General features: G+C 43.4%; 1 long non-coding RNA gene across 2 annotated transcripts; it reads right to left on the bottom strand.

Annotated features, from left to right (window-relative positions):
* Positions 1-6,134: 6,134 nt before the first annotated feature.
* Positions 6,135-36,722, bottom strand: LOC105096241 (uncharacterized). 2 transcript variants are annotated; one of them, XR_004131513.2, is made up of 4 exons: positions 36,462-36,722; positions 30,066-30,301; positions 11,507-11,615; positions 6,135-6,901 (listed from the first exon to the last, which is right to left on the bottom strand). It is a non-coding gene; the product is annotated as an uncharacterized LOC105096241 (long non-coding RNA). The 2 variants fall into 2 exon arrangements; XR_004131512.2 differs by lacking the exon at positions 11,507-11,615 and having other exon boundaries at positions 36,462-36,718.
* Positions 36,723-60,948: the final 24,226 nt, after the last annotated feature.

The following is a 60,948-nucleotide window of genomic DNA, read 5'->3' as shown; positions in this document are numbered from 1 at the left end:
GTCCCAGCCACTGCCCAGGTGCCACAGTCAGCACATTTGTAGTCTCTTCAACATCGATCTTAATGCTCTTGGCGTTGCCTGGATGGTTTGGTCTTCTAGTCTGAGCAATATCTCTGTGGACCATTTCCTGTCCAATAATACAGAATCTTCAGATATAAGTGGAGGGGACACTTTTTTGATACAGGGTCTTAAACATTCTAGATTCTTTTGGGTTTTGCCTGGTCGAACTCTTTGACTTTCCTGGAAAAACCAACCGAAGTCCCATCATTTAACAAGAGAACTGTAACAGGGCCCCAACCTCCTCACCCTCAAGAGACCCCCGTCCCTTGATATTTCCTGTTGCCTGTTGTCAGCTTATTCCCAAGGAGGAGACCAACCAGGAACCTTGAGAATCAGATGACCCAGGGCAGAAAGCAGGGCTGCAGAGCAAACGTGGCCCGCCTGGATGTTTGCTTTGGTTTAAAGAGTTACTGGAGACAGTATACTAACCTTTCGTTTTGCAGGAGCTTTACTTTCCTGGAAACAGCTGTTTTGGGATGGCAATTTCTCCATGTGACCAGTCGAACAGATTCTTAAAATAGACCTGACTCACTTCCCTGTGGATCAGCCAGGATGGCCGCAGTGACACCTGGGCCATTGGTCCATTCACATGCCAGGACAATGGGCAGTCAGGAGTGGGTGGCCCCTTGTCTATGTAGGGCACAGCTGTTTGTTCATGTCACTGCCTCTTAAGCTGTAGCCTTTGGTAGCCCTGCCCACCGCCGAGGGGTAGAGCCCTCAGGCGAGTGTCTGCCGCCCCAGACACTGCTGGAGACCCTCGCAGTGGGGCATGCACATGAGTGGTTTCTGGAGTGGATTACTTTGGCTCTACAAACATTTTTAAACTTGATTTTCTATGAGTCAAGGGCAGCTAAGCTGGGGCGTGAGTGAATATGGGACTGGAAAGAGGTCATACCTGGTTGTTCCCATAAGAACAAGGGCAAAATCTCCCCTCCCCAACTGGAGCCTGCTCGTGCCATTGGGAGGCAAGGGGAGTCTGTAGCTGGTTGGTTGATTGGGTCACAGCCTAACTCTTAAGGCCCAGCAAATGGTGACTATCCTCCTCCCTTTATGCACTGGAGTAGGGCCAGCTTTTTACAGACACCCCCAAGTCGCATACACACATGCACCTCGTACGAGTTCTTGCCTCTGGTCTACTTCCCTGAGCTCATGCTGGTCTTTTCTCCTGATAGGTCCTTCCGTTTCCTCTGTATCTATTCAAATCCTTCCCATCCTTCAAGGTCCAGCACAAACCTACTCACCAGGATGCATGAGCCTTAATTTGGATCCTTGAACATGAACATGTCTAAACACACAATGGCCTCTGCATGCATTTCTCTTTCATTTAGTTGCTGACTGAGGGAGTCTGACTCTAGCCTCTCATGTTGAGTGAGACCAAGTCAAATTAGTAAACATCAAATGAGCATCTGTTAAGTGCGCTTCCTTGTGCTGGATCCTGGTAATGGCACCTGAGGCCCTGCTCCTGGAGAAAAGAGTCAAGAAGCCTTTATTAGTTGCCTTCTCAGCCCTAATGAGAAATGACCGTGATGGCTAAGAGCGGTAGCCATAGGCTGTTCAGGGCAAGACAAAAATCGGGAAGGAGTTCCAAGGGCTCAGAAGTGGGAATGCAGGACTTCAGCTTCCAGGAACACAAACTGGTTGATTCTCAAAGTGCATACCATGGCCTGAGGTGACTCAAATGACCAATTATGCAAGGGACAAAGCAGTCATCGGAACCAGATGAGATCTCCAAGTGAGGGGAGCCAGCCCCAAACTCTCTCTGGGGAGCAGCCAAATCTTCATTAGTCATGGAACCAAGTTAGCAAAAGTCCCTGAAAGGAGCTAAATTTATCCAGGTTCCGGGAGGAGCTTGAGGGCATGAATTTCAGGGAAAGAAGTGCAAATGAGGAACCACTCATATGCCAGGGAGAGAGACCAGACAAGACGGGGCCCATGGCTGGTGAATCACAGCAGCAAAAGTGGGAAATCTCATCAATGCTGACCAGCAGCAGCTGCTTAGCTGCTGTGTGTCGGGGGTGGGGCGGGGTGGGGTGGGGGTGGGAGGGGGTGGGAGGGGTTGTCCTTAACGGAGGCACTTGAGCCATCCTGGGGATTTTGAGATGATTGAAAACCAGGAAACTCATCAAGCTTCCACTACCTCTAATGAGAGAGACATGCAATGTTTTCTCAAAGAACCGGGTGAACAGCTGAGAGTTACAAAAGCATGTCCACTCATTCCCAATGACTGGAGCATGCAAGGCCCAGGGTGCAATAGCTTGGTGACATAATGGGTGAATCTCAAGGGTAAGGTGAGCAGGAGGAAGTGGGAGGTGAGGGAGCCCTGGTCGAGTACCTATTGGTACCTTTTAGTAAATACTACCTCATTCAATCCTTTGAGGTAAGTGTCATCCCCATGTTACAGGTGAAGAAACCAAGACTTATGGAGTTTACAAAACTCTCACAAGGCCACATGGATTAATGATGAAAGGCAGGGATCAAACTTGGGCTGCCTGCCTCCAAAGCCTGGGCTCTTTCTTCTCTACCGCAGTGTTTCCCAGCTCTCTCTGCTCCCTTTGGGTATGAAGTCCCAGCCAAGGAGAGCCTCCAGGAAGGGCCTAGTGTAACTAGGACATGGAGGAGAGATCTGGAACTCCTTGCTCATAAAACCTCCTGGATCTCGGGCCAGTCAAAAATTAACATGAAACTCCTTGCTCATAAAACCTCCTGCATCTCAGGCCAGTCAAAAATTAACAATCAACCAACTCCTCCTGGGCCAGCTCAACATTTTCCTACTTAGAATTTCTAGTTTTTCCTAAAATAACATTTCCTTGAGAAATACACTTAACTAGGTAGAAGGTGAATGTCATTTCCTTTTTTCCCTTTGCTTTTAGCGTATGATAACCTTTCTGGTCATCTCCAGTCTCCTCGGTCGTTGTCCTCAGCACAGAGAAAGGGCATGTTTACCCAACCTTTGCGCTACGTGGCCCTGAGCAGCACATGCTCTGATCTGGACTGGGTCTATTTAGCGCAAGGGTGGATGGCCTGACACTAACCCTTCCAGGAAACACCTGTCCTCCCCAGGTTTCCCTGGGACCCATGCTAGTGGCAAAAGTTCTAAGATGGGGGAAGAGTGGGCAGTAGATTACTGCTCCACAGGAAGTCCAAAAACCGTTCCGCCAGCTTCTCCAGGATGAACCTCAAATGCCTTTGCTCACCCTTAAATCCTCTCACTTCCTTCCTTCCATCCCTTCAAGCATTGGCCACACATACTTGTAACACATGTTTAACACTCAGGAGAAAAACAAGCAATGGGGATCTCATGCTGCAGTTCAAGACATAGAAGACAGTTATCCAGAGACAGGTGTAGGTGTCAGGTACTCCCTTGTTCTCGACTCCTCCTGTTAAGGCTGATGCTCCTTAGGGTTTTGCTGGGGGATCTTCTCAGTGTACTCATTCTCCCTGGGCAATCTCATTCTTCAGTATTACAGTGATCCCCATCTGTATGTCGGTGACTCTGAAATCTCTGGGGTCCCAGACCCCAGCACCCCTCTGTCCACTAGGCACCTCTGTCTGGAAACCCCTCAGGACACAGTGGATGCTCATTAAGTCATTGTTGAACGCATGGATTGTCTAAACCCCAAAGGTTGGCCTCTCAGGCAGAGGTAAGCCTCTTACTTTTTGGATTTTATCACTCCTCTTTTAATGTTGTTGCTTTGTGAGGCATTTTGGAGTGTTGGAAGGACCACAAGTTTCAGAATTACAACTGCACTCAGATCCTAATCCTGCTCTAACATTTATATCTATTTACCCATCCATGGACTGAAATGGGCAGTATGGAGTCCCAACCAGGGTTCTAGATCTGGTCCTGATGCAAGTCAGCGGGGGAGTTTGGGGCCAGTCCCTTTGCGTTTCTGGGTCTCCAGAGACGGTTGAGTTGCATGATGTCTCAGGTCCTTTCTAACACTCCCCTTTCAGTGCGAAGCATTCTAGCATCTCTGGGTGGGATGCTTTCTTCTAACAAGCTGATGGTTTTTCTGGGAGGGAATACTATAAATCTCAGCAATTTGGCCAGTTCCATTCCATTTCTCTATAGCTTTGCCTAGACCCCTCTGAAGGAGGCTGAGAACTTGTTGTTGGTTTCAACACTGTTCAAAATTCTGGCTTCTGTCATAGTAGGTGAACACGTAGCAGGCTTAAAGATGAAGGTAAAAGTACCTCATCCCACACAGACACCTATTTTTGCCAAACTCATCCACTTTCCTTCTTCCCGAAACAGGACTGGCAGAAGCAGCTGTTGCCTGAGCTTATGGGCAAGTGTTTGTCCGCACGGGTGACTGTGCATGAAGGAGCTGGAAGTCCGGGTTGGTAATTGCTTGATAAAATGCCAGATGCATAAACGGCGCATCTAAGTGAGCTGTTACCGTTCTGAGAGTTCACCTCGGCAGGTGCATAGTTATTCTAAAACTGCTTAGGGGCTACTATTTATTTCTGATAGTAAACTAGTTTAAATTTTAATCAAAGTGACATAGGCCCTGGGTTGAAACAAGTCAAATGTGCTAAAAATACTTATCAACACAGCAGCCCAGTGGCTTCCTGACCACCTCCCCCACATCCTGATCGCTAGAGGCAACTGCATTCAAGCCTTTCAGTCCTTCCTTGCAATGTGTACTTTTTTTTTTAACTATATTTTTAAGTAATATGCTCATCCTGCTGCTTGATTAATGATCTGACATTATTTTAAAAACTTTACTGTAAATGAGGTATTAGATCTCTTACACCCTCTTTCCTTTCTTTAATGCTTCCAACTCCTCCAACAGAGAATTTAAAACAATATTCAGTGTGTTAGATCATTGTGATCACTGAAAGATTGTTCGTGCTAAGCCTAAGGACTATGATTTCACCCTTTGGTTTTTATTTTCAGGTGATTCATGATGGCCTGCTTCCTCCTCCTCCTCCTCCCCTTCCTCCCCTCCTCCCCCTGCCCCTTCTTCTTTTTCATCAGTTATCTTTGTATCAATTATCTCTGTATCTATGGCTAAACTACACCATTCAACATCCCCTCTATAAATTTCCACGTGGTCAAATCAGGTGTCGGTGGGGGATGGAGATAATTTCTCATTCAGCTTGAAGCCTGCTCTGTGTCCAGCTTCATTTTTTTTTTTTTTTTTCCTGTAGATCTTCCTCCAGGAGCCTCTGTCCTCCAGCCCCACTTTGGGCTTGCTCTCCAGGCTCACTGAAAATCTGACTACAGTTCCCTTCATTGTCATCCCAAGAATCTCCCTCATCTTTCTCTTACGTTGCCTCTCCTATTTCCTGGATCCTCTGTCTTCCCCTTTCTCAGTTTACATCCTCATTTTGGTGGGGCATGTTCTCCAAGAATTCCTGAGAAAGCGTACATAGGCAGTAAGTATTTTTTATTTTTTGGAGGGGAGGAAGTAGCTAGGTTTACGTATTGATTCATTTTTGGAGGAGGGACTGGGGACTGAACCCAGGACCTGTGTAGGCTAAGCATGCACTCTATCACGTGAGCCATATCCTCCCCCGACCCTGCAGTAAGCATTTTGAAATCTTGCTTATATGAAAATGTCTATTCTATGCTTACGTTTACTTAGGAACTTTAGGGAATAGTTGAAAATAACTTTCCTTCAAAATTTCCTTTTTGTCTACTAGCTTAGTTTAAGTGACAATGTTGAGAAGCTTGCTGCTATTCTGTTTTCTGTTTGAGGTGAGAAAAGAGGTAATTAAGTTTATTTATTTATTTTAATGGAAGTACTGGGGATTGAACCCAGGACCTTGTGCATGCTAAGGACGCACTGTACCACTGAGATGTACCCTCCCACCTCTCCTGCTATTCATATTTCCCATTTCTTGATCTGTAACCTACTTTCCCCCCAGAAGCTTTTGTTTATCCCTAGTGTATTGAAATTCAGCGATTTTATACCTTAGTGTGAATCTTTTTAAAATTCATTATGTTGTGTATTTGATGGGCCTTTTCTGTCTGGGACCTTGTCTTATTCAGTTTCTTGTATTACTTCTTTAATAATTTCTTCTCTATTATTTTTATTTTCTTTTTCTTTCTGGAATTATCATTGGTCAGAAAAATAACTCCCTGGATTGATTCCCTATTTTTTTTTTTTTGTCTTCTTATCTATCACTTTACACATTTTCTCCGATCTTTTGGAAGAGTCCTTCAACTTTATTTTTTACATCTTCCACTGAGTTTATTGTATCTTTAGTTCTCAAGCACTTTTTCTTAATTTTCATGGTTCCTTTTGTTGTTGTTTTTGCATCTTATTCTTGTTTCATGATACAATATTGCTCCCACCTCTCTGAAGACACTGATGAGACTAACCATATATTCATTGGTAGTTTTCTACTTTCTGAATTGCCTCTGCCTCCTCCAGTTTGCTTTATCACTGTTTGTTATCATCTCCATCTTTCACGCTGAAGGGATTCCCTAAGCATCTGAAGTTTTCTGGCTGTCTGCTCTTACTTAAGAGTTAAGTTTGCCGACTGGTAGGCTGCATTTTGGAGTCATCAGATGGCAAGTGGGCTTTTTCACTCACAGCTGGTCACATTCAGAAGACAGAAAATGCAGTGCAAAGGCCACTCTGTAAAGTCCTAGAAACAGGGATCAATGAATTCGTGTGGTAAAAGTTCAGTGTTTTTTCCTTTCATTTAGGGTGGCTTTTCTTTTGTTTCATTCTTGAACTTTGGAAATCATCAAAGGGGTTAATAGATGATTATCCCTTTGAGGTCATTTCAGATGTAGTCTAAAACTTGAAATTGGATGCGAGGTTGGAACTGCAACCCTTTAAGCTTGAGGAGCATCCTCTTTGAGGGGGTGGGCACCAACAACCAGCTGGAAAAAATGAAAAGAAAGATTACTTAGACATTCTGACTACCCAGGGAATTGGGATTAATGCAGTTGTACCAAGCAAGAGTAGAGCTATTATATAATATAAAGCCCTACTGTTACATGATTTTTGTGTTTGACTTTCAAAGGAGCAGCTTCTTGCAATATTGCTATCTGATTACTGCTGTTAACTTGGGAAGCTGTCTGCAAAATGGTAGTTATGTGGGAATAGAAAAATTACAGATACCACTGTCTTTAAATAAGTTGAAATTTCTTCTCCCAGCTTTGAAAACAAGTTTTCAGATTTCAAAGGAAAAGTGCCATATCTGTGCTCCCACAATTTCAGCCGTGGCCTGCCATGCAAATGCAGCGAGTCCATCCCAGAACCCTAAGGAAATGCTTTCCTCTCTTCTGTCTGTCCATTTATTTATCCATCCAACCACCTATCCTTATCCTCCCTATTTGTCAGGACCAAGTCTAAGAAGATTTGCTCAACTATTTAATTCTGCAGATTTCTCCTTTCCCTGAGCACCTGCATCATAGCTATTGGCATTATGCATTCTAGGAAACAGTACATCATGACTTAGCTTGTCCTCGGGTGCAGTCACCAATACAAATGACCCCCAAGGGCTAGGCAGATAATGTAAATGAGGTCTTTTCAGTGAGTCAGCTAACCGAGAGCTCTGGGGACTGGAGTAAATTGGAGCTCCAATGGGCAGTCACACCTTCACTCTAGTCAATTGCTGCCTGGCAATAATGCAGGTCAAAGGTCCTATATCTTCTAGTTTTTCATAAGAAACCAGATACCCAGCTTTGTATGTGACCTTTTAACATGATCACAAAGACACTATGTAGGACAAACAAAATGAGTGTTTCATACTGTAGATTTGTAGTCTTTGATGCAAGTTTTCTCTCTCCAGGAGGTGACAAGCTCCTTGAGCTCACTGTTTCTGAATTCCCTACAGCAGCTCATGCATTAATCAGTATGCCTAACAGGTGCTTGACAGATGATTTCCAACTTTGCAGAACACCACATCCAAGGCAAACAAAATTATTGCCTCAGCTGACTGTAGCCTACAGATGGTACAAAGGGAAATCGTCCCCTAAAAATCACTTACGTATTGAAAGCTCCCCACTCTGCCCCCAAATCTGGTGGTTCTTGATGTATTTGTCTGGCAAGTGTAAATGAAATATGAATGTGTTCTCTGCCATCTTTACATAAAACTCTCTCTCAGCTTCACCCTTCCATTCTTCTACAGCGACTGCTAATAGCACAGTAAACTCCCTGCCTCTTTTTTTATCATCTCGCTGGCTTCTCCCGCATCCTTCCACATATCCTGGTCCTGAGGACTCACTCTCAGTAATAAGCCAACAGTGACCTCTGTGATGTTACGTGCGATGGTGCTCATCAGCCCTTCCCACCCTCTTACCTGACTTGTCACATTTGATGCCGTTGATTATTTCCTCCTTGAAACTCCTTTATTCCTTTTTTGGGGGCTCTCCTGCCTCCTGAATCTACTTCCATCTTCCTGGAGACTCATCCTCAGACTCTTTTTCCTATCCAGTTCCTAAAAATGCCAGTTTTCTGGAGGGTTTGTTCCAGGCCCTCTCCCTTTCCCTCCACACAGTCACCCTGGATGACCTCACGCTCTCCCATCACTCTCCCCCCCGACCACCCCGTGATGCCCAACGATGCCGACAACGCCCAGCCCCGCCACCTCCGCTCCAGGCGCATCTGGTCAGCTGGCTTCCAGCAGTGTCTGTCTCCATTGATACTTCAGACCCACACGTCCAGGGCTGAGCTCATCATCCCCACTCCGCCCGCTGCTTCCTCTCTCCCTGCATCTCTGTTCTTTGTGCGAAGCGTGCCATCCACCTAGCGGCCCGCACACCGATTTCACAGCTCCCTCCCAGTGCCGGGCTGCCAATAAGCATGAAAAGGGATGTGCTTGAAACACCAAGAAAACAGAACCAGGGTGCCAAAAAATTATTTGGGAAGAGTTTAGTGTTTTTAAAAAAAGTATCTATGTAGCCATCCCTAGGATAAAAAGGAGGCTTTTTGGAATTCCTCACACCTATTTTATTCTGAGTGATGTATACAGGGTGGTGGGTGGGCACTTTTTCAGGGCTTAGAACCAGTAATAAGCTCTTACTATAGCCCTGGTCATCCCCAGCCACCCCCTCTTCACACCCAGTTGGTCCCTAAGACCTTTTGATTTTGCCTCATTGACAACAGGTGAGCCAGCTCTAACGGAATCTTACAGCTTTTTCTGCCTGTTCCCCAGATTGTGACAGCAGCCTCTTCACAAGCTCCCCCTCCCCGCCGCCCGTCACAGAGCTGAGTATCTGCTTCCTGTATGTCACTCTCCTGCCTAAAACTTTTCCATTGCCACTTAGCACCTGGAAGGGAAGTCCAGCTACTGAGCCTCGCCGCCACGGTCCCGCGCACACTGCTCCCCCCGACCCGGCCTCCCCCGCGCCACACGCTGCTTCATCCTAGCCTTCGCTCTGGGCTGTCCCTGCTTACTCCCCTCCCCCGAGCCCCCAGACGCTCAGGCCCGCGTGAGAAGTGGGGAAAAAAAAGTCAGAAGCATTTAAACCCCTGGTCACCAGAAAAGAAAGAAACATCCCCCTACTCTGCCTCTGACAAGTTTCCAAAGGAGGAAGAGTCAGACACACAGCAATGGACCTCGGCCAAGGAACCATTTCCTTTTGCCTTTGAAATTGTCTTTTGGTCCTAGCTTTTGTTCATCAAACGCAGGTAAATGCATTCCCGGGGCCACATGCAGAAGAGGCCCATTGTCTTCTTTCTCTCAATGCCCCGCTCAGTGCGAGCATCTTCATGTCACCAGCCACGAGCCAGCTGCTCAGCTGACAGAACCCGTGTCTGCTGTAAACAGGGCCCCGGGAGAACGCTCTGTGCACCTCCGGTCAGGGCTCAGCCCTGGCCGGGGAGGATGGCATTGCTCACTGGAGCCCCAGCCTCTCCTCTCCCCAGCACTGTTTGCCCATTCTCACCAGGGGAGCGGGGAGGTGGGAGAACACAGAGGAGCGGGGCTGTTTGTTTTCTTCTTGGTGTTAACAATACAACATCTGTTCCCCAGCCTGGCAGCTGGACCGAAGTGAAATGATGTGAGCATTCATTGCCCTCTGGCTCAGGGGGTGGAGGGGGAGAAGGAAGGAGGGAGGGGTGCGGCGGGGGCTGAAGCCTCCCTGAGCAATAATAGCAGCAACACTAATGAGGAAATCTTCAACGCCAGTTGGCAGGCGGGGCCACAGAACCCACAGAGTTGATGCTCCGGCTGATCCACATGCTGCAAGGAATGCCCTGAAGACAGGTCTGTGTACCTTTTTAAAAGAGTCACACAATTAAAAGGCTAGTGTTTACCTAGTCAATATCTGTTTTGGCTCACGCACTTTGACAGAAAACATTTTTGTTTACCTAAGAGCGAGGCTGAGAGTGGCGGAGAGTGAAGAAGGAGAGTGAGAGCTGGGGAGAGAGCAAGCAGCAAGGGGACAGGGGAAGCCCCGGCCTCCAGGGCTCCCTCCCGCCGTCCTCGAGTTCCTCCTCCTCCTCCTCTGCTGCTGGGCGCTGCCACGCCCCAGAGCTCAGGCGGGGAGCCTCGTCCCCCCTCCATCTAGCCTCGCTCTGCGTGTTTCCATCCAGTCCAGTGACCATTCATGCCATGAAATACTGCCCGCCCCCCCGTTTACACTTCTAGCTCAGACCTGGCCCCTGCATCGCAGCCTCACGTAGCCGACTGCCCGCTTGTCATCGCCCATCCGGTATCTGAGGGCATCGCCCGCCAAGCATCCCCCAGATGACGTTCCAATGTCCTCCATCTTCCCAACTTGTTCTTCCAGAGTCTTCCTCTTCCCAGTTCATGGTGACTTCATCCTTCCCAGGCTCTCCTGTGACTCTCACATCCCACAACAAGACTGGTGGCGAATGCTGTTTGATTTTTACCTTCCAAATGGAATCCAGAACCCAGTGACTTCTCCCCACTTTGAGCACAGTCGCCCTCCAAGCCATCATGAGCTCTTATCTGGATTACTACAGCAGCCTCCTGACCCCTCTGCTTCCCGCTGAGTGCTCCCCTCCCAGCCCGGCTGCCTCTTCTCACCATAGCAGTCAGAGCCGTCCTATAAAACTGTAGTTTATTATCATTCTTTTTTAATTAAAAAAAATTTTGAGGGGGAAGGGTAATTAGATTTACTTACTTATTTATTTATTTATTTACTTAATGGAGGTAGCAGGGATTGAACCCAGGAACTTCGCGTGCTAAGGAGGTGTTCTACCACTGAGCTATACCCTCCTCCCTGAAAACTGTAGTTTAGATCAGGTCAATCTTGCTGTTCAAATCCCCAACAGCTGCCCTTCTCATGCAGAATAGAAGCCACAGCCCTCACAGTGGCCTGCCAGGCTCTCCCTGTGACTTGTCACGCTGTTGCTTTGCTGACTCTGCTCTGGGAGACGCCAGGTCCACCCCCAAGACTCTTCCTGAAGTGCTCTTCCCTTAATTCTCGCTTACCCTACTCTCTCAGCTTTAGGCCTTGATCTCAGCATTTTCTCATCTCCTTTCTTGGTCCATTTTTCTCCATAAGACTTACTCGCCTCACAAGTTACGTTGACTTTGCTTATTGCCTCTTCCCACGGAGCAGGCACGTGGCACAGGAGGAGGGACTTTTGCCTGTCTTGTCCTCTGCTGCAGCCCGGCACCTGGAACAGTGTTTGGCACATAGAGCACACTCAATACACGTTTAATGAATGATTACATTGATGAATAAACAAATAAGTGGGTGCATGACTGCTTTTTTGGGGGGGGTAATTAAGTTTATTTATGTATTTATGTATTTTTAAATGGAGGTGCTGGGGATTGAACCCAGGACCTCATGCAAGCTAAGCACGCACTCTACCACTGAGTGATACCTTCCCCAACTGACTCTGCTATTTTTTTGGAGCAGAATGGCTGGACCACAGAGGCTCACCCACACCCTCTGCATCAGTGAGAAAGTGTTTGTTGAGTGTTTATTCTGGGTGTTAACACCTCTCCTCCCTTGCTGACATAGGCCAGGAAGGCAAGGTAGACTCTTTACTCCTAGGGACCCATTACGGCTTTTGGAAAAGGGATTTGGAACTGATTCTAGGGAAGGAAATGAACAAAGGCTTCCATTTCCATTTGTAGAGCTCCCTCCTGCTCCTTTGTACAGATTGGTGGATATTAAGGACCTCTGGGCAGAGGCAATAGATTACTGATGAAGGCGACATGGGAAGAACTGTCACGCACTCAGACACGTGCAGATGGTGAAGGATGCGAGCATCATGCAAACGGAGCAGATGACAGCCCTCTCCTCTGCGATCTCCCTTGGGGCTACCTGGGCCCTGGGCTTTGCTTCTAGACTCATCAACTTTCTACCCTTTCGGGACCAGGGTTGAAAAAAGGGAAACACGATAAAATGGTCTTCCTCTGTGTCAGCCAGAGAGTCTTCTCTTTACACAATACGCTGAGAACTTCCATCTTCATCCCTTGTGCGTTTTTGGAGAGCCAATCACATGCAAGGAACCTGTGCTAAGGGTGAGTGATATTAAAGCCAGCTCTAATACAGCCCGGCGAGAGCTGTGAAACGTTAATGTCACTAAAGCAACACCCCAAAGCAGTAGGCAGAGATTATTCCCTTTCCGCAGATTAGAAAACAGATTTGGAGATTACGTTGCTCAGGAATACCTGGGGGTTGGGGGGAGGGTATAGCTCATCAGAGTGAGAGCCCAGCATGCATGAGGTCCTGGGTTCAATCCCCAGCATTTCCATTAAACAAATAAGCAAATAAATAAAACTAATTACCCCCCCCAAATTAAACAAACAAACAAACAAAGAATACCTGGGGATTAGAAGAGCCCTGGAGACTGGATTTGACCCCAGATGTTCTGTGTGTTATTCAGAGGTGCCTTCCTCAACGTTTCATATACCAACACAGATTGTCACGCTAGCTCATGGCCCCCATCCACCTGGTCCAGAGCAAAATGGTGTATGAGATGGGTTCGTCTTTATCTCAAAGTCCGCCTGCTAAGGCTGGGGGCAGGACCCAGACTCCTTTGATAATCTGTTAGGTCTGTCATTCGTGAATTTATCCCTTCCCTGCCACTTGCTAGTGAAGTGACACTGACGTCGTTAATTAACCTCTCTAAGCCTCGGGTCCTCATTTGTAGTATGGCAATCATGGTAGTAGTTCCTACAGCAAAAGGCTGCAGTAGGGACTGACGGACGCGTGGCTGTAAAGCCCTGTCCCGGCTTGCTAGGGCTGCCGTAGCGAAGGTCCTCAGACCAGCGCTTAGACAACAGAAACTTCTTCCTCACGGTTCCAGGGGGTAGAACCCAAGATCAGGGTGTCAGCAGGACTGCTTTCTTCTCATGTCTCTCTCTTTGGCTTGCAGGTGGTAACTTCTTGCTTTGTCCTCACGTGGCCTTTCCTCTGTGCACACACACCCCTGGTGTCTTTTTGTGTGTCCTAATCTCTTTTCATAAGGACACCAGTCAGACCGGATTAGGGTTCGCCCTGATGATCTCATTTGAACTTGACCACCCCTTTCAAGGTCCTATCACCCATGCAGTTACATTCTGAGGTTATGGGGCTTAAAGCTTTAAGAGAAAAATTCAGAGGGAACACGGTTCAGCCAATAAAAGCACCTAGAACAGTGCTTAACACATAGTATGTTAAAAAAAAATACAAATAAAAGCTAACATCTTGTCTGGATCTCTTTTCTCAGCCTCTGCTGCTTTTCAGGGGCCGTAAGTTTTGTAAGTTCATTGCCATGTGAACACAATAGCACTTCCCTTTCTTGTTCTAAATGCATCTCTCTCAAGCTTCCAGAACGCGTCCTAGTCCGAGTGTTTTTATACTATTGGGTTTTGGAAGAGTCTAAGTTTATTCTCTCCTTAGCCTTTGGAATCTCCTAGAGTTTGGTGTCACTCACTCTCAGCTTTTAGCCTTCCAGACAGAGTGGTCCCATGCACAGCAGGAAGATCCTGGCCTGGGAGTCAGAAGATCGTGGTTCAAACCTCAGCTCTGCTACCAGCCAGCTTTGGGAAAGTCTCCTCAACTTTCTGAGCCTTTGATCTTCCAGATGGGGATGGGGAGAATGGGTGCTGTTCTAATGTTCAGTGATCATGAAGTAGGACATGGTAGTTAAGAGTGTGGGCTTTGGGCTCAAGGCAGATGTGGGTTGGAATCCCACCTCTGTCGCTTTCCAGCTGGGTCTCCTTGGGAGTGACTTAACCTCTTTAAGTTCCAGTTTCTTCATCTGTAAAATGAGGAGAACAGCAGTATTCCCCGCTGAATAAGGTGGCTGCGAGCCTTCGTATGCACACAGAGTTCCCTTAGCACAATCCCCTCGGGTAGAAAGCTGGCACATCCTAAGTGTGCAAAGTCCCTTCGTGGCTTCATCCTTTTCTCCAGCCAACTTCCCTTGTGAGTTTGTACAGACGGCCGCTGTCCAGAGCCACAAGCGCTCTCCACGCCAGGTGCAACAAGAGTCTGGCTTCGTTCAAAGGAAGAGTAATGCTTTCTGTCGTGTTTCTGGTTCATGGTGATGTTCAGCACTTTTGTTTGACTTTTTGGACCAAAGCAGTACATTGATTTTCAAGCTCTCTGCTGGGTCAGAAATGGAAAAATTCATCAGCAGCCTGAAAAGACACACAACAGTGAGACTGCTCAGTTAAGGCCTCCATCATGATCAGGATATGAAAACCAGTGTCTGCAAGATTCTTTTCATTGCGTTTCATTTTCATACTTTTTATAGCCTTTGCTTAAAGCAAAGTGCTAGTGATTTCTTTTTAAACTTTGGTCTAAACTTCATTGCAGTGTATAATATAAACTAATATTAAGAGGTAGCAATATTAACCTTGCAGTCTTAAATCCATCTTCCTTTCCATCCTTAGGTCAGGTGCTATGCTCCCATCCTTGCTAGTCAAGGCAAATATTTAATAAAAACGTCTTGGCTCCATCTGAAAGGCTGACAGACCTCTGAGTCATAGATCTTTTATCTTAATAGCTCTTGAGACAGTTTCAGGACGAAGTGGTTGAAGGTGGTGGTAACAAAGTGGAGACTCCTTAAAATTAATGCCATTTTCAAATAGAGTGAAATAACCGTTAAGATTCAGTTGGGAGAACATTCTGATGTCCCAGGTTTATTCTGCTTCAATTGTTGTAAAAAATCATAGATTTCAACGCAGCTGAAGCGGTTTTCCTAAATGTTCTTTAAAAATACTCCTGGCATTTTGTGAAGAGGAAGTGTAAGTTTATTGTAGCTAAAGGGATGTCAAAGACTCACCTAAATTTGATCACCAGATGACAGTCTGTTGAGTGTTTGAGCTGTTATGGCTCATGGAAGTCTGTAATTTTCTTGGCTAACTATTGTAGCCTCCTTCAACAATTTCTTACACAACAGGGCTGCCCTAGTCTGGATATTCTGTCTCGTTGTCATTCAGTGCAGCTGTTAATCTGGAAGCGTGGCACCCAGAGTTGAACTTGCCACTTCAGATGTGGATTGACCTGAACAAAATAAAGCGGTACTTCTACAGTCCCTCCTTGGAATTTTATACTTCCATTAATCCTGGCCACATCAGCGTTAGTTCGTCAACCACATCGCAGTTTTGATTCACAACATCTCGGAGTCAGCTAGAACCTGTAAAATATCTTCTGTTGTTTCTTTCTCCTGAACAAGAGTAGTTTTTTAAACTTTCTATTTTGAAACAACGATGGATTCTCAGGATAATGCAAAGAGATCCCAAGTCCTATTCCTCCAGTTTCTCCCAATGGTCACTTCTTACTTAACTATAATATAATAGCAAAACCAGGAAATTGGCATTGGTTCCACGGGTGGGCATGGTTCTTTGCCATCCTTTCTACTTTTTTTTTTTTAATTGAAGTACAGTCAGTTATAATGTGTCAACTTCTGGTGTACAGCATAATGTCCCAGTCATGCCTGTCTACTTTTTGACTTTAAAAATCTGAGTTCATTAAATAACAAATTCTGTTACTATGTAAATTTCTTCAAACGCCATCCTCTTTCTCCTCCATTGGGATAGTTTATGATTAAATTGTCAGAGTTGAATTTTTTAGAGCTTCTCATTTCACTTCCCTTTTTAAACACTTTCTTAATACCTCCCCTAACCAAAGACAAAAACCAAAAAAAACCCCACCTCCTCCCTCAGTGTCCTGATTATATCAGTGAAGTGGTACCAACATTCAATTACTCAAACTAAAATTTTTGTAGATGTTTTTGCTCCTCCCCTTCACTTATGCTTTATGTCCAGTTCATTAGCAGATCTTACCAATTTTGCTTTTAAAATTTATCCCGAAGCTGACTATTTCTTACCACCCCTACCATGACCACCTTGGTCTACGTTCCCGTCACGCTGGCCTCTGCCATGATCTCTGGCCTCCCACCTGACCTCTTAGTCCTGTGCTTGCCACCCTAGACTGTTCTCCACAGAAAACGCAGAGCAGTCCCTTCAAGAACTAATTTAAGCCATTAGCGCCATTCTGCTCAGCACCTCCAAGGGGTTAAACACTTACTTACGCAGCCCTTCTCATATGCCAAGGATGTTACTGCTTTATGTGTATTAACTCACTTAACCCCCACCACCACCAGAGGCAGCTTCTAGTACGATCTGCATCGTATAGATGAAGACTTTCTATCTGAGAGAGTTTAAGTGACTTCTCTAAGGTCACACAGCTATTATCTGGAGGAGCCGGGAGGAGACTTGGGCAGGCCGGAGGGAGACGGCACGTGCACTGTTTGCCTTTGGAGGAAGTCACGATGCAGAGCCCACACTTAAGGGGTGGGAGCTATCGCTCCCACCTCCTTGAGGCAGGATTATTTACTTAAATTATTTGGAATTCTTCTTCATGGGAGATTTGCCTCTTTTCCATGTATTTATTCAATCATTTATTTATGCCAGTATGGACTCAGAGATATTTATGTTACACCGTGGGTTATAATTCAGTACTACTTAACTTTGTTGCTCAGTTTATTCCAGTTCTGGCCATTGGGAGTGCTTTCAGTTTGCTCCCATGTCCCTTTGACGTGCTCCCATGAGTGTGGGGGTTTTTGTGTTTTGTTTTCGAGCACTTCCTTGCTTTCTGCCCCTATGAGATAGTTCAAGCTTATCTTGTGTATTTCCGGCCCTAGTTCTACGATCAGCCATTTCTCCAAAGAGCTTACTCAATGTTATAATACCACTTAGCACTATTTTTTGAAATTACATACTTATTTGTATATTTGCTTTTTTGTCCCTCTCTCCTTTAACTACACTGAAAGTTCCAGGAGAACCAGAAATGTGCTTCATTCAGTGCTGTGTTCTAGCCGTGGTATAATGCCTAGCAATTCTCAAGTCAGTTTTGTTGTATGCATTTCTGACCATGGGACCAATGATCTTTTTTCTCTGAACTTTAATTGGCTCTCTGGAAGTTGGGACTATTCCACTCATCATTTCCTTTTTTAGCTATTCATGGTGATTTTTCCCTAAAATTTTCCCCATCTCTACAATCCTGATGACTCCTTCCTTGTTGATCAAAATTAAGTCTAGAATAGCAGATTCTTTATGGCTTCCTCAATTCTGTGTGCAGGAGAAGAATTTAGAGGACTTCGGCTTTTAGGGGGAAAAAAAGATACTTGCAGTAGATTTCCAGATAACTGAAAGCAGTCCCTCATCAGGTCCATCTCAGTCCAGCCGTGTCATTACCACCGGTTTTCCTTGTCTTTCCCCTAAACGGTCCCCTCGGGCTTTCGTCTTTGAGTTCCTGGATGTTCAAGATGTGCTGTGTCCGCTAGGTCCAGCAAATCTGCAAAAGCATAGGGCCATGTTGCAATTACCAGACACTGTCCACTAAGTCTCTAGAAAATCCTTAAGTCTGTATTTCCAATCTTATATGGAAATTTCCAGTTTATTTTGTTACTTAAACTCTGGTATTACTACTGAAGTCTACTACAGTCATCTCTCATTATCCACAGAAGGTTGGTTGCAGGACCCCTGTGGATGCCAAAATCCGAAGATGCTCAAGCCCCTTGCATAAAATGGGGTAGTATTTGCATGTTACCCAGGCACATCCTCCTGGATACTTTGAATCACCACCAGATCACTTATGATACCCAATGCAGGGTAAATTCTATGTGAATAGCTGCCAGCTCGTGGCATATTCAAGCTTAGCTTTTTGTAATTTTCTGGAATTGTTTTCCTGAATATTTTCAATTTGCTCTTGGCTGAATCCACAATGCAGAACCTAAGGTGGGCCAAGGGCCGGCTGCACGTGGGCCCTCTTCTCAGCCTTTCTCTCTGTGGTCTTTCTTTGGAACTCTTAACAGTCTTTTATAGAATCTGGCTCTGTACTTGCAGCTGGGGATATCTCCTCAGTCTTCAAATGCTGGTTAAAACCCCATTTTTTCATAGAAATGAGTACCTCTTGCGTCATCTTCTTCCTGGTTCTTACTAGGCTTACTGTAACTTCAGCCAGAAGGTCAGCCTCTTTTGTTAGCGATAGAGCAGAATGCTCAGTCCTGTGTGTCTTGTTTGTTTGCTTGTTTGTTTGTTTATTTTTGGCATCTTTCTCTTCCTACATTCTGAGATGGACTTGGGAGGTTGATAGTGATAGGGGATAGGATAAAAGATAAAGTCGGCAAGAAGTACGTGAGACGCCAGGGTAGGGCTGACATTTTAGATAGAATGGCCAGGGAAGGCTCCACGAGAAAGGGACTTTGAGAAAGTGCTGAAGGAACTGAGGGAGCGAGCCACGCGGTTGTCTGAGGAAGAGCTTCCCCGACAGAGAGAACAGCAAGAGCAAAGGTCCTGAGGCAGGAGCAAGCCTGACACGGTCTAGTCACAGCAAGGGAGCCAGTGTGGAGGGAGCAGGGGCTTGTGAGCTGCTGAGACCGAAGCCCTGAAGGACCCGCGCATCAGGCTTTCTAGGGGAGGGGCAGCTTCTGGAGCTGAGAACACACCGGGGCTGCTCTGCCATGTTGATCTGGGGGCCCCGTGAACAGATATCTTAACCCGCTTCCCTTTCTCATCTCCTGCTCAATTGTTCTGAGCTAGATTCGTGACCTTTGATAAGTGCCTCCGAGCCTGCGTTGTGTCTTAACTTCATTCCTGGCACCATCTTGTGTCCAACTCTGTGTGTCCTTTTTCTTTCTCTCTAATACTTCTTGTTGTAGCCAGTTCTGGTTTATGTTGTCTTTCAGGTAAGTCGCTTCTTGGCTTCTTCTGAATGAGGATAGGTGCACAATGCATAAGTGGAGGGATGGGGTAGCGATGTCTCCATGATGGTGTCTTCAGAACAGGATGGATTTTTATCCATCCAGCTGAACTTGGGGGCTGGCTGCCCTGTCTTTGACTTTCTGCTCCTTGGGGTTCAGCACGAGGCTACGGCTTTGGAAGGGACTGCAGTTGATTCTTGTTATTTGTAGTAGTTACGGTCAATAAAGGCTCAAACACTCAACAGAGCAGTATTGAACCATTGCCCAGAGGGGATAACCAGGTTAGGATGTAGGCATCTCTGGTCTTACACAACTTTTTTTATTAACCAATCAATACATACTTGTTTTATGTGCATTTCTGTTTAAAGACACCTTATTTAAGACATACTGTTGATTCATTACCATTGAACTCACAGCCAGCAGCGCTATAACTCACGCCTGAACGAAGCTTATCTAACGCATGTATTTTCAACGTTGGGTGTAACACAGCCTTCTTGTGCTTAGGAATTTTAGACAGCACCTCAGCACTATGCTTGGGGACCATTTTAAACAGTGAAATCATTGACAAAAGCACAAAACTGTGAAAAAAATATGGCACAAAATAACCACAAAAAAGGATTCTTGCCCACAGTATAGGGCTGAAGTAAGAAAGTGAGACATAACCTAGTTTGGCCTTAGCTGTGAACTTGTACATCAAGAGACTCAAACTTTTCTCCACTCTGCACAGGTCTGTGAATGACTGGAACAGTGCCTTTAGTACTGATTTGGGGGTAACAAACAAATTTTATAAAGTAGGCAATTTTGCAAGTACAAAATCCATGAATAATAAGATTGACTGTATTGAAGAAAAATCTTGTTACCTTTAAAGCAGACCAGGGTAATCCCAGTTTTGTGATATATGTCAGCAAGACAGAGAACTCTTCGGGGGAGGATATAGCTTAACTGGTAGAGTGCATGCCTAGCACGCACAAGGTCCTGGGTCCAATCCCCGGTACCTCCTCTAAAATAAATAAATAAAAAAGTGAACCTAGTCCCCACCCCACCACACCCCCAAAAGAGACTGCGAGCTCTTTATTTGTTTTCTGGGTTAATGAGAACTTCAGGTAATCTTTGAGGCATATTTACCCCAATATGAAAAATGCAATTTATAGTTCAAGTTTATACACAAGAAGCTGAGCGGGCAGACCCTGCGGCACTGGCACATGCAGATTATTCTCGCTATTTGGAACAAAGAGCCTCTATTGGGAACACTTGGCAGATGGATCTGAAAACTTGCTCCTCGAGAGTTTTTCCTACGGAAGTTAAGGAAGCACAAGGTATGATCAGAGTGGCCTGTTGGATAAGAAATCCCTTGAAGCACTGTGGTCAAGAGGAGAGTAAAAAAAAATCCAGCCTCTTACACAGACAGGTCCTTGCTCTCGCGAGAGTCAGGACCTCACAAAGAACTGGCCCCGAGACGGCTGCCCAGACGGGCTGGGGCAGAGCAACAGGAAGCAAGAAGCGGGCTCAGCAGACGGTTTGCTCTTCCTGATCCCCCCTCGGCCTACATCTGTGGTTTCCACCACTCTCCCAGGTGTCGGTCTCAGTCCGGTCATCCCTGGTGCCCCTTGCCCTCGACTCCACTGCCAGGCGCGTTCTCTCTGTTCTTCCCCTTGAATCTCCTTCTGGCTTTCTGTGCCCACAGACACCATCTCATTAATGCTCTCCCTCACGAAAGGTCTCCAGACCTATTGCCACAGACGTCTAACATTTTTCTCCACCTCTAGCCTCAATGCCCTTCAAGCCAAATTCTTCCTGAAAGAATCCTTTACTCAAAAACCTCTGGACTCCCTGATCTACTAATTCAAATTCAAACATCTCTGACTTCAAACTCATCTACCTCCATTTGCAGCTCTTCTCAAAGTGACCCCAGATGCTTTTTCTAGTCTTACCAATCACGACTCTTCTAAATGTGCTCATATCCTGTAAGCAAAGTGTCTTCCCTGGTGTTTTCAAAGCACACTTAAATTTTCTAACCCCATACCATTACTTTCTTATACTTTCTACTAGACAGACCTTTCTATCTCAATTATTTAAAATTATACCCAGGATTAATGACACATCTCCTCATTCTCCCACAATAGATGGAGTTTCCCGATCGCCAAACCCCCACAGCGCTTCGCTTCCTAGTGGAATTTAACATGTTTTCCTTTACATTCATTTTTTGGTCTGTATTTTTCTTACCATTAGTCCACATTCTAAGGGACATAAAACTTCCTATGTCCCGTAAGCCTCAAAGGAGGCCTCGGGCAGAGTAAGAGCTCAGTTAAGTATTTATGGAGCCTGAGGGACGGTCTTAGCTCTTCTGCGATAATTCACTAACCACTTCTCTAGGAAGGAAAGGAGAGAGAGAGGGGTGTCACCAGGAGTTTGAGCCTGGGGCCACCTCAGGAGGTACGAGATGGGTCCAGATGAAAATGGGGGGTGTACCCTATGTCCCAGATGGCTAAGAGGCCACAGACCAGTCTTAGAATTCTAAGGAAATGTACATTTATTCCACAAACTCTCTGGAGTGAAGTGTCAAAAAGAACTGGAAATGTGAGGAATTTCCCTCAGAAGTTATCTGGAATTGCTGGGGACATCTCAGAGTGTGGCGGGCTGCCTAGGCCCTTGGCTCAGGGGCGACTCCAAGTGTGGCAGAGTCACCCCAAGCTGACCACAGTCCCCTGGTCATCTCTAGCTCTTGGCTGAACCAGACTTGAGGTTTTGAGGAGATACACAGATCAAGGACCTTGTCGTGTTGTGGGAACCACCCTGTTCCTCCCTGTCCAAACTATCATCTAAAAAAAAAAGGAAAGGTAAGCTCTCGGAGTGGCTGTGTGATTGCGGGTGGGGCAGGGGAGATTCACTTCTGGGTTCTCTCTAGGATAGGGGTCAAAGAAAAAGGCCAGCGATCATTCTACAGGCAATAAAATAGCGTATCTGCTTTGCTTTAAAATAGCTATCTTTCTCTAAATCTAATGCTCACCTGAGCCAAAATTGCCTCCATTCACTGGTCCATAAATATTGCTTGAGTGCTGGTTAGCTACCAGGCACTTTCCTGGGCACGGAGATACACCACTGACATTACAAGCATCTTATGCTCCAAGATGGTCTGGAAGCACATGATTCCTGTGGTGACCAGTCAGTGTTCTCTACCACCTTGAACTTGGTGATTCCCTCTTGAATATCACACAGTCATACTCAATGAACTGTACAGGGACTTCATGAAGGAGGAGCTGGGGGAAAGCAGAGAAAGAACTTGAATATTCATTCTTGCAGTACTCTACCACGTAAATGTCTGGTTGAGAGAGATGCACGCCCATGTGGCTAATTCCACGATGCCTGGGGCCACTTAAAACGCACTGTGAGCCTTCCTTGCGCACTTTTTTTTTTTACTGAAGTAGAGTCAGTTTACAATGTCGTGTTAATTTCTGGTGTACGGCATAGTGATTCAGTTATACACATATATAGACATATATATTCCTTTTCATATTCTTTTTCATTATAGGTTATTACAAGGTATTGAATGCATTTCCCTGTGCTCTACAGTGGGACCTTGTTGTTTACCTACTTTGTATACAGTAGTTAGTCCTCTTTGCAAACTTTCCATGAGCTTGCATGTAAATTTTTCAAGTCATCCCCTCTTTCCCTCAGACCCTCCCCTACCCCCCGAGAAAAAGTAGAGGGTACATTTCTCCTTCATTTTTGGCTTTTCATGTTTCTCCTGACATCTGGCCTCTGCCACAGCTGGCAGCAGAAGTGCTGACCTGTCAAGAGAAAGGCTTTCTGGGGGACACGTGGCCTGGGCAGCAGCCGCCGCAGCAGGAAGCACAGGAAATCTCATGAGAGGGCCTGTTCTTGAACACTTGCCCGTCTTCTTCTGCAGACTCATGAGGGAAAGAGAAGCGCCCAAGTCACTGGCGACGTAGCTGGAACGGAGTCCCAGTTCTCAACTGTTTGAGGTTCACCCATAACTGGCAAAATAACCGCAGGGCACAACTGTTAGGCTCCAGCCACAGCCTGCGATGCTGCTGCTGAAGGCTGAGGCACTTTTGATTCTAACAGCGCTGCGCACCCAGGAAGCCCAGCAGTTAGAACTGGCAGTGAAAGGCATGAGCAAGGCTTTCTCGGCAAGTGTTAGCATGCGCCCGCTTGTGATGGGACCTGCTGTGGAGTTCTGGGGTGAGAGGGGAGGCGTGGTGGCCTGTTTTGTTCAGGCAGTAAGGTAGCTGCTTCCAAGGGCAAAGGGGAGCAGTCTGGGTCACAGATCAGAGCCAACCTCTGCGGGAGACTCAGGATGGAGCCCTGAGACCGGTCTTGTACTTTTCTGGGCAATTTCGCCAACTGATCACACACAAATGTGAGCTCTGGGAGGAAGATGCTGGCCCCAAGCCCCAAAGTTCTGAAAGTTTCATCGCTAGTTATTAAGGAAAAGGGAGAGAAAAGGAGAAAGAGGGAGAGAGAACAAGACAGACAGAGATAAAGAAAGAAAGAAAAGAAAGACGCTTTCCCTGCCCTGTCTTTGGCAAGTGTTGTTTCCTGATACAGCAAGTTCCATTCTTAGAAACGGCCGGGCTTCACTGCCAGGGTTTACTGAAAGCACCTCGTTAAAGCCAGCACAGAAAGACTGGCCCCAGGCCGAGTGCTCTGACCCATCTCAGTCCACGCAGGCACACACCCAACTTCCGCACCCTTTGTTTTGTTTTTGGCTCCTCTGGTCCACACCTTGAGAGCTGGAAATTCTGGGAGCGTTTGCCTCTGTCTTACCTACACCAAAACCACTGGGCTAGGCACAGCGGCTCCCTTAGAGAAAGCGTCTAATGAACCCAATGGACGACTCCTTCAAGCAAGACTGGCAGGTCCACCTAATTTGGAGGAAGAATGAGAAGCCAGTCAAAATACGGCCAGAGACCAGAGATGGGTCCTGGACCAACCATCACCAGCCTAAGATTCTAAAACCCCGCTCTGGTCCTCCTCTTGCCCGAAGGGGAACTCCTCTCTAGGCTGAAAATGTGAACAGCAGAGCTGGGTACTCTCAGAGGCTGGGTGTATGACAGCCTGGAACAGGGCCTGGAGAGTCAGGAGACCAGGACTGGGTTCCCACCCCTGTGATCAGGTGAAGGCTCTCATCTGACTCCCCCACTGGCCCTGCTGCTAAGGTCCCCGACCTGGTCGTGGCAGGAGTGAGAGGTTCCTAGACTGCTCCTAATTTGGATGGAAAGTATTAAAGAACTAATTTGTAAAATGCAATTGATGATACAGATGCTCAAAATACTGCCTTTGTCTTCCCAAACCCAGATACGATTATTTTAAGATGGATTTTGTCCTCCTACCTCCCCACTGCACAGAGCTGACTTGGTGGTTTGCACCATCCTGACCATTTTTCAAATCTACAATCATGCTCTAAAAGTGCGCATGTCTTCACTAGATGTATAACGCTGATAATAAAATTATTTAAGATGAGACAGGGCTGCTCAGCTGCTGCAGGGCAGGGGAGAGGGGTGCAGGGTTTTTTAGTCACTGCTTCTCCTGGGGAAATACTAACTACCTACTCTCCGACCCCCGCCACCAGCACCCCAAACATAAAAGCGCACAAGACACCTTGGCACAGAGGCTGCTTCCGGGCTGACCAGATAGTCTGTAATCAGCACCTCTTATCCCTAGGGCCGTTATTAAAAGTTGCCTTTTTGGTGTTTTAAGGTAAAATCCTCTTAAAAGTTGTACCATGATCATAAAAAGTTCAGAATAAAATTTTAAACATTTCATGTCCCTAGCCGTGGCCAATATATTTCTAAGTAACATCTAAAGTGACAATATTCCCACCCAAATGTTGGCACTGTATGACACTGTCACTTGCCTTGTGTTACCCAGTCCGACCTCAGCATCCCTACTTTGCAGCGTAGAGGAGTGGCAGACGTGGCGATACACCTCCCAGACTTCTCCTGCCAAGGAAGGAGCAGCTGAGGGGTGTGTGGTTGCCCAGCAGGCACCCCCTCACTGTCATCTCCTTCAAGGCTGCCCCAGTGGCCAAAAGCTAACTCATTGGAGTCACCCCGTCTCGGGGGTGACTGAGTGCAAAGGGGTAAAAAGGCCCAGCATTTCAGCCCAGGGTGGGCAACCCTCGCTCTAGGTCTCCCCACCAGGTCGGCCTGGCCTCTGTCGGATCTGCCTTGCAGGTTGACTGCTTCCTCTGTCCCGCTCCGCTTCTGCATCCCATCCATTCATAGTTGACAGCTAAAAGAATCTGCCCCCTAAACTTCATCTTGACGTCTTCCAAAGAACCCAGCCTGTGAGTACATTTGCCAAAAAAGCAAGGGGTGAAATGGGGTTTCACTCGCTGGACCCCTCGTGGCCCAGCTGGCAAGTGGGCCGCTGTCCTGGTGGAGAGTGGAGCACAGACAGCCCCCTGCACGAGGCAGTTACTCAGTTGTTAAAACTTGAACTTCTGTGAATCAGGAGGGTGTACTGGTGGCAGGGAATGCACTAACCCGTGCGGATACGCCGGGTGTTTGCAGTGTGTGGAGGGAAGGGTGATGGTGGTGGAAGGCTCCTGGCAAGCACCACTGGTGCCCTGCAGGAAGACGAAGACGGGATGAGGAAGAGTCACAGGCAGTTGAAAGCCAGGTGTGGAAGCCAGAGCGCTTCTTTGACACTTACCCTCACGCCCTGCAGAGGAAGAATGGGGAAAGTCAAGGATGAAGCCCATGGCTGAAGAGTGACTCAACTTAAATGCCCAGTCAAGGTAGATCTGATCTGCCAAGTTCAGGGCTCTGACTGGAAAGACCTGAGACCCTAGCACATTGCATGGGGACATTTGGGTTGACTCGCCCTTCACAGGACCTCTCTCGTGGCCTCTGGATTTGAGGCACATCTGGAAAAGTACCAGGCCTTATGAGGAAGGAGGGTGCCTATACCTCAAAGGAGCTGGAAGAACTGAGCAGAATGTGCTGGCAGAAGCCGAGGGACCACACATGTAGTTAAGTTCTGAGGTTCTGATCAAGGCAGATGAAACAAATACATAGGTATAGAAGGGTCTGTGCGATTGGGGGAAGCCTCCTGAGATACAAGGCTTAACACCCTGGCAAGGAGCCCAGGAGACAGTGTGAACTTGCTACTAAGACGGGTCCTAGAAACATTAAAAAAAAAAAAAAAGGGGGTGGTCCACACTGAGAAAAGCTGAAGTGCCAGAATTGCAGTGGAAGATGGTAGGGAGAGGGCTCCAAGGGCCATGGGGTTGGGTGGTCATGTGGCAGTGAGCATAGTAGCTTCGGCTGGGTGATCCACCAAAAGCTTACAGTCCACAGGAATGCCCCAAGGGCACACCATCCAACATGGCTATTGGGATGTGCTAGGGGAGAGTGAAATAGGGGCTCTCCTCTGAAGGCCAAGGGCTGATGGTAGCAGCAACTGTTACAGACCTTGGCTTGCTTATAGAGATAGGGATGATAGGACCCTGAAATAATAAAGGCCAGGAGACAGCATTTAACTGCCAAAGTCAAGTGTTTGTAATTATTAAAAAGACTGGTGTGGTCAGAGTGGCAGCCAAGAAGGCCTGATCCACAGAGAGAGTTGTGGCAACAGTTAATAGGACCTAGGGTTCCTAGGAGAAGAGAGATGGGAAGCTGACCAGGGTACTACTCAGCTTGTATGAGCAGAAAAATTAGCATGGGTGACTGGGAGATTGGGTATGAGAGAAGGGTGGTCAGCCTGATACCAAGACACCAGCCTTTGCACAGCCCCTAGGGATGAGCTGGTTTTCAGACCTGGAACACACTATCTGATGAAGTGGCTGGATCTCCAGGCAACAATCAGGAGGGTCCTGCAACACCATGACAGGTGAACAGGCTATTTCTCTAGTCCTTTCCCCAAAGGACCTCCAGCTATTTGTTTGGGTAGCTGCATGGTGGGCACCAGGTCTGAACTGACGCTGCTGTCTAGAGACCTGAAGTACACACACGGCCTTCCCGGAGGGCACCCGAGGCCGGCTTGTCAATGGAGTTCCAGCCAAAGTTCTGCTCATAAGGTCCCCCGCGTGTGCAGACCCACCCACTGTCACTTCCTTGGCCCTTGAATGTATAATTAGGATGGACATACCGGGTCCGATTCCCATGTTGGGTCCTTAGCTTATAGGGTAAGAGCTATCATGGTGGAGAAGGCCAAGTGGAAGCTCCTGAAACCGCCCCTGCACAAGATGGCAAATAAAACAAAAGAAAACCAAACCACTGTTACATTCCAGGGGGGACTGAGGGGATGCCAGAGATTAGGGTCATCCTTAAGGGTCCAGAGGATTCAGGAGTGGTGGTTCCTATCTTATCTCTATCTGAGTCAGCAGTCTGGCCACTACAAAACAAGATGAACCCTGAAGGGTGACTGGAGATTATAACGAGCTCACATCAGTAGCCTGATGGCAGTTGCTTCTAGATTAAGTATTTTTGCCAGAACAGGCTCACGTGGCCTCAGGTTCATGGTGTATCACCATTGATTTTTATCTCAGTTGAAAAAGAGGGTCAGAAGCTGTTTATGTGTTGCTCCTTCTGTCCTAACAAAGTCCAAAGAGAGCTGGACTGTCCGGACCTTCTCTAGGACATCACATTGATCCACTGTATTGATGACACTGTGTTCATTGGGCCTGATGTACAGCAGGTGGCTGGCACACGTGAGCTCCAGAGGGTAGAAAATTAACCCTACATAGATTTGGGGGCCTGTCGCTTCTGACTAATTTTTGGAGGTCTAGTGGTTAGGAGGATGCTGGGACACCCCTTTCAAAATGAAATGCAACTCATTGCATCACAGGCCTCCGAAGTCACAGGCCTCCTACTACAAAAAGGAAGCTTGACCCCCAGTGGGCCTTTTGGGGTTCTGGAGGCGGCATATTCCACTCCCACGAATGGAGGACACGAAAGGCTGTCAGATTCGAGTGAGGCTCAGAGCAGACAGATGCTTGGCGGCAGGTCCAGGAAACAATGCAAGTATTCCTGCCACTTGGACCATGTGATCCAGCAGACCCAGTGGTGTCAGAGGCACCAGTGGTACAGAAAGGTGTCGTGTGGAATGTGTAGAAAGCCCTAGAAAGAGAGTCACGTGGATCAAGGCCATGCACTTTGCAGTAGATAAATTACATGACTTTTGGAAAAAATAAGTCCAGGTGTGGTACTGAGCCCTGATGGAAGCAGAATGCCTGACCACAGGAGATCAAGTGCCGGTGAGTTCAGGACTATTCATCTCGAGCTGAGTCCTGCCATATCCACGGAGGCATAAGGCCAAGTTGGCCCCCAAATAACTCATTATGAAAAAGAAGCGGTGCCTCTGGGATTGAGGACAAGCCAGCTGCATGCCAGGGAGCTCAGATGCCTTGGCAGCCTTCACTGTAGCATCCACCATGCCCCTCCCTCAGCTCACACCCACGGCGATTCTTAACACCAGCCGAAAAAAGATCAGAACTTGCAAGCTTGCATCAGGGATGGGTTGGCTTGGTATTTGTGTGAAAGTTGAACGTGGATGACAGCTGCCGCACGGTCTCGTTCAGGCCTGGCCTTGCAAAAGACAGAGGCAGGAGAAGGTGCTCCCAATGAACAGGAGCTTTGGGCGGTGCCCACAGTCACCCACCCTGTGGGAAGGGAAGGGGCCGGCGGTTAGATTACGTATGGACCAATGCGCTGGAGTCTAATTCTAGCAGGAATGACCCCTAATGTCTCACCCAGCCTTCCAAGTGAGCGGTTGGAATTCTCTTTTCCAAAGATGTTTCCTTCCTTTGAGGGGAGCCTCCCTTTGCCCCAGGACTGACCTGGCTCCTCTCTGGGCACCTCCCCCAAACTCAGAGGGTCCCTCATAGGCTTAGCAGGCCCAGTCTCTCCTTTTGAGGAGCTACTCGTCCTGCATAGACAACATGTCAGAAACAAAGAACTCCTGAAACTCTGTCCCTAGCTTTGGGTTAGGGCCCCTCCTGACACAGACTTCTGTGAAGCCTGAACAAGGCCGTGCCCTTCACTGTACCAGAGTCAGCTAAGAATAATACAGCTCTAATGTAAACATACTTAGGGATACATGGAAAGTACACTTAAAGTTGCATTTATACTAGCCTTTCAGGGGAGGGGGAAGGAGGAGATTATTTTTCAATTAGCCTTTTGATTGGTGATGTAACTTAAATAGTTCAGATTGTAATTTGTCCACAAGCAGATAGAAGAGAATGAAAAACTAGGCTGAGATTTTCCATTTCCAACTTATTTAACCAACAAGTACCATTTCTTTACCGTGGAAAGAAAGATTGGCTTAGAGGAGGCTTGGCCCTTGTCCGCTTCTGGTTCTGCCGCTACCACAATGTCCCCCCAAACCCAGGAAAGCAGAGCCAAAAAGGGCAGAGGGGCCCAGACGGTGACACTCCGGTTGCTGCACACTCTTACAGAGTCAAACTGGCTTGTAAACACGCAGGAATAATGATGCTAATCGAAGTGATAATATTTTAAATAATAAAGTTAAACTATTATCTTCAACCTTTACTTTAGCAAAGAAACATTTGTGGAGTCCCTAAAAGATGCCTAGGCTCTATTCCCAGCGGCTCGGATGCAGTTGTCCTGGGGAGGGGAGCAAAAGCTTCCGGGCGATTTAAGGTGCAGCCTGGGCGGGAAAACAACAAACTAGACCTTGACCGAACCCTAGTACCAGGTGATTTCCACTCCCACAGAAGGAGACATGAGAGGGAGGCCTGAAAGAACCATGGAAAAGAGCCTTACAGACACCGGGCAAACCAAAGACCATTCCTAAATGACAACCCATCGGTCTCTGTATTCCACAAAGATCCTGTGAACCTTTCAAAACACCCTAGTATATTAAATCTACATTTCGTGTGTTAATATCAAATTGTTTGTTAATAAATTAGAGCATAAAATATAAGCTTACTGTTTTACAGTGTCTTCAATTTGAGTTCTGTAAATGGGAGGTGCCAGTCAGAAGAAGCCTACCGTTCTGTGGCTTCTCTCGCAGAGGGTTTCTGGGACAGCCCGGCCTCCGATGCACAACTGCATGGTGGCAGCCCAGGGTAAGGAGGAGCGGTGGTCCAGGAGCTAGGTGACGTGGGTCTTGGTCTGTTTCTGGCACCAAGATACGGGGGTTATTTAACCGAGATCCTTTTTCATCTGTAAAATGGAGATAATAATGATTATTTTAATAATTTGAAAGGTACCCACGAGGCTAACTTAGATAAAGGCACTTATAAAGAACTGAGCATTTGTATGTAATATCAGTGTTATTCTGCATGATTTTTATTATTACATGTTATCATTCCACACGTGACTTGACCCAGTGGGTCTTAGTCTTGTTTTATAAAAGGACAGTTTGGAAAATTATTCTTTTCATTATAATCCTTCTTAACCAATGTCCTGTTTGTTTGTTTGTTTGTTTGTTTGTTAGCATCATTATCTTTGCAGCAAAAAACCAGGAGATGAGTCAAATAGATGACCCCAGCAAAATGGCCTCAAAGACACAAGTATCTAAAGGGTCCTTCTCTCCCCGGTTAGACAACAGTACTTTTTTATGACCTTGTTTCTGCTCTTATACTATGAAAACACCCACTTCAAGGCCTAAGGAAAAGGCGGTGACTTCAGTGCTGACGACGCCAGCAGCAGACCTGTTCTCGGAGGGCTGCTGTGAGCACGGAATGAGCGTGAACAGGCAGACGCGTTGTAGACTGTGAGGCCCCAGACGTTCGCGGGTGGTGGTGATCACAGTGCTAGTTACAGAGATGAGGGTGTTAATGACAGCGGTGCAGACCAATCTGTTAACCTTGAATAAATAGGTAAGGACAAGAACCATTGGTCCCCATTCGAATAGTAGATGTACTAAAGGAGACAGGGTGGCCTCTGGAAAAAGGGTAAGTCATGTAGAGGGAAACCTAGGACTGATGCCTTATAGTTCTAAAACTCTGCCGCATCCTGAAAAAATATGAGAAATCCCAAAAAGCTTCCTGGTACTCTTCATTGGGTCTTCTTCCCCAGCGTGCTTCTTTCTAGACAGTTCACTTGAGGTTTTGTCATGTACATCTCTTGTTCAACAGAGCCCTCCTCCTACGCAACCTCAGTGGGTTCCACTTTCTGGACCACAGGACGGGCGTTAGCAGTGGTCAAAGCGCCAAGTGTAAAACAGAAAGGGCAGGACAGTGAGGAAGACTTGCCTACTCGTCCCCAGGAAGTTTCATGAATTACTTGCCCGTATCTCCCACTGACTGGTCTTCTAATGGCTGAACGCTCTTGAGACAGTGACACAGAAGCTTCCACTTTGGTGGAGCAGGCTGACATAGTAAAGCATTATAAAGTACACAGAAGTACCGCAGGTTCTCAGAGCAGGCTGCTACAATTCCATTTTAATTGGAAGATATAGACTTCATGGAGGAATCGGACTGGGGACAAATTGGGAAAACTGGAATAAAAACAAAATAAATGTGAGAGATTTGTTAACCTTCCAGTGAGGTTCACTTTTTTTCCCTCCAAATGAGAGACAAAAAAATGTCATCATTCTTGTCTTGGTACTTTTGGAATCCACATCTTTTGGATTCCTTATTCTGGCAGTTGAAATCTTCTTTCTCTAACAGAGAGTCATTCCATCTACCTGCTACTGGTTGATGTATTTTTGACCAAAAAACTGTGTAGAGGACAAGATCTCAGTTCAGGATCAGGAAAGGAGTCCAGAGGTAAAAGATCCATAAATCTGTCCCTCTCCCAAGCCGTGAGCTATCTCCCTGGATTAGCCTAGAGCAGGGAATGGCCATGGGGTCATGTCCATTGGGTCATCCCAGCCTTGTGGAACTTGATCAGTGACATAACTGTGCCCTGCTGCTGACAATCCTGCTCTTTAGAAAGACACGGGGTGGTTGTGAGATCTCTTACAACTTGCTGTGGGACCCTGGGCAGGTACCACCCCATCTGCCTTCATCACAACACTTGACCCTCAATCTTTTCATGATGCCTTTATCAGAGCTGTTGTTTTGTTGTTTTAAATCTCCGGAGACTTCCCCAAACTCTATTACATTTCGTCTTGCTGGCTTCATCTCACCCTGCGTGTTATAGCCATTGGTATCTGGAACTTCCTTTAGAGCAAGATTTCTTACGGGAGTTTTGGGGGAAGACATAGACATTCTTCAGATTGACTCTTTTGCTAGGGAGATTAAGCAGGAGTCTTGGAATGTATAGACAGGCCCGAGAGAATGATTTGTATGTGAGTGGATCCCAGAGTGTCACAGGCTGCACTGGGTGGGGGATGGAGCTGGACCAGAAACCCAGTGAAGGTTCATTCTTCCCTTAAGCACTGCTGGCTCAATGCACAATCAAATGATGACTCCGAAGAGTGGGTCTCCCGCATACAGCACCCGCCTCTCGCAGCAGACTGCTCTGACTTTGCAGACGCAGCCTTGGTGTGAGGCCGTGACGAAGGAGTCACTAGAATGACTCTGTGCGGTTCTATTATGAGCACTTGTGATGGCAAAAGGAGAAGGGAGGTGTGGGGACTAAGGGGTGCATCGATGGAGTGACAGGGAAAGAAAGAGAATATAACTGTGTCGGGGACAACTGGGGCTCATTCACAAGAATGCTGAAAGGAACAGAGAGACAGGGCGTCTGCATAACCCTAAAATTGGCTCAGATGGCCGTTTGTTTACTCTACATCGAAATTTCCCCATCCAGAGGAAAGAGCTATGCTTTAATTTTGTGGGTTTTTTAAAATATATCATATGTGTATTTTTAAGTTAAAGGTGTGCGTGCATTTTTTAAAATTAAGTTTTAAATTACCCAGCAGTGTAACATACACCTTTGCTAAGTCAGAATACACCTCCTGAGGGCTCTGGGTGAGCTAAATTTAGCAGACTCTCTTAATACTGTAACGTAGGTGAACCACTGAAAATGAACGCTGTGAGGTGTAGAAAGTTGAATCTTCTTCTCAGCTTCTGGAACATTCCATAACCAGAGACTCACTTCGTCCCACGTTCCAAAGAGCCAGTGGATAAAGGAGTTAGCCTGTTTCACCTCGGGCAGACTGAGGGGGGACCGGATTTCACAGAGAAATACAGAACAGCAGTACCATTGCTCCTAATCTGCTCAGGACAAATCAAAAGTAAATGGCCTGAAACCGCGGAAGAGAGAATTTTGATATAAAAAAACAAAACCCTCACTGATGCAAAATACTGTCTTATTGCCCTAGTGGGTGGATCTAGACCCTGTAGGCTGATCTGGTATTGAACAGGAAAACATCTGTCCTCAAGGATGTGGGTATAGTTAGATGAACAGACTGAGCACCCTGAGATGCAGCTTATGTTCTGTTTCTACGAGGCTACACCTTTTTCCTTCTGACCTTCCCAAGCCACAGTCGAGACAGCACCTTTTTGTCCTAAGTGCTAGCAGAACTCCACCCCGCAGGGCTTTTGGAAACATGTGCTCCCACACAGAATCCTTCACCACAAGTTCCACTGACCAAAGGCACCCTGGAGTTTTCTCAAAGTAACCAAAACACACTTCCTTCCTGTAGGCAGAGCAACAGCCCTCAATACCCTACACACATTTCTCGAATGTCAAGAGTCCCTCGAGTGTCATGGGCTGGGACTTGGGAGGACTAGGTCTGCCCCTGGCTGCCCTGTTAACTGGCTGTGCAACAAGGGCAAGTAGCTTAACCTCTCTGGGCCTCATTTTCATCACCTGTGTCATGAGGACTTTTACTTTTTTTGTAAGTTAAATTTTTTATTTTGGGATGATTGTAGATTCACATGCAGTTGCAAGAAATGATATAGTGGATCCTACGTACCCTCCACCCAGCTTCCCCCAATGGCAACGCCTTGTAAAACTGTCGAAAAATTTCACAACCAGGATATTGACATGGATACAGTCCAGGCACAGAACATTGCCATCACCACAAAGGCTCCTCATGTTGCCCCCCAACTTCTTCTGGTTTATTTATTTATTTTATTGATGCAATGTTGGTTTATAACATCACATAAGTTTCAAGTGTAGAACATTATATGTCTACTTCGTTATACCCTACAGCGTGCTCACCACCAAAAATTTAGTGTCCATCCATCACCATACAGTTGATCTCCTTTATCTATTTTGCCTGTCTCCCCCCTGACCCCCTGGTAACCACCACTCTGTTCTCTGTATCTATGTGTTTGTTTTTGTTTGGTTTGTTCATTTTTTTTCTATTTGCTTTTTGTATTCCACATGTAAGTGAAATAATATAGTATTGGTTTTTCTCCATCTGACTTATTTCACTTAGCCCAATACCCTCAGTGTCCTCTGTGTATATATACAGTGGGACACGACACAGCTGTAAAAAGGTGATCTCTTGCCATTTATGATATCATGATGAATTTTTGGCCAGTCTCTAAGATCCTTCCCAGCACTGACATTTATAATTCTGTTGTAACCTGTGCTCTCCCCATGCTATGCTATATCCAACTATGAGTCTAAATAGGGTCACACAGATGGCCAACAGGCACATGGAAAGATGCTCAACATTGCTAATCACCAGGGACATGCAAACCAAAACAACAATGAGATGTCACCTCACACTTGTCAGAATGGTTATTGCCGAAAAGACCACAAATAACAAATGTTGTTGAGGATGTGGAGAAAAGCGAACCTTTGTACACTGTCGATGGGACTGTAAATTGGTGCAGCTACTATGGAAAACAGTATGGAGGTTCCTCAAAAAACTGAAAATAGAACTACCATATGATCCACCAATTCCACTCCTGGGTATATATCTAAAGAAAATCAAAATACTATTTGAAAAGATACATACACCCCAGTGTTCACAGCAGCACTATTTACAATAGCTAAGATATGGAAGCAACCTAAGTGTTCATCAACAAATTAATGGATAAAGAAGACATAGCATACACACACACACACACACACACACACGCACGCACACACACAATGGAATACTACTCAGCCATAAAAAATGAAATCTTGCCATTTGCAACAACATTGATGGAGTTGGAGGGTATCATGCTAAGTGAAATAAGTCAGACAAAGAAAGACAAATACTGTATGATATCACTTATATGTAGAATCTAAAAAATAAAGCAAACTAGTGAATATAACAAAAGAGAAACAGACTCACGGAGAACAAAGTAGTGGTTACCAGAGGGGGGGAAGAGGGGGCGGGCAGGATAAGGTAAAATACTACAGAAGATATTTTGTAATAATTTTATTATTTTTAACAGTCTTTTTAGGGGGGCGGGTAATTAGGTTTACTTGCTTATTTATTGCTTTAACGGTGGTACTGGGATTGAACCCAGGACCTCGTGCATGCTAAGCATAGCACTCTGCCACTGAGCTATACCTCCCCCTCCGTAATAACTTTAAATGGAGTATAATCTACAAAAATGTTAAATCACCATGTTGTCCACCTGAAACTAATATAATATTGTACATCAACTATACTTTAATAAAAAACAAACAAAAAACCAAACAGGTCATAACCACCATACTCATTGCTGTTTCACTGACTCCTCCCTCCATCCCCTCTGTGAGCTAGGTCTCTCCCCCCAGGTTTATTTCTGGAACCCCCAGGCATCTTTTGCATGTGCGCACGTGCTCCCACACCCGATCTGGTGGCCGCCTCCTCTTCTCACATGTACTCTTACAGATGTTCGGTGCCGGAGAAACCCCTGGAGGACCCCTCAGCACCACAGTTCCCAGTGCCCTGGCATGACTGCCGATTCAGTGCAGGTGCTGCTCCCGGCCCGCAACCCAGTGCCCCCCAAAGCCATGTAGACCAGTGAGCTGTTACAGTCTGAGAAGACCTCAGTGTGACTGAAATGCCACGGTGTCATCCCAGAAGCAAGCAAGCAGAATGCTCCTCCCTCCCACTGTCTGTTACCCTTCGTTACCCTGGCCTCAAAATCATGCTTTTCACATCACCTCCAATTTTGGAAACTGGCCATTGTAGCTTCAGCTTGTGGCTTCTCATTCCCTGGAGCCAGAGGAGGGACCAGCTGATGTCTGAGATACCCATCCCCACCCCTGCCACATGAATCCCTCCCAAAGTGCCCCCTGCCCACCCTTCTGTGACACACACCCAGGCAGGTCTGAATCCTTGAAATGGGCACTATTTAGGCTGAAGTGGGGAGGGAGGGGGACCCTGTATGTTATTTAAAGAAACAAAAAAAGAAATAGAAATCCCGGGAATCTTGAAGCTATTCATCTCGAAGACTATTCATGGAAGCAGGGACATTAAACATGGCGTCCTTGAATATGCAGCCTCCCCAGCACAGCCTGGCCTATTGTTTCCCTCATAATGACAGCTTACCTCTGGGAGTTTGAGCTGGGGGCCTCTCTGCTGTGCAGCACAATCGTCCCAGCGCTGGATCAGGGATGGGGAGGAAACGGGAACAAAGCTGCATTGTCAGGAAGCCTGAGGGCTGACCCCAACACAGCAGCACTCCAGAAAGTTATGGTGGAAAATGCTTCTTCCCCGACAGCCGCCTGGGGTTGCTCAACCCAATTTTGACTCAGCCGGACTGGGAGAGGAAGGCGACTCCTGCGTGTTGCTGTTGCGTTAAGGGGAGAAACAGAAAGAGAAAATTAAGAATAGCGGAGTGAGTCATGTCTCAGGAAGAGCCCACTATTTGGCCTCCCTACTCTGCCCCCGCCTTGACTTCACTGTCCGTGACTCAAGCGTCCTTGTAGCCCTGAGGGTCATGGTCATCAGGAGGAAATACTGAGTTGACTCAAATACACACCTACCTTTTATGGAGCTCCTACCTGCTCACCTGCTCATTTGATTGCCTGGGGGCCTGATGAGAGTTGGAAATGCCAGAGACGAAGGCGAGGCACCTAAGATGGCACACCTGGAATCTTTAGTAGCAAATGGTTGGGCTGGAAAAATTGTCACAGTGGAATCTAAAATGGGCTCTGTCATCAGTAAGGTCCTTCAGCCCTTCTGCTTCTCTTGATAATTACATGGACATCTCAGAGTAGATTTAAATGCCCAGCTAGAGAACATGGGGGGTCTTGTAGATGTGTGTTTAAGCTACAACCTGAGCAAGATTACATTTCTTTAAAATCATGATCCATTGGGGCTTTCTGGTTGATTTTTTTTTTTTTTTGTAGTAGTAGTAGTAAATCAATTCTTTTTTTAAGTGTAGGAGAAGCTGTGAAGCAATCCTGCAAAGAGCGAAGATGAAACTAAATATGGAAAAAGCAAAGGGCAGGACTGACACTAGTGAGCTGGTCACAAGAGCTGGCTTCAGGGATTCATTCACTCCTTCATTCATCCATCCGTCCACTCGGTACACATTCATGGAAACTTTGCTGTATGCTAAGCACTACACTGGTGGGGACAGATCAGGGAATAAAATAGAGCAGGTTGCTGCTTCCTTGGCGCTTGGAGCCTGGTAAGGGAGACAGACTAGTATGACACAAATAAATTATGTAACTGTAATCTTGGGGTCAGGAAGAAGCAGCACAGGGGGCTATGAAAGCAAATAGCAGGGGTGGTGATGGTTCAGAAAAATTTCCATGAAGAAAGCTGAGCCCTGGAGGAAAAGCTGAGCCCTGGAGGATTAGCCGGATGAAAGAGAGGGGAGTTTGGGGAAATGACCTAATCAGGAAATAATAGCGCAAGTGAAATGGCAGATGAAAAAAATGAACCTCAAAAAATAAGAAAAAAAAAGAACCCATCTGTAAAGAGCAGATGATCAAAATTCAATGAGGAGAAGGCAAAACAAATCAAGCCAAACCACAGTTTGGCAAAAAAACCTGCTCCAAGATGCTGCCACAGTGCAAGGGAGTGGGTGCAGGGTCCCCTCCATCCATCTGGATTCCGTCCCTCCCACACTGATAGCAGAAGGCATTCTGTGGAAGAACAAGGTCACGTCCTCCACTACCACATCCCTAAGCTGTTACCCTAGGGCAGATAGATGCCGTGAATTCTTTGTAAAATTAATATGGTTATCCAATGACAGAGAGGCTAAGTTGGAGGTGAGGATAACACGGAAGTTGCTGAGCACCCGTAATGTGGTAGGCAGCGTGTAAGTACTCTGTGTGTGTCTTCTCATTCAACCTTCAAACAGCCTCACGTGGTGGGTTGCAGGCATTTTATACTCTAAGGAGAACTGCAGTCTGGAGAAGGTAGGGAGATGAACCAGCCCCAGGTGGTTTGACTCTTAGTCTGACCACACTCGTGCTCTGCTTTGCAGCCTAAGAAGAACCCACAGAGTTCGTCTGGTCCCAGCCTGTTGTTTTGCTGGGGGTGCTTGGAGCTCACAAAGGCTCAGAGCCTCATGCAAGGCCTTGGGATCTGTGGCAGGATTAGACCTCTGGCCCTATCACCTCTCCACTATCTTCTCTGTTTCTTGTTGTTCTGCAAACTAGTAAAAACACACCCTGGAGAATTATCAGGATAGGATGCCAAAACTGCACATAAATTAATCATCATTCTTCTTGAGTTACATCTCTTTTTTCCTGGAAAACTTTAGTGTTGAGATATGTAGTGGAAACTTCCTATCCAAAAAAAAAAAAAAAATCTTGTAGTAATCTATAACGAAAAATAATATGAAAAAGAATATATGTGTGTACATGTATGACTGAAATATTATGCTGTACACAAGAAATTGACACAACATCTTAAACCGACTACACTTCAACTAAACAAAAATTTCTTAAACAATTTTATTGTGGTATAATTTCTGTAGAGTAAACTACACATATTTCAGATGTACAATTTGATGAATTTTGATAAATGTACACACCTACGAAACCACAGCCACAATCAAGATAACTAACATTTCCATCACTTCCCCCAGAGGTGCAAAGTTTGAACTCCCGACTTATACCTTCCCGCCCCCTTTACCCTCTGGTGACCATGAATCTGTTCTCTACATCTGTGAGTCTTCAACTAAACAAAATTAAAAAAAAAAAAAAAAACAACTCAGCAACAACAACAACAAAACACAGTAAATGATACATTTTGTAATAAAGCAATCACACTTTATTTATTTTTTTAACATTTCTATTCATAATCATTTTACAATGTTGTGTCAAATTCCAGTGTAGAGCACAATTTTTCAGTTATACGTGAATATATGTATATTCATTGTCACATTTTTTTCTCTGTGAGCTACCATACGATCTTGTGTATATTTCCCTGTGCTATACGGTATAATCTTGTTTATCTATTCTACAATGTTGAAATCCTGTCTATTCCTTCCCACCCTCTGCCCCCTTGGCAACCACAAGTTTGTATTCTATGTCTATGAGTCTGTTTCTGTTTTGTATTTGTGCTTTGTTTGTTTGTTTTAGATTCCACATATGAGCGATCTCATATGGTATTTTTCTTTCTCTTTCTGGCCATAAAAACCGACAACATAACGCCATTTGCAGCAACATGGATGCTCCTGGAGAATGTCATCACATTTTATTTTTGAATCTGGATTTTTGTATTTTGAACTATATTAAAGCAAGTCTGCACCAAACAGCTGATTTGTGTGACTTTTATATAATTTTCTGCTACATTCATCTAAAAAAAATGAAAAGTCTAAAGTAAAGTATATTTAATTGGTTAGCTTCTCTAATAAAATCTCATATTCAGAATATCTTGGCCCATACATTGACTCAGTGGAACAGTGCTGTGGACCAGGAAGATAAGAAATCGTAACCATTTGCTCCATCAGAGAAGAATTCTACAGTTGTTATGATGGAGTCACTTCTAATTAGTTTTAATTCTTAAACATATCACTCGCTCTTCTGGCCTTGGATTCTGCATCTGAGAAATGAAAGGATTATACCTGGTGGTCTGTATGATCCCTTTTAGATTCGAACATCAACGAGACAATGGATCTTGGAGGTACACTTACAGCCAGCCCATCCCCTCCTCCTCGACAGCCCTCAGCCACCTTTCTCATCTGCAGTCCCTTAACTGCCTTCTAGCCCCTCCCAACTGGGTCTTAGAGATACTGAAGGGAACCGCTGACGTTTTTCAATTCCTGGGCCCCAGCGCCCCCTAGGCCCACAGAGATAAACTGTAGCTCTGGAAGAGGTCAGGACTATGGGAAACTGGTGTCTCCCCGAGGTCAGCACCAGATCCCTGAACTTCCCTGTTTGTCGTCTGAGGCGAGAAGGGTGGGGCTGGGAGGGAGCCTGGAAGGACAAGAGGGAGGGGGTGTCGGGTTATCAACCAGACTCTGCAGGGGGCCTGGGGGGGCTGTCCTCCTAACTACTGGCACATTCCAAACAGAAGGATGTGGGCCAGCAGCCTAGCCGACCCTGTCCCGTGGAAACAAGCCAGGGGCCACATGGTGAACGTGTCCGGCTAAGCAGCAGTCACTGGAAAAGTTTTACTGTTCAACTAAAAACCTTCGCAGAAAACGATCCAAAGGCTATCAAACATCAATCATTTGCATTGATTACATTGTCTTCCCGTCTTTATAAATAACGTGCACGCATTTCAGCAGATGGCGTACATACTGATTTCGCTACTTTTTTCCATTCCCGATGCTATTTTGTATACATACCTCCCACGCTCAGTCCAATAACCGTTCTTCTAAATCTTGTACGATAAGGCTATACCACAGTGAGGTGCTCACCGAGAAGCTGAGTATATCCAGGCATGCGTATACGTATGTGGTACGTGTGTGCACCGTGCATGTGTGTGCACGCGTGCTGTGGGGTATGTATTATACATAAGAGCTTGTGTGCTCTGTGTGTGTGTCTGTGTGTATACGTGGTGTATGTTTATGCTGTGGTATGGTACGTGTATTTGGGTGTGTATATATTTGTGGTATATATATTTGTGTCTGTGCATGTGTGTGGTGTACATGGTGTGTGTGTGTGGTGTATGTGAGTGTCTCTGTGTTTGTGTGTGGTGGTGAGATGTGTGGAGGGTTTTGTGATGGGTGTGGTGTGGATGTGTGTGTGTGTCTCTATGTGTTTGTATATGTGGTGTGTGGTTTGCAGTGTGTACGTGTCTGTGGGGTATCTCTGTGTGTGGGGCTGTGCATATGTCTCTGTATGTATGCGGTGTGGTGTGTCCATCGGTGCATATATTTGTGGTGTGTGTGTGTGTGTGTGTTCACTCCCGCATGGCGACTGCAGCCCTGCCGGTCCAGGTCCTGGGCGCTTCTCTCAGACCTCAGCACCTGTGCCAGGAAACAGACTTCCCAGGCCCCACACGGCCTGCAGTTTGTGTCTAGAAAGAGCGGAGAACGCACTTCCCGTGACGGGTGTTTACAAACCTGCACAGTCATCGGGTGCCTGGGCGTGGGCAACGCCAACTGCTCCTGGGAGGACGAGTGTCTGCGGTTATCGGCAGAGGCAGGACACTCCGGAAGCCATCATCACAGGTGCCGGAGGGCTGGAGATCATGTTTTTCTCGATCATTCTTTCATTCTCTATTAAAAGCCAAAAAAGGGAAAAAGAAAAAATATCTCTTGGGTGAATCAGTCAGTCATTCTTATCACCTCCAATTTTTTACAGGTGTTACCTAATTCCATCCTCCTGGCAAAATCAGAGTCTTTAAGGGGCCCAGTCTGGGTGTGAACCCCGGTGCCTAACCACCACACCCTATTTGTTCCTTCCCTGGAGGAGCCCACAATGCAGTAAGGATGCTTCTATGCGGCGTAAGAAATGCTGAGCAGAGCTGGGGGCCCAGGGCCGTGGGAGCCCAGAAGAGAAAACATCTAATTGACGCGGGGCCTCAGAAGTCCCAGCCGGCATCTGCTCTCCACCTTGGCAAGGGGTCACGACCTCCAGATTCCTTAATATGTTGGGGGACCCTGCCTCAAAGACCCAGTGGCCTGTTTCTCAAGGAACAGTGATTTAGGAACCCCCAAATCTGCATGTCTGCCCTTGCGTCCAGGTGAGTCATCGCAGGCCCTGCCTAGGACATTCAGTTTCCCTTGTGGGACCCATTCTAGCCGGCAGCCGGAGAAGCGCGTGAGCAGAGGGTTCGGCCAGCCTGCAGCGAACATGCGCTCTCTTCTTCAGGGCGGCTCTCTCCCTGCTTCTCACGAGACTGCTCTGTAGCGACACTGTCTTGCTGGAAACGCCTCAGGGTCAGAGACCTCGTCTTACTCAGGTCTGTACTTCTGGCATCTGGAGAACGAATGAATGAGTCGTGGTATATTTATACAATGGAACACTACCCAGCGATTAAAAAAAAAAAAAGAAGAATGAAATAATGCCATTTGCAGCAACATGCATGGACCTGGAGATCGTCATTCTAAGTGAAGCAAGCCAGAAAGAGAAAGAAAAATGCCATATGAGATCACTCATATGTGGAATCTTAAAAAAAAAAAGATAGAAAGAAAAAAGGACACTAATGAACTCATCTACAAAACAGAAACAGACTCGTACACATAGTAAACAATCTTACGGTTACTGGGGGAAAAGGCATGGGAAAGGGTAAATTTGGGAGTTTGAGATTTGCAAATATTAACCACCATATATAAAAATAGATTAAAAAAACAAATTTCTTCTGTATGGCACAGGGAACTGTATTCAGTATCTTGTAGTAACCTTTAATGAAGAAGAATATGAAAACGATCCGATGGATGTACATGCATGACTGGGACATTATGCTGCACCGCAGAAACTGACACACTGTAACTGACTATACTTCAATTAAAAAAAAAAATAAAGCAGGAATGGAGAAACTCCAGCCTGCAGCGGAGCTAGGCTACCTGGGGACGCTGGGTGCTTTGCATTCTGTTCTCAGCTCTCTTCCTCCTGCTTCTGGTTGCCATGGTTCACTCACACACCTGGCCTTGTGGGGACTGCACTGTTCTCGTCCTCCTTCCAGCGTCTGGAAAACTGAGGTTTGCCGTTACTTGGTTTGCCCTTTTCTTCTTCTTCTTTTTTTCTAAATTGAAGTATATTTGATTTACAATGTTGTGTTAGTTTCTGCTGTACAGCATAGTGATTCAGTCATACATACATGTATACACATATACAAATATTCTTTTTCAGATTCTTCTCCATTATATAGGTTATTACAAGCTATTGAACATAGTTCCCTGTGCTGTACAGTAGGACCTTGTTGTTTATCTATTTTATATATAGAGTAGTTTGTTTCTGCTAATTCCAAATTCCTAATTTATCCCTCCCCTCCTTTCCCCTTTGGTAACCATAAATTTGTTTTCTATGTCTGTGAGTCTCTTTCTGTTTTGTAAATAAGTTCATTTGTCTCATTTTTTTAGATGCCATGATATTTGCCTTTCTCTGTCTGACTTACTTCCCTTAGTATAATTACTTATGCTTCTTTTAATGTCTATAAAATGATCTGTCTCTTCATGTGTTGCAATAATTTTCCTTCACTCCAATTTAGAAGCTTCCGTGCAACAAACAAAAGCTTAGGACTTCCCATGTGTGTCTGAAAGTTCTCTTGACATGGAAACAAACAAGACCTTTTTTCAGGTGAGAGTTTCTAAGTGGAAGGTTCATCCCAGTAGCCAGTTATAGCTGATCCTCCCTTACTGGGGGTCGGCGGACCCTCGGCTATACAAATCTTTGCATTTGTATGCTTCATAATTCACAACAGGTTTTTTTTTTTTTTAAACAAACAAACAAAAAGCTCCCACTGATCAAGATATCCCTGTTTCAAAAGAGGAGCTTGAAGCCAGAGTCACGCAGCTTCTAAGTGGTTGAGTCAATCCATGACTGAATCGGTGCATCTTCCGATTTTCCTTGGAGCTAACTCTTTCCCAGAGCTGCTGGAATACAGGGCACGGGTATCTCTTTTTGCTCTTCCCCTGTTTACGTTAAGCATGACTGAGGACCTGGCTCTGTTCTCCCAGCTGGAGCAGAAGGTACCAGTCCAAACCACAGCAGAAGCCCAGAAAGGAGTGGACTCCGGGTCATTGAGTGGGTGGGGCCAGATAGAGGGACTCTAACTTCCCGGCTCTCAGCTCCCTGGTTTCCAGGATTCACAACCACCCCTTAATTTCCAGGTTAGGAGTCTCATAAAATTTAATAAATCAGACAATCAGAAGCCTAATCCTGGAACACATTTCCTAATTCCTGGCCCCTGGGTAATTAGCTCCTCTCCCTCCACATTTAGCCAGTGTCCATGACCACACCCTCAGCAGAGCCCTGGGCAGGGGTGCAGGGAAGTGCAGGAGGTCTGGTCCAGGGAAGACTCTTAGATAATGTCGGAAAGACAAGGAGCACCAGAGATGCACCCTTCAAATAGTCCCAGGTCACACAGGACCTAAAACACCACGGTATTTTATAGGGGGCAGAAAAGGGGGCTAAGAAATTCTGCAGCCTCTAGAAGATGAGATGCTAAGAAGTTACGGAAGGGATGATGAGGCACTCTTAAAATAATGATGCCAAAAAGTGCACGCATACAGTGCCTGACAGTTTTAAAAGCTTTCTCATATATATCGTTTTATATAATTCTCAAAGTAATAGATTTATAAAGTAGGCAGAGCAGACATTAGTATGCCAGTTTAAGGAATTAAACCTGAAGCTTGGGGTTGAGGTCTTCTGATCCCAAATCCAGCTCCCTAGTGCAAATCAGGACCAATGTGATATAAGGTTATGTCATTTTTTAAAAAAAAGTCCAAGTTACCTGATTCTGGCTCCCACCCGTGTATGTGAGACTTCAGTGTCTTGCAAATTCCACCTTGATAAGTTCTGTGAATCCCTGAGAGGTTTTCCATTTGCGTTCAGGAGCAAGGCCACTTATAGAAGTTTCACTGCTGGTGACTGTCCCCATTCTGTCCGGGCCCTGTGAAGGAAACAGCATCCTGGGCCATGGAGCAGGACCCACCCCAATACTGTCACTGCCCCTCTGGAGCAGTGCTCTTTCTTGCGACTCCACCAGGCCCAGCAGTTTCTATTAGTATCCATTTCAAGTCCTTGGGTTGTCAAGGATATTTGGGGTTCTGCGGCCGAGTAGGGAACAGTGCTCCCTCTTCATTGCTCTTATTAGGAGAGAGGGGAACCCTCTCGTAAGCCCTGTGACGTGTCAGGTCATAGAGCTGCAGGCACAAGCAGTCCAGTGACAAGCAAGGCAGACACAGTTCTCGCCCTCTTGGATCGCACATCTGGAAGGTCAGGATCCTAGCACCAGGTTCTTACTTTATATCTAGGATGAGCTCTTTCCCGGGAGGCTTAGCAGGATTGCACACTTCCCTCCCACTCCCCTCCCCACCATCCCACCTCCCCAACCTGCAAATAAACGTTTCTATTTTTTAATTAAATTTTTATTCTGGGGTGATTATAGATTCATGTGTAGTTGTCATAAATAGTATTGAGAGATCCTGTGTACCACCTACCCGGTTGCCCCCATCTTGCAAAGCAGCATTGCAGTATTCCAGCCAGCACTGTCCTGGACACAGCCGGGCACAGCGCAATTCCGTGTCCTCCACCACAAGAATGCTTCACATGGCTCCTTCGTAGCTACCTCCACCTCCTTCCCACATCCTCGACCCCCAGCAATCATAAATCTGTTCTTCAAGTCTATAACCTTGTCATTTCGAGAATATTATCTACATGGATTCATACAGTGTGTGCCCTTTTGGAATCGGCTTTTTTCACTCGGCATCTGCCCCAGTTATCTGGAGATTCATCAAAGTTGTTTTATTTATTAATACTTCATTCCTTTCGTATTCCATGGGACAGATGTGCCACGGTTTGTTTATCCAGTCACCTGCTGGAGGACATCTGGGATGTTTCCAGTTTTCGATTATTACTAACAAAACTGCTCTTTATAGATTTTTATGTGACTATAAAATCTCCCTTCTCTGGGGCAAGCGCCCAGTGGCGCGGTGGCTAGGTTGTGTGGTAGGTGCAGGTTTAGTGCTGTAAGAAACTGCCAAATGGTTTTCTAGGACGGCTGCACCACCGTACACTGCCGCTGGCAACGTGGGGGGCATCCAGTTTCTCCAAATTCTCAAGAACAAGTAGACTTTTGACTGACTACTCGACCAAATCACCAGATCCACCCAGACAAATTGAAAGTCACTGAGGGGGCACGCCTGAGGTTGTTTGTTTATTTATTTGTTTCCCAGCAGGCTTTTTAGACAGTACAAATTTGACTTCCATTCAGCGTGTCCCGCCGTTTCCCTGGACGTGTTCAGACAGGTCTAAAGCCTCGGCAGTGTCAGCCAAAACTCTGGCCTCAAGCTACATGTCCCTCTGCTTATAGTGAGATGTTTGGGGCCTTCATCCCTGGAGCTGCTTCTAAAGAACTGCCCCTCCCCGCAGCCCCTGCCGAAGGACAGTCCTGAGAGACCAGTTTGTCCCCACACACCTGACCTGAGGGAGACCCTCCGAGACGATTCTGTCCCTTCTCTCGGCGTCTACCCCGTGTCAGGCACTGATGTAGGTGCCGCAGACGAAGCAGTGAACCATCAGGCACGGGCCCCAGTCTTGTGAATTTTACCGGCGTAGGAAGGGGAAACAGACAGTAAAGAAGCAGGGGGATTTCAGCTGGTGATAAATACTACAAAGATGATACACAGGGCAATGCGACAGAGCGGAAGGATGGACTTTCCAAGGAACTCAGCTTTTTCAGCAACGGAATCCCTACTCTTTTTCAGAGCTGATCATTTCTACTTCTTTTACCATTTTTTTTTTAATGTAATCTGTTTTCTGATCCCAAGATCTCACAGTTGACTTTCGCTCTCAACGATTCCTTTTATTTGTTAAAAATCCTTTAATATTTGGTTCTTTGAACTAAAAAAAAAAAAAAAAAAAAAAAAATTCTCCAAATAGAATGGGCACTACCGATGGGGTGAAAATACTTCTTTCTTGAATTTCGACACTCTATTTCTATGAATACAACCAACGCCCGCAGGCTTTTGGAGGGCTCTGTTCTCAACCATTCCTTGTTCTGTGAATTAATATTCCCCGTCCTCTTTGATGTAAAGTCAAACCTCTCACCTCCTGTACTAACTAGTCCCAAGCTATTTACACAGCTGTAATCAGACTTGCTAGCCTCAGCCTGCCTGATAATTCTGCTACTTGGCATCGGTTATTTAACAAATCAGGTGTCTCTGCTGGCTTCAGGTTATCAGTGAGTGTGATAACGTGCCCTCTCTGATCGAGTTTCATCTTCAGGTATTAAGAGGGCAGGACACTGAGGCACACCCGGCCTTCGGACAGGCATAGCCGACGTAGGTTCTTTGGCTTAGTTGCCCTGTGGGTGAGTTAGGGGTCCACCTTGGGTTTCCCCATCTGGCCCACGGGAGTGTCATGAGAGCTTAGATGAGATGTTTTGCTCAGATCAAGCTACCTTACAGTACCTGTTTGGTAATCCCATCAAAAAAGCAAATGGGAGTTCGATGAGACTTGTTCTTAATGAGCCCACGTTGGCTTCTAGTAATATTACACCACCTGCCGCAAGCAGTCGGCCGAGGCGTTTTCTCGTTCTTCCTGCTCTGAACACAAATGAAATAAAGACCTTTGTTGTCCTCAAGCCTCCTGCCATCTCACCTTTTTCTGGCACTGGTCTTTGGGGGCCTTATGTTCCAACTCTCCTGCTCATCTGTGTCACAGCCGAGTTCCCTGAGCCGCCGAATCGTTAAATTCCTTGTATTAGTTTTGGCATGTTTGTGCACTCACGCACAGCAACTTGAATGAGTTATGACCACATTAATTAAAATATTTTTTTAAAATAATCTTCCAAGTCCCTTGAGAGATGTCCTGTCTTCTGGAGTCATTAGTTGCAGGCTCGTTTGCTCTTTTCTGTTTATTTTATGAGACTCACTTTCCTCAGGTGTCATGTTTGTGGCTGATTCTTCCTGGAATTTTCTTTCCTAACTGTATGGTCTTTAAAATGGCGTGGTTACCTTTCCCCAACCTTACGAGGCCTGGTTAACAATACGGGCATTGGAGAAAGGTCAGCCTAGGTTGGGTTCTCAGGTCCTTTATTGCTAGCTAAGTAACCTTGAACTCGTTCACCTCATTAACCCTCAGTTTCCTCATCTATAAAATGGGCATAGTTTCATAGGATTGTGAGAGGATTAAAGGAAGAAATGCTTGACAAATAGTGAGCACTCAATAAATGTTAACTTTTGTAACTTTTATTAAAGCTTTTATTACTTCCACCAAAGATGTTAAAGGCTCAATAAATGTAAGCTACTGCCATCCTCACTACCCTTGTACACTAGGGTTGCACCTGGAGCGTCATTTCCTCCAGTTACTTCTTTCCCCTTCTTTGGGAAGGAAAGAATTTACCAGGTTCTTTGCTTTTGGAGTGTTAGTCTTCCTGCTGTGCAGACAGATTTCTTTCTCCCCTGCTATTAAGTATCTCATTGTGTTAGTTTTCTAATCTGTATTTGCAAAATGTCCTGCACATCCTTAAACGCTTTCACAGTGTTATAGTTCCATTTCTCTGTTCTTTAAGCCTCATCTGAAAGCGTCTGCTCTGCTTTACAAATGTCCCCAAAGATGTAAATAATTCTACTATATGTCGCATTTTTTCCACCCTTCAATTAGTAGTCCTTCTTTTGGACAGTGGACACAGTCACAGGACGCACGTCCTCACAATGGCAGAGAGCACATGCTAGCCTGGAGTCATTTTTTAAAAAGCCAAATTCTTCTTTTTAAAAGCATGATTTCCTTTTGATACAAATTATCATATTCGGCCTCCTTTATTATCTATGCTTAGCCCATATCCGAGCTCATACGTTTTGCTGCCACATCTTTCTCCTCTTGTTTCCTCCTGAGGTCGGCTGGGAACTTTCACTGCTGTTGTTCGTGCCGTCTTAACACCTGAGTTTCTCCTTCATGTTGAGTTGTCAGTTTTATCTGAATCTTTTTCTCCCTCCTCATCAAATGTTAATGTGAAACCCTCTCGGTCCGTTTTTGAACTACCTGCCAAATTCTCCCTTCCTGTTCTGTCTCTTGCCAAGAGTCCATCCCTCTATTATTATAAGCCATGGTCCAGGAAAATAGAACCTGTTTTTCAACTTGTTTCTGAAATTAGCAGTTCCCTTCTAATATGTCATTTTTTTCTTCCAAGGTCATTACTTTCAACTGGAATATGGGCTTAAATGATTTTCATTGCCCCTCAACTGCCCATTTCCTGTCCATGATTTTGCAGTCATCGGAGATGCACCCTCAGATGTCTTTGTGCTGTATTATCTCTTTCCACAAAGATCAGTGGGAGGCGGCTTCTAAAATATACATGGAAAATTAAAGGTTAGAGAAATGCCAAAACACTTGTGAAAAGCACTCTAAAGTAGATATCAATGAGATATCAATACTTACTATAAATTAGAGTAGATAGCTAAAACAGTCTGTTCTTTATGAAGACAGACAAATCGTAATGGAAATCTAAGAAATACCCATGAGTATATACACTCTTGATTTATAAGAGAGTAGGTCTTGCTTACTGTAGGGGAGATGGTGGCTTATTCAGTAAACAAATTGGAATGATTAGCTGCTCATATGGAAAATAATGGAGTATGAGCTCCTACATACTCTACACACAAAAAATCAATTCCTAGTAGATTAAATACTTAAATATGGATCCACATAAAAATTTCAAAGTGAAACATAGAATCAGAAAAATTTTAGAAGAAATATAGAAGAATCTTTATGAACTCAGTGGAAAGAAACATTTCTTAAAACACAAAACCTGCTAACCAGAAAAGAAAGAATTTCTAAATTTAGTTACCTTAAAATTAAAAAAAAAAATCTGTTATCAGAAAACATCATAAAGGAAAAGAAAAGACAAGTTATATAATCTGGGTGAAGATATTTGTAACATAGCCAAATGGCAAAATGTTAGAATCCAGAATATATACAATAAAACAACATAAAAAATATAACCCAATAGAAAAATGGGTATCAGACATGAACTGGCATTTCCATAAAATAAAATGCAGGCTTCTAATCTGACAATATGTTCCCCATCATTGGCAAATAAATAAATGTTAATTAAGAAAACAATGAGGTACTGTTTACACCTACTAGACGGGCAAAAACTCATTCCAAGTGTTGACAGGACAAATAGAAAGTTTAGATACTTCTGGTGGGAGTTTAATAACCTAGAATGCAAAGGAGTATGAAAAATAATATACATACATGACAATCACTATGCTGTACCTCAGGAACTAGCACAATGTTGGAAATCAACTACTTCAATTAAAAAAATCAATACAACCATTTTGGGAACCGTTTCTCACACCCTATGACTCAGATATTCCATTCCTAGCGATATGCCCTGAAACACTTGTGCACCAGGGGCCATGTTACAAGAACATTCCTAGCAGTATTGTTTGTAATAGGCAAAATGTTTTATGGTGGGAAAATGAATAAGCAAACTGTAGTGTTTTCACCCCATGGACTACTGTACAGTGTGAAAAATAAACACTGCAACTCCACACAATAATATGAGAGAATTTGATGATATTTAAGCAAAAGCAAACACCAGATGTATGCCCCTCCCATCACTTTTTCTTTTTCTTATTAAAGACTTATTCTTTAGGGACGTTTTAGGTTTACAGCAAAAATAAGGGAAAGTTACAGAGATTTTCCATATACCCCTGTCCCTCCTCATGCATAGTCTTTCCCGTCATCAGCATCCCAGAGCAGTACATGTGGTACAACTGATGATCTTACAGTAACACATAATCACCTAACGTCCTCAGGTTACATTAGGAGTCATCACTGATGCTGTACACTCTGGCTTTGGACGAATGTATAATGCCATGTATCCATCACTACAGTGCTGTGCAGAGTACTTTCACTGCCCTGAAAGTCCTGTGCCCCACCTATTAATTTCTCCCCTCTGCTCAACCCCTGGCAACCACTGATTTTTTTTTTTTAACTATGTCCATAGTTTTTATGCCCTTTTTATAAAGATCAAATAACAGCAAAATTAAGCAATAAGAATGTGTCTGTCTGTGTGTGTGTATAAAGAATAAAAATAAATGCAACAACCATGAAAGCAGTTATTTCAACATTGGAAGAGAGGCAGACAAATGTTCTAAGAAAGGTCTACATAGGAACAGTATTGATAATGTGGTTCTGATTTGGATAGTTATACCAAACCCTTAAGAAAAAAATAGTAACAAATCTACAGGCCTATTTCCAAAAACTCATTTTATGAAGCTTGAATTACCCTGGAACCAAAACTTGACAAAACATTAAAAAAAACTATAAACCAATATCTCTTATAAACATAAACACAAAAATTCCTTAAACATTTTTGCAAATCAAATCCAGCAGTGTATACGAAGGATGATACATCATGACCAAATGGGATTTATAATGGAAATACAAAGTTGGTGTGACACTAGGAAGTTAATTTGTGTAATTCACTATATTTATGGACTAAAAGAGATCTGATGATTAAAAAAATCAGAACAATCATTTGATAAAATTCAATATCCATTCATGTAAAAGCTCTTAACAAACTGGAAATAGAAGCAGACTTCCTGGACCTACCTGTCAGCTAAGAAAAACCTATAGCTAACGTTATATTCAAGGTTGAAAACTGAGTGTAACTCCTAAGATCAGGAACAAGCCAAGGATTTCCAATCTCATCAGTTCTACTCAACTTTGTACTAGAGGTCCTAGCCAGTGGAAAGGAGGAATTAAGACTTTTATTTGTAGATGATATGCTGATCTATGCAGAAAATCATAAGAAATACCAAAAAAGCTACTAGAAACAAGAAGCAAGATTCACAAAGTTACAGGACACAAAGTCATTTGGGATTTTTAAAAATCGGAATTTAAAAAATCAATTGTATTTCTACATATTAGCAATGAAAAAGGGGACATTAAAATAAAAATACCATTTACAATAATTTAAAATATGAACTACTTAGGATTAAATTTAGTAAAATATTTGTACACTGAAAATTACAGAATTTTACTGAGAGAAATTAAAGAGGACCTAAGCGAATGGAGAGCTATTCTGTGGTCAAGAACTGGAAGCTGTAATAGTGTTAAAATGTCAGTTCTCTTCAAATTGGTCTATTGATTTAACACAAATCCAATCAACATCCCAGTTGGGTTTTTTTTTCTTTTTTTAAGAATTTAATAAGTTGATTCTGAAGTATATATGAAGAGGCAAAAGCCCCTGAATAGTCAAAACAATTTTGTAGAAGAAATGAACAACCTGATTTCAAGGCTTACTCTGAAGCTAAAGTAGTCAAGACTATGTGGTATTGGAATGAAGATGGATGTATATAGATCAATTAAGCAAAACAGAGAGTTTAGAAATAAATCTATACATATACAGTCAGTTGACTTTCAGTAAGGGTGCCCAAAGTAATTGAATGAGGGAAAAGGTAGTCTTTTCAACAAATATTGCTAGAACAATTGGAAGCTTAACCTTTACCTCACACCATATCAAATGCAAAATTTAACTTGAAATGGATCATAGACATATATAAGAGTTAAACTTATAAAATTTCTAGAAGAAAACATAGGAGAAAAAGCTAAAAGAAAACAAGAATTTTATCAAATACTTTTTCTGTGTTTATTGAGATTATTATATATGTGTGTATACATATGTATTTACATATTTGGTTTGTAAATATGGTAAATTATATTGATTGATGTTTAAATGTTAATATATCTTGAGTTATGCAACATTTTTGTAACAAGTCATAAAAAGCATAAAACATAAACTAATACCTTGGTGAAAAAATCTTCATCAAAATTTTAAAACTTTTGGCCTTTAAAGTACTTGAAGTCAGAAAATATTTGTAAAATATATATCTGACAAAGGATTTGTACCCAGAATATATAAAAATAACTTGTACAACTCAAAAAAGGAACACAAACCAGTCAATTTTTTTAAATGAGCAAAAGATTTGAACAGATCCACTATCAAAGAAGAGATAACAATGACAAATAAGCACATAAAAAGATGTTCGACACCATTAGCCATTAGGGAAATGCATTAAAACAGCAATGAGATACGACTATACATATACAAGAACGGCTCACATTAAAAATATTGACAATACCAAGTGCTGACTAGAACATGGTACAACTGGAAAAATCACACTGGGTGGAATGCAAAATGGTATGGCTACTTTAGAAAACAGTTGATGGTTTCCTATAAAGGTAAACATATACCATTGAGAATTCTCACTCCTTAATATGTACCCAGGAGAAATGAAAACAAATGTCCACACAAAGACTTGCACTCAATATTCGTATCAAGTTTATTCATAATGTCCCAAAATATGAAGCTCAGATTTCTATCAGTTGGTGAAAGAACAGACGAAGCTGATATACCTGTACAGTGGAATACTTCTCAACAATAAAAGTACTCATTCATGCAACATCAATGAAGCTCAAAAGCATTAAGTTAAGTGAAAGAAATCAGACATAAGAGACAATAATTTATGATTTCATTTATTTGCAGTATTAGAAAAGGCAAAACTATAGTGATGGAAAGTAGATCAACAGTTATCAGAGGCTGAAACTGGGGAGAGGGAATTGACTGCAAGCATGCATGAGAGAACATTTGGGGTAATGGGAATCTTCATATCGTGTTTATGGTGGTGATTACTCTACCGTACACATTTGTCAAAACTCATCAAATTACACACTTTAAGTTGCTGAATTTTATTGCATACAAATTATACCTTGGTAAATAGAATTTAAAAACCAAGATAGCAATTATTTCAGGGTGAGAAGGTAGTCATAGGAATAGAATAAGAAGGACTTCACAATAACAGATTTGCTAATGTCCCCTCTATTGATTTGAATAGAGAGATCATGAGCATTCACATAAGATGTAGAAAAGGTTACCTTAAGAAAAATCTAACAACATTAGCTGAAAGAAAGCAGATGGAATAAAACAGTAAAGATAAAAACAAAAATTAATGTCAGAAACATAAAATAAGTAGAACTAACAATTTAATAATGCATGTTCTTAAAAAAATAAATGAAATAGGTAAACCATTAGTTGATCTAATAAAAAATGAGAAAACATAAAATAAAAAATTAAACAGGAAATTTTAAAAAATGTCACTAACTTGAAAACTATGCAAATAAATTTGGAAGTCCAGAAAACACAGATAGTTTCTTAGGAAAATACTCTTTCCCATATTGACCCCTGTAAGAGAGAAACCTTAAACAGACACATTTTCATAAAAGAATGAAAGAAAGTTATCAAGAAACTACCCTACAAAAAAAAAGCATGAGGCCCTGAGAATTTTTATCAATACTTTACTTCTGGTTTAGTTCCAACATGTAAAGAGCTGTTACTCCAATCTTTACAACAAGAAAAATGTTGAACAAACCAAAAATCAATGAATTTTCTTAGATCCATCAAAGAATGGAAGTCACAGGGCAAACTTCCATCTCGTAATTTGGAGAGACCTGCAAGTACAGATGTCACAGCCAAGATCAGCTGACCTGAAGCAGAAGTCATTCAAGCCATTAATTGGTAGAAATATTTAATGGTATTTTTGACTAATTGCTGGGGGCAGAACATAGACTAGCTTGAGAGTTAAACATTCCTGGGGGGCCAGGCTTAGGAAGAATCCCACCCTTTTGTGCGTTTTTAATTCCAGGTTGTCAAATTGAAGATTGGATTAGAGAAAAATATCCTGGGGTTTCTAGCAGGGGGAAGGGAAAACTAACCACTTAAAAATATGCCCAGAGTAAAAGAAAACCTTTTGAAATATGCCCAGAGAACATTCTCCATAACAAAGTCCTGCCCTTCAGGGAAACTACCAGAGCCTTATCTTACTAGGAGAGAGGGTCAGCTCCAGCACTCTCTACCCTCTCTGTTTGAGGAAAAGAAAAAAAAAGAAAGAAAGAAAGAACATTTCTGAAGGTCATAGCCCAGGGACTCAGGCTCATTAAAAACCAAAATTAATTATAAGATTATGGAACATTTCTCCCCCTCCCAACCCTTACCACCACATCAATAGGGCCCCAGTATAATAGACTATAGCTGAGAGAGCTGAAAGACATAGGTAATTTAAGAGTTAGTTCTTAGAAACCCAAAGACAATAGGGAAGAAAAAAAAAATCAAAGACCAAGAATCCTCAGTGTTATTTAAATTCTAACATTTAGGATAAAAGAAAAGAGTTCAGATTCATATATACCTATACCTAAAATAAGCAAAGTTCCTGAAATAAAGTATTAGTCAGCAGAATCTTTCAGCTTTCAGCATAAAATCTTTCAGCATGAAGAAAATAATACATCTTTATCAGGTGGAATTTCTTTCAGGAATACAAAAATGGTGGAATGAATGCAAGGATAGTTCAATATTATGAAATCTGTTAATATAATTCATTATACTATTTGTTACAGGCTGAGTATTTTTTAACACCTCTGTAGATTATTAAAAAGACTTTTGACAAAATTCAACACTCAGTCTTGATGAAAATTCCAAATAACACAGAAATTGATGCTCTACCCTCAACATGTTAAAACATATAAAACCCACATCTAAAGTTAACCTCTCTTTTATAGAGCATTTTTTCCTGCTGTATGCAGGAAAAAGAAAAGGAGGCCTCAAATCACCATTACTATTTAACACTCTAATGAAGGTATTACCCAACACAATTAAGCAGGAGAAAACTATTAGAGCAATAAGAATTTCTGAAAAAATAAAATAATCTATTTTCATACAATGTGTATGCCTGGAAGACTCAAGAGAATCAATGCTAACTCACTCAAACAATAAAAGAATTCAGTATGATATCAAGATACAAAATTAATATCTAAGAATCAATATCCTTCAAATAAAGAAAAATTACAAGTTAAAAAATAATGAGAGAAAAGTCACTATTTATAATAGCAACACAAAAGATAAAACACTTAAGAATAGCCTCAAAAAGAAATGTGTAAGACCTGTAAGAAACAAAACAAAACAAAACAAAAAAAAACCTTCACAACACTATGAACAGAAAAGTAAATTTGAACAAATATAAAGTTACTTCTTGTTCTTAAACAAGATGACACAAACTTATAAATATATAAATTTCCTGTAAGTTAATATATAAAATTGAACAAATTCCCAATAAAAATAACAAGAATATTTTTTTAAAATTGATACTGATAAATTGATTCCAAAGTTCACAGGGGGAAAAACATAATACAAGCTGATAAAACCTTGGGAAAAAGAGTAATAAGAGGGTTATATCTACTGGATATCAAAACATGTAATATATTTAAACAGTGTGGTAATAGTGCATGAATTGTCAGAGAGACCAATAGAAAAGAATAAGTCATCCAGAAATAGATTTAAGTACATATGAAAATTGAGTTCATATATGATAAAAGCAGAACCTCAAATCACTGGGGAAAGTATGGACTTTTAAATATATATTGTTGGGACAACTAAATAGCCATTTGGATAAAGATGAAATTTACCTGGGCACCGCAAACAAACAAGCAAGCAAACAAAAAAATTCCAAATGAATCAGTGACATAAATATGAAAAATCAAAGATGAAATATTACTTTATAAGTGGAGTGTGGAAAAACAATGGTAATTGTGACCCAAAATCCAGGAACAATGAAAGAAAAAAATTGTTCACTACTTGCAAATAAAAAGCCTTTACCCAGAAAAAAAATAAATAAATAAAGTGAAAAGATAAAGGATCAAATGGGAGAAGATATTTGCAACTTACATCACAGCTCAAGGATTCATTTCCTTAATATATAAAGAGCTCATAAAATCTAGTTAAGACAAATTTTTTAAAAGTCTAAATGGAAAAGAAATGTAAATAAACAGTTGACAGAAAAGATGAAGGAAAAAATGGTCAGCTTCACTCATTGCAAAAAAACAGAAATAAAAATTACACTATCATGCCATTTCTCATCTACTAGATTGGAAAATTTTCAGAAATTTGAAAACAGTTTTGGCAAGTCTAGGGGAAAATATTGTTGGTGGGACTACAAACATTATATAATAACCTGTCCGAGGTTTGCAACATCTAATAAAACGATATATTCACTTTTCCTTTGTCTCAGCAATCCCGCTTTTAGGAATTTACCTTGAAGGTACAGCTCCACCAATATGAAACAGCATACACACATTATGTCATTTTTAATAGCAACATATTGGAAACAACCAGAATGTCCATCCATTGGAGGCTACTTAAATAAGCTATGATACATCCACACAATGATCCAGTTATTTTATGCAGCCAGTACACAAAACAAAATAAAGCAACAACAACAAAGGAAAATCTCTATGATCTTTTATGAATTTACAGGATATACTGTTAACTGGAAAACAAGAAACAAACTTTTGTACAAGAAAGAAGAGTAAGTAAGAATACATATTTCTATTTAACATCCATTTGATAAAAATTCTCCAGAAAGTGGGCATAGAGGGAACATACCGCACCATTATAAGACCATGACAACATGACAAATCCAGAGCTAACATCATACTCATTGGTGAAAAGTTGAAAGCATTTCCTCTAAGATCAGGAAAAAGACAAGGATGCTGACTTTTATTCAACATAGTATTGAAAGTCCTAGCCATAGCAATTAGACAAGAAAAAGAAATAAAAGGAATCCAAATTGAAAAGGAAGAAATGAAACTGTCTCTGTTTGCAGATGATATGATACTATACATAGAAAATCCTAAAGACACCACCGGAAAACTACTAGAGCTCATTAATGAATTTGGTAAAGTTGCAAGATACAAAATTAATATACTGAAATCTGTTTTATTTCTATACACTACCAACAAACTATCAGAAAGAAAAATTAAGGAAATAATACTATTTACCATTGTGCCAAAAAGAATAAAATACCTAGGAATAAACCTACCTAAGGAGGTAAAAGACCTGTACTTGGAAAACTGCAAGACACTGATGAAAGAAATTAAAGATGACATAAACAGATGGAAATATATACCATGTTCTTGGATTGGAAAAATTAATCTTGTTAAAATGACCATACCATTCAAGGCAATCTACAGATTTAATGCAATCCCTACCAAAATACCAATGGCATTTTTCAGAAAACTAGAACAAATAAATCTAAAATTTCTGTGGAAACACAAAAGACCCTAAATAGCAGTCTTGAAAAAGATCAGAGCTTGAGGAATCATGCTCCCTGACTTCAGACTATACTACAACGCTTCAGTGATCAAAAGAGTATGGTATGGCACAAAAACAGACACATAGGTCAATGAAACAGAATAGAGCCCAGAAACAAACCCACATACTTATCGTCAATCAATCTATGACAAAGGAGACAAGAACATAGAATGGAAAAAATACAGTCTCTTCAATAAGTCTCACTGGGAAAACTGGACAGGTACATGTAAAAGAATGAAATTAGAACATTATTTATTTTTATAAACTCAAAATGGATTAAAGACCTGAATGTAAGATCAGAAACCACAAAACTCCCAGAGGAAAACATAGACAGAACACTCTGACATAAATCATAGGTATTTTGACATGACACAGATATTAGACATGACATAAATCATAAATTTTTTTGGATCTGTCTCCTAAAGTAAAGGATACAAAAGCAAAAACAAACAAATGGGACTTAACTAAATTTAAAAGCTTTTGCACAGCAAAGGAAACTATTGACAACATGAAATGACAACCTACTGAATGGGAGAAAATATTTGTGAATGATATGACTGATAAGGGGTTAATATCCAAAATACATAAACAGCTCATACAAGTCAACATCAAATCAATCAATCAATCAATCAATAAACAACCCAATTGAAAAATGGGCAGAAGACCTGAATAGACATTTTTCCAAAGAGGACATGTAGATGGCCAGTAGGCAAATGAAAAGGTGCTCAACATCCCTAATCATCAGGGAAATGCAAATCAAAATCACAATGAGATGTCACCTCACACCTGTCATAATGGCCATCATCAGAAAGAAAACAAATAACAAATGCTGTCAGAGATGTGGAGAAAAGGGAACCCTTGCACACTGTTGGGGGGAATGTAAATTGGTGCAGCTACTGTGGAAACAAAATGGAAGTTTCTCAAAAAACTGAAAATAGAACTACCATATCATCCACCAATTCCACTTCTGGGTATATATCTGAAGAAAAAAAAAAAACTAATTTAAAAAGATACACACACCCCAATGTTCATAGCAGCATTATTTACAGTTGCCAAGAGACGGAAGCAACCTAAGTGTCTATTAACAGATGAATGGATATGGCTCACAGCCAAAGAGAATGAGACAATGAACGTATGTTCATGTATAACTGAAAAATTGTGCTCTACACTGGAATTTGATGCAATATTGTAAAATGACTCAATAAAAATAAAAATTTAAAAAAAACAGATGAAAGGATAAAGAAGATGTAGTGTGTGTGTGTGTATATATATATATATATATACACATACATACATACATATATATATAGTGGAATACTACTCATCCATAAAAAATAATGAAATTTTGCCATATGCAACAACATAGATGGACTTGGAGAGTATTATGCTAAGTGAAATAAACCAGACAGAGAAAGACAAATACTGTATGATATCATTTATATGTGGAATCTAAAATTAGAACAAACTAGTGAATATAACAAAAAAAGAAACAGACTCACAGATACAGAAAACAGACTAGCGGTTATCAGTGGGGAGAGGGAAGGGGAGAGAGCAATGTAGGGGTAGGGGATTAGAAGGTACAAACTGTTATGCATAAAATAAGCTACAAAGATGTATTGTACAACACAGGGAATACAGCCAATATTTTATAATAGCTATAAATGGAGTATAACCTTTAAAAATTGTGAATCACTATATTGCACACCTGTAACTTATATAATATTGTACATTAACTATACTTCAATAAAAAAAGAAATTAGGTCCAGAAAATTTTAAAAAAAGAATGTATTTATACCTAGTGTTATGCATTAAATAACACCTTTCAAAAGATCTGTTCTAATCCCCAGTACCTTTGAATGTGACCTTATTTGGAAATAAGGTCATAGTAGATGTAATTAAAGTTAAGATGAGGTCATACTGGAGTAGGGTGGACCCTTAATCCATCGTGACTGTGTCCTTATAAAAGAGGAAACAGAGATACACATAGAAAAGATAACCCTGTGACATCAGACACAAAGATTTGAGCGAAGTATCTACAAACCAAGGTACACCAAGGATTGCAGGCAAACTCCAGAAGCTAGACAAGGCAAGGATTCTCTCCTGTAGGTTTCAGGAGCATAGCTCTGCCAGCGCCTTGATTTTAGACTTCTAGCCTCCAGAACTGAGACAATAAATTTCTGTTGTTCTAAGCTACCCGGTTTGGGGGGGATTTGTTAAGGAAGCCCCATGAAGCTAATACACATACATGTATGTGTATATGAATTTTTTAAAATGCATTTGTTTATTTTTGCAAAAAGAAATTCAGAGTGGGTAAACCAGAAACTAATGAAAGTGATTCCCTTTAGGGTGTGGAAGGGATTGGGACGGTGAGAAGAGTCAGGCTTTGGTTTTTGAAACATGCAAATGTTTTATATAATCAAAAAATAAAATTTAATCAAAATGGATGAAGAAAAACAAACTCAAAAATTGAATATTATCAGAAACCATTAGTTGCCAATGAAATTGATAATAAAACTACATAGAGAAAAGAATTAGTTCATGTAAATTTTGAACATGATTATTCTGGCTGCATATCCTTAATGGGACATATTCAAAGTACAAAACAGGGAAGCTTTGCATGAACTCACTCATTATTCCATCCCCAAAGGCAGATTATGAGTGCCATTCTGACCCTGAGCAAGGGACCTTCTTTGACCTACCCAGCTCCTTCTGGATAAGATGCTGCTCTGATTGGAGAACGTTGTGCAATGCTGTCTTTCGGCTGCGATCCAGACGCCAGGGAAATCGGGTTGACTCTATTTCTTGC

Source organism: Camelus dromedarius, chromosome 23 (assembly GCF_036321535.1).
Source record: "Camelus dromedarius isolate mCamDro1 chromosome 23, mCamDro1.pat, whole genome shotgun sequence".
In the NCBI taxonomy this organism is placed as follows: Eukaryota; Metazoa; Chordata; class Mammalia; order Artiodactyla; family Camelidae; genus Camelus; species Camelus dromedarius.
This window is presented reverse-complemented; position numbering and strand designations above follow the sequence as displayed.